Here is a 72,089-nt window from a genome sequence, read left to right as displayed (position 1 = left end):
ACAGCCAATTTGTGTGTGTGTGTGTGTGTGTGTGTGTGTGTGTGTGTGTGTGTGTGTGTGTGTGTGTGTATATATATATATATATATATATATATATATATATATATATATATATATATATATATATATATTGTAAGGTACCAGGGAGGGGGTTAAAATCCTTCCCTGCTAAAAACCTTGTGAGAATGCACATTTGGGTGTTATGGGGTTTAATTGTAATTGTTTTAATGATTTAGTTAATCCTCTGCACCTGATCGTAATTATAAATTAGAGACAGGTGCAGGGTATTTGGGAGAGGCAGCCAGACTGATCGGGGCTGCTGAGTGAAGAGCCCGACTGCGTGTGTGTCCAGTCGTATTGAAGAGAGTGTTGAGAGAAGCCCGTTTGTGTTTTGGTGTTTGTCAGGTAAACGGCTTAGCCGTCCTGTGTGTGAGTCAGGGATCGGCTGGTGTATAGTGAGAGCTCCAAAACGGAGTTAGGTGTTTATTTCTGTTTTGTTTTATGTTTATTAAAAGTGCGCGTCAGCGCTAAAGCAATTCCGTTTCTGTGTCCTGGGTCTACTTTAAAAGGGGCAACGAACTCCGTGAGTGCGAGGATCGTTTACAATATATATATATATATATATATATATATATATATATATATATATATATATATATATATATATATATATATATACAGTGCCTATAGAAAGTCTACACCCCCTTTCAAAATGTTCACCTTTTGTTGCCTTATAGCCTGGAATTATAATCCATTATTTATTTATTTATTTATTTATTTATTTATTTATTTTTATCTACACATCCTACCCCACAACTTCCAAGTGAAATAAATATTCTAGAAATTAGCTCAAGTGTAACCAATCACCTTCAAAATCACACACCAAGTGGCCTCCACCTGTGTTAAATTGTAGTGATTCACATGATTTCAGGATAAATTCAGCAGCTCCTGTAGGTTACTGTAGGTTAATCTGCTGGGTAGTGCATTTCAAAGCAAAGACTCAACCATGAGCACCAAGACACTTTCAAAACAGATCAGGGGATGGGTATAAAAAAATATCAAAGGCCTTGAATATCCCTTGGAGCATGGTCAAGACGATTATTAAGAAGTGGAAGGTGTATGGCACCACCAAGACCCTGTCTAGATCAGGCCGACCCTCCAAACTGGATGACCGAGCAAGAAAGAGACTGATCAGAAAGGCTACCAAGAGGCCAATGGCAACTTTGCAAGAGCTACAGGCTTTCATGGCCAAGACTGGTCAAAGTGTGCATGTGACAACAATATCCCAAGCACTCCTCAATCTGGCCTGTATGGTAGGGTGGCAAGAAGGAAGCTATTACTCAAGAAAGCCCACCTTGAATCCCATTTGAAGTATACAAAAAATACTCAGGAGATTCTGTAGCCATGTGTCCCACCATACTCACACTTAACAGTGTGAAGTATGGGGTGTAGATAAGTGAAAAAAATCCTCATTTAAATGTATGAAACTCTGAGGCACTGACACAACAAAATGTGAAAAAAGTTCAAGGGGGTGTAGACTTTCTATAGGTACTATATATATATATATATATATATATATATATATATATAAATATATATATTTTTGCTAGAAATGTCTGTTTCAGTGGCTAGCTTGCTGTGAAGAGCTACCCTGCTGTGAGGAGAAGCGACCAAGCTGCTGTTAACCTGCGCAGCTCAGCTGGTGAGATAAGACCTGAAACAAGGGGGCCTACAGAGTGTGCTGAAGCATTAGTGTCTCTAATAAATTATGTATATTACCAAGCAGCTTGCTTCAGGGCAGGGTTAGGGAAGCTACTTTGGAAAAGTAGAAAGCTAAAGCTAAAAGCTACTTCTAAAAAAAAGTATCTAGCTACACTACAAGCTATTCTGACAAAAAAGTAGCTAGCTACACTTAAAGCTACTTGGAAAAAGTAGCTTGCTACTTTCAAAGCTACTTTTCCACTAATGAAAAGATACTATGGTTTTAACATATTTGTAACCTGTACTTCAGAACTGTGGCGTTTTGGCTGATACCAGTTATCATGGTTATCATTATGACATGAACTTACAAGTTCACATGCTGCAATCCACTGAAGAACAGCTCTCTGTCCTTAACCCAGATCCTTTTATACACATAGCCATTATGGCATATATATAAAAGAGTGATTATTATTTCTAGAAAATAAAGATTGTCTCATGTAATCCTCAATTTCAAGTTTAACTCAATACTCTTCTCATTGCATTTGGCACATCAACAGAAGAATTGTACTCCAAGCCGCCTAGAAAATGTAATGTAATGACACTGAGCAGTGTTATTAATTTGAATAAATAATTACATATTTAAACTAGCTCCATCTTCGTACTGTGATGTCTTGTTTTTTTGTGAAGAAAAAAAATTCTGAGTCAAACTAAGCTGTACGATTATATACTTCTTGAAAGTTATGTTAACAGTTCATAAATTCAGTGGGTGAGCTATACTAACTGCCAGCATTCGCTGCAGGACATACAATGAAGAGTTTTCTCTTTTTAATTGAAATGACTGTTCCACTTGTTGTTTAATTGTTGTACGGTTGCTCTTAATTTAATGTATATGTCTCTTGTCTGTCCCACACTCTTTGTGTGATCCTCATGTGTATTTCTCACCCCCAGGGTGTTACGCTTGCCGTTTCTTACCCTTTCCCCTGTTTGCGTCTTTATTCTCTCTGCTTAGTTCAGTGCTTATAAATGCTACTGTTAGTTAGTAGTCACCATTGCAGAGCAAATAAAAAAGCAACACATTGAAATTTCATTTGCTTGTCTCGTCCTTCTTTGCTGAACCTGCGTGCACCAACGCCGCAATATGATTTTATTAAAGACAGTTATTTTATTTTATTTTTTATCCTCGTGACTTTATTCTCTCTCTGTCTTTTTCTCTGTGATTTTGAACTCATTGACCGTGACTGCTCTGTCAATTTCTAATGTTGCAGCAAGGATAGCAACTGCAGCAGAAGTAAGGTTATTGCCACTGCTGTTCAGTGGTGTGAGCAATTATTTATAAATAAAACCCTTTGCCCCCAATAAGAGAATTGGGAGACTTATTTTTGTCTAGATCAAGTTACGGTCCACAGACTCAGTTGTCTTATATACTATTAAATCTATTCTGTTTTCTTCTCTTTAAGAGCAAGTTGGTGGAGGTACAAAATTCAGTTGATTTGCAGTCAATTTATTTTTGCAGTGTTTACAACCTGGCAACATTTTACACTTTCTCATTTTTAGCCCAAATGTCTGTATCTGTATAATATATTTTTCAACCATGTCTCTTTGAAACATGTCTTTTATTCTGAAATAAATAGGTTTTTTTTTCAAACAAAATCAAAATCACATAAAACATACTACAAAAAGAAATCAGAAGGTTAATTTGGATTCAGCAGTGTGCATTTGTTGTTTGTCATCTGTAGTAGTTTTTTTTAAACAGTTTTTTCAAAGAGTTTTATTTCCCTTTTAACAGTAAGTGATGCAAAATACACTTTTGAATACAGACCTTGATGAATATGGCTCATAAGAAAGGTCTCATTTCGTAACGTTTGTACAGTATTTACTCAACACTTCTCCCATTATTTTACCTTGGGGCAAGGCTCAGAAAGAAGTTAATTAACCTTTAAAATAAAATGCTTGACTAAGCATAAGATTTAATAAAAAAAATAATACTTGAAAAAGATAAGTACAAAATGCTAGCCAATCATGGCCCATCTTTACCTCTTAGGTGTTTAATAACTATGTAGAATGGTCAAAGTTCATTTTATAAAATAAACAATTTAGTAGCTCCTTGTGCACTTCCATTTGCTATTTAAATGTGCAGTTTTGAAAGAAACAGATGAGAAAACACATGACAGAATTTATTTTCATTTAAAAAAATTATGGGGGTTATGCGCAAAATGTACCCTCTATTTTTCTGTGGTGGTAGTGGTTACTGCTTTGTTTCTGACTGATAAATAGGGCTTACTCTCACAGTATTTTCATCAGCTGATCGGGGCAGTACTGTCACAACAGCCGCTTCCTTTCTTATTTGCATACACTTCAACTGATTCATCAAACAATTTGATGATTTGGCATAAAAGAAATATCACATAGTGCTGACGGTAATATAGGCTTCTCAATGGCTCAAAAGTGGATGCTTATGATGATGAGACCAGAATGTTTCGGCTTAATAGACAAACCATTTCATATCTTTGTCAGGAGCTGGAGGGGGAATTAAAGAGTTGTGTCATGACCTAATCCAATTGTTTCGGATGAAGTTGTACTAAGTAAAGCCACCGCCAATGTTAACAGCTTTGCTTTAGAGTTGTGCTGCTGGTTTTCAACCTCTCTTCCTTTGTCCAGCTCTCTTTTTTGACAATAACATGTTTTGTTTTACAACCAAGACAGAATTTACCTGTTTTCTTGGTTTTATTGATGCACTTTTTTCTCCAAACAATTTCTCTGCACAACCTCTACTCTAAGAATATGAAGTTCTTTAGTGGAGAACTTGTGTTTTTGTTTTTTTTTTGCCTCTCTCTCAGAATGGTTTGATTCCGACAAGCCATACTGCCACAAAATAAACTTTTCAGTCTTTTCTGTTGACGTCAAAGAATGGGACAAGTTAATTTAAATACAACATTTCATCGGTTGTTTCCAAAAACATGCCACTAAAACAGATTCATCACTATATTTTTAGATAAATCTCTGTCTGCAAGCCTTGCTTTCAAGAAGTGTTGCTCTGCCTTGGTCATTTCACCTGGAGAGTGAACTAAAAAGTGAAACACTAAAACAATTCAAAATGTACTGTAAACAATGGAAGGAAACTGAGAGCTTTCTTTAAGCCAGTATAGTTCCAGATATGTTTTAAAATAAAAATGCATATTGTGCTCAGAAACATGTAATAGCAAATTCCTGTAAAAAGTGCACCTAGTTGGGAGGGATCAGTAAGAGTAAGAGTCCATATCGCCTACCTCAGTGGCAGAAGCACTGTTCAGTGGATCTGTTTCCTGTTGGAAGCAATACAAAAAGTTTGCTCTGCGATGTCTTATTGTGACAAATTATTCGATTACTTTGTTATTAAAGTCGGGAATGTCAGCCATCATGTCTGTTTCAATTGATAACATGGCAATCGTTTGGTTTTCATATTGTTTCTCAAGAAGGTTTTTTTTATCTGCTTCAGTGTTGAGAAGCACCTTTCTGCCTCTGCTGTAGTCATTGGAGTGGTAATAACTATATTCAGTGGGTAATCTCTGGAAATGTTCTGTCCAAGTTGTTATATATAATCAGTTCAAGCATATTTAATGCATTTCAGCATTTTTTTAAATCATTTGTTTCATTCACTGTTTGTCTGTCAATGCAAAAGGAAGTCGTATTAAGCATTGAATATACTTGAACTGTTTTCTCTAGTACACTGTCTGGGATAGCTACCTGATATTCATAAAAATGGTCACTCTGCAGCAATTTTGCACAGATAAGGTGCTTTCCGAAGGCAAACTGCTCCATTGCGTAAGAGATGATGATGTCAAAAATGTTCAAGGCAGCTGTGTCATGATCTTCTGTGCTATTTGGGCCCTTCGTCTTTGTGGCATTGGTGGAAGGTTCTTAAGGAGGCTGGATTCCAATGTTCTAAAAGATGCTCGGATGTCCTGAATGCTTTGAACAAATTGAGTTACTGCTTCATTTGCATCAACAGATAATAATAATAATAATAATAATAATAATAATAATAATAATAATAATAATAATAATAATATTCCTTGCCTGGAGTTTCCCATACAAAATATCCACCTTCATCATTATCTTTTGGAACAAGTACAGGAAGTACAGAAACTCTCTGTCCACGAGACTATGGCAAAAACCATTAGCTTGTGACACCGTTAAAGTCTCCTGAATCACTAATTGTTTGAATTAGGTGATTTAAACAGGTGATTGCTCTGTTCAAACACTGTCCTCACTGCTCAAGTACAAAAATTCACCTTGTCTGAGGAGCAGTTTGTAGTCTTGTCTTTACAACTTCATCCAAAACAACAGTTTTCTTTGGAGAGTGAGAGAAAAAAGAAAAACCAGAGAGGGTCTGGAAAACAATTCAAGCCTCTGAAACCTGATTTGCTGCTTGTCCCATTATTATATTTAGTTGATGGGCATAGCAATGAACATACTGTGCATTTGGGTATTTTCATGTTGCAACTCAGTAAACCCAAAAAATTGCTCAACAGCGCATTCAGTTTTGGGAACAATGTACACTTTGGGAAATATTTGTAATGTCACTGGTTTCCTCAACTTGAATAGTGACATAATCAGTCTTTTTCAGTTCTTTCACAATATTTTCCCTGCAAACCTCTAACATGCAGCCTAGAAGTTCCTTTTGAACTGTCTTAGAGGTGCCTTTAAAGACTGTGGCCTTCCTCAAGTATGTTTCCATTGCCTGATCAAACTTTGAAACAAAATCTACCAGCCCAAGAAACACACCAGGATTGGACAATGTTCATGATTCATCATAACCTCGTAAGGCCAATTCAACCAAACCAGAAAAAAACAACCAAAAAACCCACTGTGGTTAACAATGAAGTAGATTTTTTTTTTTTTTTAAGTAACCAGCAGATGATTTATATGCAGTGTTCCCTCGCTATAATGCGGGTCTCGGGGGACACACAATATGAGCTTTGTAACCACAGAGCATTATAAACGGGAGAGAGGGTGATGGGTGCAGCGGGACAAATACAATAATAAAATAGCTCGCTCTCTATAATGCACATATAGTGATGCAAAAATGTGAATTAACCACATTTATCCATGAACTAACCATGGATAAAGCATCATGTAATCAACGCTATATTTTTTACAAAAAAAAAAAAAGAAAGAAAAAGGTAAAATTCCCACTCGTGGATCATTTTAATTAGCAGTTTTTAGCCTATAAATAGCCTGGCTAAATGGCAGTCGAGAGTTCAGTCGAGGTTACAGACAAGCAAACCAAGTGTGAGAAGGAGACCGGCTCGGGACAGGGGAAGAGGGAATGGGCTCGCCCCAGGTTCGGCTGCCGGAGCGGGGCTGAAGCGTCTCGTCTCCCGGAAAAAGCCGCAGCTTCTCTTGCAGCAAAAAAGTAAATACATTAGGAAAGATAACCACATAATAGGCCTAATATTTATTTAGTTATAAAACGAATGCTGAATAAGATGTCTGTGTCAAAGTGCCAGCGCAGCTTTTCTTCAGTTCAGGTACTGTATCAAAAGGGAGAGACAGAAACGGAAGTTAGACTGAGAAGTTGTTTGCAGTTTGAACAACACTGGTACTGTATTTACTGTAGAAATATAGCATGAATCACAAGTATAGGGAGTTGGGGGACATGCTGTAGGAGAGTAATATCCGAGGTGCGTTATAGCGAGGGAGCACTGTAGACGTAATAGAAGACTGATCAGCTACAAACAAACAGTTAAAAAATTGTAATTTAAAAACACCTAGAAAAAAACCTTGATGCTGTTTTATGGATTATGGGTGTCATAAAAAAAAAAACAATATAAAATATTATATAAATAATATTAAAATACAAATATACTGTACAGTATGTTTAATAACTGATTACACCCTGTAACAATTTTTTTTTTTTTTTTTTTTTTTTTTTTTTGTTCCTGGGTAGGAAGTGTTATTTCCTAATTTCTTATGCCTCAAAAGTATAGAAAATGGCTATTATTCCCCACAAACTTTGCTTTTGTGACCAGGACAGTGATATTTCAAAATATCACTATTTCCAATGGGAAAAAGGGCAAATGTGTGTCTTTTCGTTCACATAAAGTCAGAAAAAAACAACATATGAATCCAAATTAACATTTATTTATACTAAAGTAATACAAAAATGACTACAAAAGATTTAGAAGTGAGTAGTTTTCTGTGGCACCACAGCAGTCGGGTACATGACAGACTATTGTATACAATGATCAATTACTAAAATCAATACATTTATAAAATATGCATTTGGTGAAATTTGTCACGTGACTCTAGCATATCATTCAACCACTTATTTAGAGTTTATATTTTTAAACGTTTACAATTCCCATCCCTAAGAGGGTCTATAAATTGTAATAGATTTGTTTCTTTCTTCTAAATAATAAGTCAGTCTTCCTTAGGTAACTTCAGTCAAAAGGGTTTTATTCAGGAACAAAGCAAATCCAAAGACAGTACAGGATGCAATCACAGCAAAACTGTGAGCACAGTTACACGTCTCAGCAGGTGAAATCTTGGGCCACAAGGCTGCAGGTAAAAACCTTCAGATCTCAATAGATGGAATCTTGAGCAACGAAAATACTTTTTACAAGCATTAATAAACTGGACAAGTTACTGCCTACTGGGTGTGGAACTACACCTGGAGGGAGTGGAAATCTCCTTTCACCAATTAACAGAGTTGGCCCCCCTTCACTGGAGGCGTGCCAGCAGGCGCTCTGAGACGCGGCATCAAAGGCACAGCCACTCCTACCAGAAGTTTCTGTATTATAACCAGCTTTAGCTGGGCTGATTGTGGTCCACATCTATGTAACAACTTATGCATAAACAAGGGTCATCCGCCCAAGGTCACGACTGCTCTCTGAGAATCATGCAAAACCATATTATTCTTATTCTTCAGACATGGAGGCAACTCAAGTTGGGTGCAAATTTACATAGCTACAAGGACAGGGCAGCGCTAAGCAGCTGATTAAAAAAAACCTTACATTAAACACAGGAAAATCATACAATGTTCTGAGTCAGAGTTTCAATGATTTAAAGGGGCACATCAAATTATTACAATTTATATAAAACTTTACAAAATGGTATTGGATGTACTGCAGTTGCACAGTTCAAATCGATCCATCCAGACTCAGTAAATTGAAAACATAAACCCTTGATCCAGGTAGCCTGCTCATCCATATTCATGAACTGTGATTCTTGACACTCACATTCAAATTGGCTGGAAATTGATAGTCTACTGAACATATTACTTAATTATCTTGTGTATAATTTGGAAGAAATTGTTCTTGGTGGTGATGTGAACCTTAATTGGCTGGACAGGAATTCAAATATGAATAACATTTATTAGATACATCTTTATTATGCAATTATTGTTCCAACAAAGCTGTGTAATAAAAAAAGTTAATCATAGTTGTTTAGATTGGGTCTTTTTGTTGGATTATATCAGGTAAACTCTAAGACTATTGTTATGTAGTTTTTCTTACCAGTTGATGTGTCGGTCGAGCAATTCTGCAGCAGCCCCAGTTTGTTTATTTTTTTTCTTTGTTGAATGCTACTATTATGGGGTTGTCTATTTTAAATTTGTTAAAATTACACTACAGTTTTTTAATATAATTATATTTGTAGTTTACTTCATATTTGTTTTTACATATTCATGCTGTTGTGAAATTTGAAAGAGTTGTGTTAGTTATTATTTGGGCTCTGATAAAATGCAAATAAGCTTTTTTTTTTTTTTTTTTTTTCAAAATAATTATTATCACCTACAGGTTTATTTACATAAAAGCAACAACACAGTTACTGGAATAAGGGTTAATGGCATGGCTTTTCAACACTTTGAATAAAAAACAATACAGTAAGTCATTAACTGTAATTAAAGTAATTCCCTCTTGTGTTGAAATTAAGGTATGCATTAAATAATATTCATGTTAATTACTGGTAGGCCTCTGAAGGATTTGTGCTGCCTGTTTGCCACGGTTCTTCCTGTTAAATGTCAACAGTCGTATTCCTCTTCATGTCTGATCTTTTGAACTTAATCAAGTGCCTTACAGTATCTTGAGAGGTTTTGTTACATGGTGCTGAACATAAAAATAACAGCATTGACATTAATTGGAAATAAATGTGGCATATCTCAGGGAGTACTGCATTTCCCTGTGGTAAAGACTCCTACTGATCCAGCTGAGTAACTGTTGACAAGGTGCCTAAGATACAGTAGAACTTTAGATTTGCTTTTAGGATGTGAAGATCCTTCCTGCTGCTTCATTGGTCAAAGTAACCTCAAGATATATTGTGTACAATTGTTGGGTTACAATCAATAGATTGTTACAAACTTAGCCTTCACAGCTCCCAATCTGTGTCTTTTGACAGCACTCATGGTATCACCCTTTAACAAGCAGACACATCCACAATAACTGATGTCTGGTGAGCATACCAAATGTGCTGCAAGGCAACTAGGAACTTCTCACCATGAGATAATCATGGCTTGTTCCCACTGATCAAAGTGTGGAAAGCAATGCTGCTATAGCACTTGCCAATGTGATGAAGGATGTTCATGGTAGAGTTTTTCTTTAATCATTTATTGTTCTGCGCTTGGGTTGTGGATCATTTTAAAATGGATAGAGGTGCTATATGTCCTGTTGCAAGGATGACAACAGAGTGAATATTGTAACCACCTTGTTGTCTGTAACTTTAACCACTCAGTCGTATGATATGTGGGGAATATTTTCATAATGTTTTCTCCAGTGTATAAATATACTGTAGGCGTTATTCTGGTGTTTTGTAAGCTTCTTTATAACAATTTATTTCTGTTATGATATGGATGCTTTTTACAGTCCTTTATGTTCATCTACATGCTAAAATAACAATAAAAAACCACAAAACATATATCCATGTTTGTATTTATGGCTCACACTATGGTGTCAGATCCATCTACATATGAGGCCCACATTTAATTAAATAAAATAAACCGGAACAAACTCATATATTTCATTGTTTTTAACACTGGAAAAAAGGTTCAAACTAAAACTCAGAGTTCAGTACTTTAATTCAGCAGAATTAATACACATTTTTTTTTTTTTAAATGAGATGCCTAATATATTACCCTATCAAAGCATGTGGAAAATGTAAGAACAATAAATTATACAACTTCCCTTAACAACATTTTTTAAACATATCATATATCACTATACATACGTATTGCTAAATATTTGGGGCTCCACCCACCCTAGTTACTGTTGCTAGGTCTGACAAACAAACCGCAAAATGGCTGCAGAGAAGGCTTCTTTACTTGACCACCTGTCAACTTTCTCTCCTAGTTTTCTGCCCTATTGTCCAAATTTGAGACAGAAACAGAAGGCAAGGCAGTATGTGTCATCACGATACATAAAAACCGTAAAGCTCAATCAAATTTCTTGTGACGATAAACAAGAAATTAGAATTGAAGCTGAAGTTTACAGCTCGCAGAGGAAAAATGAGACTCCACACAAAATAATAATTATGTGGGTAGACAATTCGATTAAATACACGCTATGCAGTTGTAAAGCCGGGTAATAAATCTAATTGATATTTATAGCATAATAAGTGAATAATATTTGAATGTATTCCTGTTGTGATGTAATCATTTGTATGTAGCGAAGGCATTTCTTTTTTTAAGAGAAGTGAAATCCGAATGTATGTATGTGCCTGATGATATGAGGCAATCCTGGGTAACTTTCTGAAAAAAAAAAAACAACAAACCACTGCGCAGTAAATTAAGTAAATAATAATAATAATAAATAATAATAATAATAATAATAATAATAATAATAATAATAATAAAAGGTTAAGAAATTATGATTTTATTTCATTCTTAACAGCATAAGTGGCACATGTGCCCACGTCCTTGCAGTAATAGTGTGCATAGAGGAGTCGATGACACAAGCACGATGTGTGTGTGTGTGTGTGTGTGTGTGTGTGTGTGTGTGTGTGTGTATATATATACGCACACACACAGAATATACATATATACATCAAATCTGTAAATCATAGTATTTACATAATCATATCAAATATACACATACAGTATATTAAAAGATGTAAATCATATTTACATAACCAACCATATGAATTTAAGACTTACTGAATATATACATACTTATTTCTTTACAGAAAGATCAAAGTCATCAGTACCTAGCATGGAATATAAATGTGGTAGTTGAAACAACACTGGAGCCACAGACCCTGGGATCAGGGCGCAGTTATCATGTAAGAAAATAAAATTTTCCAGCTCTGCTTTTTTTCTTTCTTATACACGATAAGCTGCAATCTTCTTTGTATAATCCACATCGCTAGCATTCACCTGGCCTTGTGAGGGTGAACTTGGGGGAATGTTTAATTCCAGGCCAAGAACTTGCAGCTCTTTTTGTTAAACCTTTTGTCTGCCATGATCCCACCCCCTTTTTTAACATGCCACATTCAATCATAGTTTCAAGATGCTTTAGAAAGTTACTCTGTGTAGTGATCTTCTTGTCCGATATTGAGCCAGATAAGAGCACTGAGGCAAAATGGGTCGACCTCAAGAAGGCCCTTCACTGTTGTAATCAGAGTAGCTCTGGTTTTGACTGTCAAGGGCACTAGGTCTCTGGACTTTCATAAGAACATAAGAACATAAGAATATAAGAAAGCTTACAAACGAGAGGAGGCCATTCGGCCCATCTTGCTCGTTTGGTTGTTAGTAGCTTATTGATCCCAAAATCTCATCTAGCAGCTTCTTGAAGGATCCCAGGGTGTCAGCTTCAACAACATTACTGGGGAGTTGATTCCAGACCCTCACAATTCTCTGTGTAAAAAAGTGCCTCCTATTTTCGGTTCTGAATGCCCCTTTGTCTAATCTCCATTTGTGACCCCTGGTCCTTGTTTCTTTTTTCAGGCTGAAAAAGTCCCTTGGGTCGACACTGTCAATACCTTTTAGAATTTTGAATGCTTGAATTAGGTCGCCACGTAGTCTTCTTTGTTCAAGACTGAATTCAATTCTTTTAGCCTGTCTGCATATGACATGCCTTTTAAGCCCGGAATAATTCTGGTTGCTCTTCTTTGCACTCTTTCTAGAGCAGCAATATCTTTTTTATAGCGAGGTGGCCAGAACTGCACACAATATTCAAGATATCTTACTAGTGCATTGTACAGTTTTAATATTATTTCCCTTGATTTAAATTCAACACTTTTCACAATGTATCCGAGCATCTTGTTAGCCTTTTTTATAGCTTCCCCACATTGTCTAGATGAAGACATTTCTGAGTCAACAAAAACCCCTAGGTCTTTTTCATAGATTCCTTCTCCAATTTCAGTATCTCCCATATGATATTTATAATGTACATTTTTATTTCCTGCGTGCAGTACCTTACACTTCTCTATTAAATGTCATTTGCCATGTGTCTGCCCAGTTCTGAATCCTGTCTAGATCATTTTGAATGACCTTTGCTGCTGCAACAGTGTTTGCCACTCCTCCTACTTTTGTGTCGTCTGCAAATTTAACAAGTTTGCTTACTATACCAGAATCTAAATCATTAATTTAGATTAGGAATAGCAGAGGACCTAATACTGATCCCTGTGGTACACCACTGGTTACCACACTCCATTCTGATGTTTTTCCTCTAATAAGCACTTTCTGTTTTCTACATGTTAACCACTCCCTAATCCATGTACAATCAGATCAGTACAATCTATTATGACTAATGTTTTTTCAAACTCTGCCCTGTATTTTTGTGGCAATATCTCAATTAATTGATTCCTGTGAGGCCAAATAGGAATTTTTCCAATCAGACAATAACTGACTGGCATCTTGCTGGGGAATCTGAAAAAGATGTCCCATATGTGCGAATTCCAAATTAAGCCAGAGCTTTATTAATGAAAAAAAAATATCTCAAAATGATGTGTAGGTAAAGCCTGTGTAGTACTGTGGCAAAGTGGTAGGTAAGGGGAACAGATGTCGCGGTGATGAGGTGCAGGAGTGATGAACAGACAACAGTGATTCAGTGAATAAGTGCTTTATTGCTCTTTTCCAGGTCTGGCGACCGTCAAAAATAATAAATCCCCGGCAATACACAACAATGTGTAAAGCACGGGGATAATGAAACCAAGGGCACAGTCCTGAACAAAAACAGCGGTACGGTCACCAGTCCTGGGTGATCGAAAACGTGCAGGTGCTCAGTGCAGTGGTGCTCCGGATAGTGCTCTCCTTTCGACAGCTCCGGAGACGTGCGTTAACTGTCTAGTGCTGAATACAAAAAACAGACAGTTACACAGACAGACACAACAATACCAAACACTAACACAATTCACTCTGAGAGCTCCTCTCTCAGTCCTTCTCTCTCTCCACTCGTTTAACCCAAACGAAGGAGAAGATCAGCGTTACCCTGGCCCCTATATGTAATCCCGCATGATATCGAGATAAACGGTTGCAGCTGCCTTATTACTTGCAGCTGCCTCTCGTTTACCTTTCAAATCAATATGGTCTTACAACAGAGTCACGCTTCCCTCCAGGCTGACCCACTTCCCTGACCCGGAAACGAACTGTCAGGCCAGCCCTTCCAGATACTTCTCCTCCCGTTCTTTAGCGCCCTCACAGGTTGGGAGGAAGATTCATCACCAGAACTCATCTTTCCGTCACAAGTACTTAAATAGTTTTGTATCTTTTGAGTTTGCAACAGATTCTATAGTTAGTGGCAATGAGGATTTTACATTTGCAGCAAGTTGTCTGCTCAGTTTTGTATTTTCTTCAGCAGCAACAGCAAGCTGATCTTTCAGTTGTTTCTTTTCAGCAACCAGGACTAAAACATTCAATGGTTGAATATTGTGCCCTAAAAAAACACATATCCATTAGACTAATGGCATTTCATTATTGTTCATATTTTAAGGCACCATTCATGCAGAATATCAAAGTACCAACAAGCAACGAAACAACACAATGTGGAGATATTTTCCAAAAGAGGCCCTTATACAACTGCCTGCTGATCTACAAAAGATGAGCAAAAAGTGGGAACACTTGTTGCTCACACAACAAGATGCCATGGAAGTAAACACCAGGGATCAAGTTAAAACTCCTCGGTGGGTTGCGGCTAGGAAAGACAGACTGACCGCCTCTCAATTTGGGTCAATCTTACTGAGGAAAACAAAACCTTCAAAGAAATTCATTTCTAGCCTAGTAAGTCAGAGGAATTTTTTTACTGAAGCAACCTCATATTGTACAACATATGAAAAATAGCAGTTTCTCATTATCTTGCAAATAAAGTGTGCCATTTCCACGATGAAGAATTAATAATAAATCCTATTGTCCCTTTCCTCTATGCTACCTCTGATGCTATAGTATGTAAAAATGGAAATTTTTGAAATTTCTGCCATTCTTGAAATTAAATGTCCATTTTTGACATGTGACATGACCTTACCAGAGGCATGCACTACACTTGGCAGTTCCTTTTTCATGAAACAAGATGACAATAGGCTATCCCTCAAGAAAAGTTAAAGGCAAACCTTGAAGACAAAACCCAAGTTTTTGCATCATACGCTAGGTCATTATAGTATGACTCGAACACCAATCATGAAGTCGGTATTTGTTTGATCGCGTTGCCATAGTAACCAAATGCATGGTGCTGATAAAAGTATGAATTCACAGTCTGAAATACTGTAAGGAAAATGAAATGTCTATTTTAAATTGCAAGAAGCTGAAAGCAACTTTTATTTTTTGCCAATGCCCGCCTACAGTACACATTCCAAACACACACTCATTTTTCAGTTCCCAAAATATTTTTAAGATGGAAAACTGTCTATAGACTGAACACTCCCAACCACTGTATCTCACATGTAAACCAACTGTTTTAAGTAGACGGAAAATAAATGTACTTACATATATTTGCAGTGAATGCGCTTAAAAAGTCCAGCAGGAAGTGTCACCAAATCAGTGAGAACACAATATTACATTTGAAGCAATTACTAAATACAATGAAAGTCAATCAATTACTTACCATTGCCTATTTTTTATCCTCTTGTCTCCGCTCAACTGTAAACAGGAAAATGTCTCTGGGCTTGCAGTTATATAGTCATGACAGAAAATCGCACATATCTCTTCAAAGAACAGCAATTTTAAGCTATTTGTCAGCATTAGGCCAGCTGTCTTAATCCTGTTCACTCGAGCCTTTCTTCTAAACTAAACTCTTAAATGTGTGTGCATATTTATTTTGTCATGTTGACCACCGCACTGCACCTAACTTACTTTAAAAATGCACATTAAAATAAACGTCTGTGACTTTTACATAAGAACATAAGAACATAAGAACATAAGAAAGCTTACAAACGAGAGGAGGCCATTCGGCCCATCTTGCTCGTTTGGTTGTTAGTAGCTTATTGATCCCAAAATCTCATCAAGCAGCTTCTTGAAGGATCCCAGGGTGTCAGCTTCAACAACATTACTGGGGAGTTGATTCCAGACCCTCACAATTCTCTGTGTAAAAAAGTGTCTCCTATTTTCTGTTCTGAATGCCCCTTTTTCTAAACTCCATTTGTGACCCCTGGTCCTTGTTTCTTTTTTCAGGCTGAAAAAGTCCCTTGCGTCGACACTGTCAATACCTTTTAGAATTTTGAATGCTTGAATTAGGTCGCCACGTAGTCTTCTTTGTTCAAGACTGAACAGATTCAATTCTTTTAGCCTGTCTGCATATGACATGCCTTTTAAGCCCGGAATAATTCTGGTCGCTCTTCTTTGCACTCTTTCTAGAGCAGCAATATCTTTTTTATAGCGAGGTGACCAGAACTGCACACAATATTCAAGATGAGGTCTTACAAGTGCATTGTACAGTTTTAACATTACTTCCCTTGATTTAAATTCAACACTTTTCACAATGTATCCGAGCATCTTGTTAGCCTTTTTTATAGCTTCCCCACATTGCCTAGATGAAGACATTTCTGAGTCAACAAAAACTCCTAGGTCTTTTTCATAGATTCCTTCTCCAATTTCAATATCTCCCATATGATATTTATAATGTACATTTTTATTTCCTGCGTGCAGTACCTTACACTTTTCTCTATTAAATGTCATTTGCCATGTGTCTGCCCAGTTCTGAATCTTGTCTAGATCATTTTGAATGACCTTTGCTGCTGCAACAGTGTTTGCCACTCCTCCTACTTTTGTGTCGTCTGCAAATTTAACAAGTTTGCTTACTATACCAGAATCTAAATCATTAATGTAGATTAGGAATAGCAGAGGACCTAATACTGATCCCTGTGGTACACCGCTGGTTACCACACTCCATTCTGAGGTTTTTCCTCTAATCAGTACTTTCTGTTTTCTACATGTTAACCACTCCCTAATCCATGTACATGTGTTTCCTTGAATCCCAACTGCGTTCAGTTTGAGAATTAATCTTTTGTGCGGGACTTTGTCAAAAGCTTTCTGGAAATCTAAATAAACCATGTCATATGCTTTGCAATTATCCATTATCGATGTTGCATCCTCAAAAAAATCAAGCAAGTTAGTTAGGCACGATCTCCCTTTCCTAAAACCATGTTGACTGTCTCCCAGTACCCTGTTACCATATAGGTAATTTTCCATTTTGGATCTTATTATAGTTTCCATAAGTTTGCATATAATAGAAGTCAGGCTTACTGGTCTGTAGTTACCTGGTTCAGTTTTGTTTCCCTTTTTGTGGATCGGTATTACGTTTGCAATTTTCCAGTCTGTCGGTACCACCCCTGTGTCAAGAGACTGCTGCATGATCTTGGTTAGCGGTTTGTAAATAACTTCTTTCATTTCTTTGAGTACTACTGGGAGGATCTCATCCGGCCCAGGGGATTTGTTTATTTTAAGAGCTCCTAGTCCCTTTAACACTTCTGCCTCAGTTATGCTAAAGTTATTTAAAACTGGATAGGAACTGGATGACATGTGGGGCATGTTGTCAGTATCTTCCTTTGTAAAAACTTGTGAAAAGTAATCATTTAACATATTTGCTATTTTTTTTTTTCTTCCTCTATGATTTTGCCATTTGTATCTCTTAAACATTTAATCTCCTCTTTGAATGTTCTCTTGCTGTTGTAATATTGGAAAAACATTTTGGAATTGGTTTTAGCTCCCTTAGCAATGTTCATTTCTATTTCTCTCTTGGCCTTTCTAACTTCCTTTTTGACTTGCGTTTGCAGTTCTGTGTACTCTTTCTGTGTACTTTCTTTTTGGTCCTTTTTTAATGCTCTGTAAAGTGCCTTTTTTCGCTGAATATTTTTTTTAATTGATCTATTAAACCATTTTGGCAATTTAGTTTTACATTTAGATTTGTCTACTTTAGGGATGTAATTGTTTTGCGCCTCTAGTACTACGTTTTTGAAGAACAACCATCCTTCTTCTGTGGGTGTTTTCTCTATTTTACTCCAATCTACTTCTGTTAGTCTCTGTTTCATGCCTTCATAGTTTGCTTTTCTAAAATTGTAAACCTTAGCTTTAGTCTTTACTTTTGAGGATTTAAAAAACACTTCAAATGAGACCATGTTGTGGTCTGAGTTTGCCAGTGGTTCTCTGACCTCTGTTTTAGTTATTCTATCTTCGTTATTTGAAAAGACTAAATCAAGGCATGCCTCCCCTCTAGTGGGTGCCTTCACAAATTGTGTTAGGAAGCAGTCATTTGTCATTTCCACCATTTCTATTTCATCCTTCGCGCTACCCACCGGGTTTTCCCATTTTATTTGGGGGAAGTTGAAATCCCCCATTAGTATGGCTTCTCCTTTGCTACACACATTTCTAATGTCATTGTATAACAGATTATTGTGCTCACCGTCTGAATCTGGCGGTCTATAGCATGCTCCTATTATTATTCCTTTTGAATTTTTGTCTGTTATTCTGACCCATATTGATTCGGTTTTATTTTCTTTGTCCAGGTTTAACACCTGGGCTTCAAGACTGTTTCTTATGTATAGTGCTACCCCTCCTCCTCGTCTGTCCTGCCTGTCTTTCCTATACAGTGTATACCCACAAATATTATATTCGTCCCCATCACTCTCAGATAACCACGTTTCTGTAACACCTATCACATCATAGTTACCTGTTAGTGCAGTAGCTTCAAGTTCTAGAATTTTGTTTCTGATACTTCTAGCATTTAGATAAATACATTTAATGGTTGTCTTACCTGAGTTGTTGTTCTTGTTTTGATGCGGTCTCCCTTCTGTTTTTTTGTTGATTTCTCCCCCCTTCCTTTCTAGTTTAAATGCTTCCGAACCTGCTCGAGGATCTTTTCTCCAAGTAGACTAGTTCCCTTGTTATTTAAATGCAGTCCATCCCGTCTATACAGATAGTCCTCGTTGTAGAAAGTGGTCCAATGATCAAGATAGGTGAAGCCTTCCCGTGTGCACCACGTCTTCAACCATTTGTTTTGATTAATTATTTCCAGCTGTCCATATGGTCCTTTGAACAGACTTTCAACAGATCCGCGCCAATTGCCTAGCAAGCTGTCAATCAAACATGACTTGTACATGATTTGCTGTGTGAGCAGAAGATCCAACCCAAATATTGCATCACAATTACTACTTTGATTTGATTGGCTAAAGCCTGCACATTTTAAAAAAATAGCCTATTTGACCTAAACTTAAACACCTGCCTTTGGGTGCACAGCTGATGTTTATATATATATATATATATATATATATATATATATATATATATATATATATATATATATATATATATATATATATATATACTTAAACTTGGCATTCACATAGGCGCAGGTTTGAGTAGGACTTTTCACAGTCCAACAGGAAAAAAAAATAGACACAGAGAAAGCTTACCATTATCCTGTGCTGATTCAATAGAATTAGTTTGATCAGCAGACTCAGCAGACACAGTACCACTAAAAAGGTTAAAATGTAGATGTTTTAAACTTTTAATCTGATTCAACTTTTTTACTTGTTGGTATTTAATTGTAGTTTGTTGATGGAAGGGGGGAGGGAGGTGTCAGTATTTCATGGGTCTTTTATTTAGTTTTATTTAGTTTGTGCTGTAATGTTTAAAGCACTAACTATTAGCATTTAGGTCTATTGTTATACTTAAAATACTGTATGTTATTATATATTACTTGCATTCCAGTCAAATGTCTGTTAACTAAAACATAAAATACTCCACAAATAAGGGAGATATTAAAATTTTAAATATATATATATATATATATATATATATATATATATATATATATATATATATATATATATATAGTTTATGTTGAGAGGAGAACCTTGGAAGATTTTTTTTTACCTGTACCTGCAATGAATCTTTCTTGCAATGGATCTTTCCTTTGGTACTTTCCTAACAGGGGTAATGTTTGTGTAAGGCTCAGCAGGTACTGGGTGCAGATTTTTCTCACAGGGCTCTCCGTCAACAAAATGCTACAAACAAAAGTCAAAACATGTCCCCGATTCAAGGTTTAGTCATTTCGTACAAAACCTCGCAACACATGGAAATGTATATATCAAACAGATGTCTTGCCTAATTTGTCGTGGTCCAAAATTTTAAAAGCATGGTCTGCTATGGATTAAAGTCGGTGTTGAAAATTAGTAAAGACAATAAATACAGTACATTTTACTAGATTTAAGAAATGTAATTTAAACCAAAATAAAATTGTTTAATAATAAACCAAAATAAAATAATAATAATACAAATAATAATAATAATAATAATAATAATAATAACTATTATTGGGCAAAACTACAAATACGGTAACACAATCTTATTAATTTTATTAATTTACAAGGACTTATTTGGACTTTCACAGGTAAATTTGTTCTTATCATATCGTGACAGATTATCATAGTATTTTCAGCAGTCATTATTTTAACATCCATAGCTACACGTAAACGAAGGGACAGGATTTAGATGTCTTGATTTATTTATTAATTTTTTTAAGGACAATACATTACTTAATATTTTTTGGATGTCTAATAAATACATATATTCTTACCTTGGTGCATACCAATATATACTTGTTCCTGTTAACTTTATCTACATGCAATGGTTGTTATTTTTCTGAAAGGGAACATTCTCGAGTATAGTTCTTATTTAGACTTTAAAATTGTTATTGTTGTCATTTCTGTCAAGTTTAATTTTGGAAACAGGCTTTACACTGTTATTTTACGGGACTGCCCCATTCTGTACACTAACAGTTTTCACGGCAACTGGACTAAAGCTTTTTTTTTCATAATTTCGATTTTATCCCAGCAAAGCTGAATTTTTCACTCACACCCCGCCCCTGCTCACTCAGCAGCACCAACAACGCCTTGTCAGCAATATACATCGCCTGTCAGCAACAATCGTTTAGATGGCATAGATAATCACTAGCACCATTGCAGTTCCTCCTTCAGCCTTTCATGTGCCAATCTCAGCCCCCATTTTCATTACATTTTCTGTTTCAGCGGCTCAATTGCTCGCCCCAGCCCGGACAGTTTCGGCCCATCTCATGTATTCATCATTCCAGACTACAACCTGGTTACAGCATCTGCTTCAGGCTGCCAATCAGCAGCCGCCATCCGACGTCATGCCCTCTACCCATTAATGTGATACACATACACTCTCCACCACTCCGCGGTGACAGACACACATACAGCTCTGCACCACTCCGCAGTCACAGACACACATACGCTCTGCACCACCCCGCGGTCACAGACACACGTACAGCTCTGCACCACCCTGTTGTATCAGATACACATACAGCTCTGAACTGTCCTCTCTCACAGACTTGCCCTACTTTAAAAACCTTGGTTGGCCCCCTTCATAATTTCCCTCTGTCCCATTCATATGCAAAAAATCTTCGTTCTGCTTCATCCGAACCCAGAATCACTGAGTCTTTAATTCAAGTCGAGATGTACAAAAGATTCATGGCCGGCCCCTTCCCCGTCTTCAGGATTTGCCCCATCTAAATAGCGAACTGCAAAATATCAGGAGGAAAAGGTGCTTAATCATTGATCTTTCCGTCACAAGAGGCAGTTCCTATCCAGTCTCACTGCTCTAATTCCCCAAGATCAATTTTCCTTATAACCCCACCTTCAGATTGTCCCGCTCAAGCAATCTTCAATCTGAAATCCCTGTTTTTTCAGTAGGTGTCCCACTCTCAAGATAAACCATCGGCCTGACCAGAATTCCTCAAAATCACCCGGGACACTGTCAGATCTGAAGCCAGCCACCTACTCGACAAGTCTGGAATGCATTTCCGCTATCTATTTTAAAACATTTGTTGAAAAGATGTGGGCATTAAAATACTTCCATCTTCCTGGAGTGGAATAAAGCCTGTTTTTTGACAACTGTGCACTTATTTGTTCATTGATGCTCAATCAATTTGATATCTCTGTTATGTGTTTCAAGTTGAGGTATGCATTTTTCAATCTAATGCAGTTGCATGCTCTTTGGGAATACACAAAGCATGGAATGGGATGTCAGCACAGGGTCAGTACATCACTATGGTCAATTCAGAAGTATGGTATATTGGACATTGCATACTGTGAAAATACAAGTAGTTCAGTAGAACTCATTATAATTCAGTCTTTTTAGGAGGTTTGCATCCTCTTTGCAGCCATGCCTGTTCGTGTGGTGATGCCCTATAGTTGTGTAGATTGGATATATGTTGATATGTCAGGAAGCACCCATCTGAGAAGTGTATTACAACTACAACTCTTTCATACATTTGTAACATTGAAAAAGGTGTTTATGCTAGCTTCCTGAGAATGTATCATTCATCTTCAACCTGAAGTCTCTTGGTAAGAAGTGTATTGTCAAAAGTGTTGGACATATACGAGTAATTCTATACTATTATTTGTAAAACTGGTAAGTGCTAATGTGAGAGAGTTTGGCATTTGGAATGCCATTAAATAAAAAAGAATAATACTACTAGAGACTAACACTTAAAGAACTGGGTTTGAATTATGACTTGAGTCACTGCACCTTCCCAATTCGTGGCCAATTTTAACTATATACTGTATTACTACCATTTGTATTGTACCCTATAATTGTGCATACTTTTAATTTAGTATAGTAACTCATATGAAGAAAAATATATACTGGTGCGCAATGAAAATGCAATTGTCTAGGTTTTACATCAATAGCTCATTGGGAACATACATAATGTTATTTACATTTTGAATAGTGAGCAGATAGGTTTGTTGATTGTTTGAGCAGCATAGTTCCTTGGGATAACAAAATAGTGAGCTCAAGTTATTCATAAAAACGACATCAGAGTTTGGTATTTAAATCGAGTTAAAATTGCCAACATGAGTTGATTAAGAATCTGTATAAACAGCCATTTGAAAAGACATGATTTTAATTAAGTAAGAACAGCGAAAGATACAACCATTTCCCCGCTTGAGTGATGAAGATCGCCTGGTTGCTATTGGCATGATTGAAGGCAACGTGTCTGTGAAAGAAGTTGCCTGGAGAATGAGATGTTCTGCTTCAACAATCAACAAACTAGTCCAGAGAAAACAGGAAACCGTCTCTGTGAGGGACAGGCTACTACCTTGAGGGCAGAGGGTCACCATACCAGCCCAGGACTGTCACATCCGACTAACCCATCTGCGTAATCGTTTTCATACTGCAGTTGCTACAGCACAAGGAGTTCCAGGAAGAAATAACCTGCGCATCAGCAGAATGACTGTCATTTTGCCCTTGACAGACCTGACGGAAGACAACGCGTGTGGAGACGTTGTGGTGAGCATTATGCTGACTGTTGCGTTGTTCAAGCCAACCGGTGGGGCGGTGGAAGTGTGATGATGTGAGGAGTAACCTCCTTTAACACAAGAATGCCTTTGGTGCAGATTGAGGGCATCCTTGCTGCTCAGCGATACATTGATGAAGTCCTTGAGGCAACAGTTTTTCCGTTCCTGCAAGCCAATCCGGAAGTGTTGATTTTCCAGCAGGACAATGCAAGACCACACAATTCTGGGATTACAATTGCACGACTTCAAGAAAACAATGCCGAGGTCTTGCCGTGGCCAGCTTTTTCTCCTGACCTGAGTCCAATAGAACATCTGTGGGACCAAATCCCACAGATCCATCCACAGGAGACAACTGCGACCAGCCAACCTTCACCAGCTGCTTGCAGCTGCACAGGAAGATTGGCGGGACATCCGACAGCAGTCTATCCAGAGACTGATCAGGTCTATGCATCAGCGCTGCCAGGATTGTGTTAATGTTCAGGGCGGTCATACCCAATACTAACTTTCTAATGTTTTTATTTTAACAGTGTGTCACTTTTCATACTGAAAACTTATCATGATTCTTTGATCTGTATTTTAGTTCACATTTTCTGTGATGATGTTTGATATTTATGTTTAAAATTTTGGATTAAATCCATTAGACCTGAGTGTTGCATTTCTTTTGTGCATCAGTAGATATTCTGGAACATATTACTTTACACATATTTAGGACATATTTATGCATTATACACAGAAACACATACCGTATATACGCGTTGGTTTTTCAGAATCGTGAATTTTTACATAGGTCACTGTTAAATTCTTTCATTTCAAGTGGAGCCAGTACGTTAATCATTAATCACTTCAGTCATGGTGCAAGCACCATAAAACTTTTTGGCATATAACTTGTGAATCATTTTAGATGTACGGTCCATTGACCTAAAACCATGATTGTGTTTTACAAGATGAACCAGGAATTCTTTCTGTAGATCACTGTTAAAAATTCACTTTTACATTTTGGTAAGTCTGTTTCTTTTGTTTCCTTCTCTTTTTTTTCAATTAACCTTTTATATGGGGATTTTACTCAATGTAATCCAGACCTTTTGTTATTTTGCTTTAATTTATGTTGATCGTTTTGCCGAAGCTAAAACAGATGAATACCTAAATATTCAAACAAATTGGTTGCGTATGAAAGATGGTTAAACGAAAGAAATGCAAAAGCGGAGTTTAAATATAATGTCCATGTAATTGGTGAAGATTTATTGACCGATGATGAAATTGCTGTTGATCCTGAACCAAAACCAGAAGGCAAAAGCAAAAACTAAAATAAAACACAGTAACCAAACTACAAATAAAAGGTGCTGCTTTTTGCAGTGTTCCGCAGCCTCTGCTCTCCGGTACGGATCGGGATTCAGAGACACTTTGCTGCTCCCTCATTAACACACACGGGGTTGCCCAGACTTTCTTCAGCTACGCTAATAATGTCCCCGTAGGGGTATGTAAAAACAAAGACACTGATTCTGTGCAGCGGCTATCTTCTTCAGACGGTCTTGCTTGCCCCTCTCTTTCTCCAGACACTGACATTCTGTTGTGAGTTGTAATGCACTTTTCTCAAAACAGAGCTCTGCTGTTGTTTCTCCTAGAAGGGAGCGTGAAGAAGAAACTGCTGAATGGCGATTCTGTGACTTAACAGAAAATGAATTACAAAACAGACTACAAAGAAAGAAAAATGGTGATTAAAATGGCTTTTCTGACTTTCTGAAATTGAAACAAATTCAACTTGAAGGATTATGCAGCAGTCAGCAAACCAGATGGAGAGCTGTATGCCAAAAAAAGCTTTGATAACTATGCGTTACGAACTTCAAAAACATGTTCTGTTATTTGTTTTTTATTTATTTACTTATGCTGTATCAGCTATAATTACACAAAATATGTCATATTTACTATCTAACCTTGCCTAACTTATTATCTTGACTGATTTAAATATTAAATATGTACCACAGACTCAGTTCTCAGTGCAAAATTAAATGCCCCTCAGGAAGACTATTGTTATCTCCAGGGTGCAATGCCACACAGCCTGCGGCTTTGGGCATTATAGTCCCCTGTCGGTAACAACAGTCTTCCCTCAGAGCAATAATTTTCCATTATAGCCCCCCTCTTCAATCCATATTTACTTACAATCTCTCTCTGTATGTGTGTGTGATATATATATATATATATATATATATATATATATATATATATATATATATATATATATATATATATATATATATATATTGTGAGCGGGTAGGTGCACACGAAGAAAACAGACAGTAGTTTCCAAAACAAAGCAAGTCTTTATTCCAATATTCTATATGGCTTGCTCTTATATTGCAATATCCAAAAGAAAGAAAACAGTTCAAACAAGATTTCAAACAAAAACAAAACCACCAAAACAAAAATGATGATGTAAACCAACTGTACCAATAACCACATCCAGTTGGTGAATAGGTCATTCCACCTGGGTTTTGGGTTTTTCCTAGCTTGCTTGGTTTCTTCTTTAGGAAACCCTTCTCCTACCCTTATTCTGCAGTCCAGTCCCTTTGCGAATCCCAGCAGCAGACAGGCCGTTCCTCGTAGCCCCTGTAGAGAACAGGGAATTGCAGATGCAAAGGACCACAACGTTATCCAACACTGATTCCAGTTATCCCATTCCGGTCTTATTGTAGATAATCCTCAGAAGTTCGCAGGCAGGCAGGCAAGCAGGCAAAACAAACAACCCACCAGACTGGTGGCACATGCTCCCTTTTACCAGCAAGGCATTTGGCTGTTACAGGCTACAGGTGTGGGTCAATTAAGGCCAATGATAGTCTAACAATAGTCAAACCCTAATTGCCTACCTAACCGCACCTGCAGCCTGTCGGTCCGTTAACTCCTTGACGTCATGGCAGGCATATATGCTGCCCACAGGTCCATCTGATCATTACTGGCAACCTCTGTGGGCTCATACCAAGCCAGCCATGAACGACTCCTGGTGGTAAACTTGTGAGCTAGCTCACTATATATATATATATATATATATATATAAGATCACATACTGGATAGCTTTGAGCTCTGCCTTTAATTAATGTCTATACTTTATTGAAATTACATTAGTTCTATGAATTCTGATGAAAAAGGAAAGTTGATAGAAATTTTGAGCAAAAGGAACAGCAAAAGGCAGCCTTCCAAATGTATCTTACATTTCCTAGGAACGCTGTCATCTTATCCCAGTTATTAATGGCATCTGGGAGCTAGACTACAGTATATTCCAAGGCAAAGAGCGATTCATGACACTTTCACCTTCATGGATGAGAAAGAACAAACATTTGTGACCTCCCGAGGGATCATGGGAAGGATAGGGCTGTTAAGCATGAAGTGCAACTCTCAAACAGATTGAATACAGCCTCTTCAAAAAAGACAAGTCTGGGAAATTACTTTTACAGTTCAGTGGCCTTGGCAAAAATTGACTGTCACTGTATCTGTATCTGTGTTGTGGTAACAAAACAGCAAGGTACTGCTTCAGACTTTGCGTGTAATCCATTTTAAAGCCATCAGCAATGAAAACTTGTGACTTTTAATGATTTGATTAATATTCTTTTTTTATGCTGATAGCGTCTCAGAAAGGTAGATCAACAGGACCTAGCACAATACATTTTAATATTGCTGAGCACCTCATTTCAGTTATGCACACCTGTAACTGAGGAGTTGGTGTGGTGTCTTTTCTGGGTAGGTTAATTGACTGATTGATCAGTCCGAGAATACTAGGTCAATCAGTCAGTTGGCCAGCTGGAGAAAACACCACACCATTTAAGAACAAAGAAGAGAGAAGGACAGAGAGCAGCAGGTTGTGCTCTTTGTATATTACAATGCCTCAGCTTGGGTGCTGTTTTGTTTTTGATCAATTTGTTTATTTAAACTTTTTGTTTGTTATTAATAAAAGTGTGCGAACAGCACTGAACTGCAATATACTGAGTTTGGGTTTGCTATTTATGCCGTTGACCAGCCTTAACCATAACACTACACTATTATTAGGAGCAACAATGAATATATTACCTGTGGCTTATTCTGAAAATCATATAAAATGTTTAGCAGTAACTGTAGCAAGGTCTTACAGTTGGGCAATTATAGTTTTTCTGTGCACTAGTATAGCCTGCATGTTTGTCATACAGAACTGATGAGAAATAAATCAGAAAAATAATATGATTTATAAAACAAGAAAACATAAGGACTTTTAAAGGGTAATCTGTTTTGATTGTGAGATGTCAAGTAAGAATACAAAGGGCAGATTTCTGCTTGGTCTGATATAAATCACATATTATTTGGTTGAATTGAAGGAAGGACCAGAGATTATATCCTTTGGGGTGAGCTGAAAGAACAAGAAACAAAATTTAAGGAATTTTCAGAATTAAACTTAATAGGTAGGCATTGCAATGTTGTATTTACCACATGATTAATTCTCTCCACTGTATAACAATTAAGTGGAGATACAAATGTTTATATATAACACAGTGAAATCATAGTAAAGAATAGTGAGGTATGGTAAAGTATAATATTAAACATGGCAAACCAGGGTAAACTATGGTAAAAACACATATTATAACACAGAGAAACCTTCGTCTTCCAACACACACACAGTTGGTTTGCTTCACTACTGGGGACATAACATTGACTCCATTTGATTATAATTTTCAGAATCCTAAATCCAAGCCACACATACTAGATGCAATTTTGCGTACTATTGCAATTTTATGAGTATTCTTGACTTTCTTACTGCCTCATACAACCCGATTCCTTCTTCTAATAATCTTAATGAACATAAGAACATAAGAAATTCTAGAACGAGAAAAGGCTGTAAGGCCCATCTATGCTTGCTCGCTTTTGGTGCCAACCTGGTCCATTAGCACTCAGGAGAGGAAAAACAAAAACTCCTAACCAAGTTAGGAGGGGAAATGAAACCTCTGGGAATCCGTTGTTAAACGTACTATGCTTCCTTCAGGTGGCTAGCTAGTCTTATTATGGTCAGAGAGGGTTATACAGTATTGTTCATGACAGTATCCATTCTATTCTTGAAGGATCCAATAGTCTGCTTCAACAACTCTGTCTGACAAACTGTTCTAATGGTTCACACCCTTTCTGGGAAAAAGCTCCTTCTCCCCTTGGTTCTGAATATGCCTTTCTTCAACTTCCACCCATGGTGCCTGGTTCTGTTCTCTTTGACCTGTAAAATATAATTCCAGCAGTTACTTTGTTAAACCCCTGGACAATTTTAAAAACTTCTAGTAAGTCACTTTTGGCTCTTCTTTCTAGGCATAAAGATTCAGCTCTTTCAATCTTCATTGGTCACACCCTTCAATCCTGGAATTAATCGTGTTGCTCTCCTCTGTTCTCTCTCCAATGTCTCAGTGTATTTCTTATGATATGGGGACCAGAACTGGACACAATATTCTTGGTGTGGTCGTACCAGTGCATTGTATAATTTTAATATAACTTCTCTTGATTTTAATTAAACTGTCTTGGTTATATAACCTAGCATTCTATTTGCCTTTTTTTATAGCTTCTCTGCACTGTCTAGTTGGCATAAGAAATGTATCCACTACTACCCCCAAGTCCTTTTCATACACAGCCTCCTCTATTTCATTACTATTCATGCTGTACTTGCCTCTAATTGTTATGCGCCTTATGCGCAAGAGTTTGCATTTATTCACATTAAATGAATCTGCCATGTGTCAGCCCAAGCTTGACTCTTGTCTAAATATTTTTGTATTATTAAAGTTGCTGATTGGGAGTTGGCTGCCCCTCCCAGTTTTGTGTCATCTGCAAATTTGATTAAGATTAAGAATAGCTATGGTCCCAATACTGATCCCTGTGGTACCCCACTTGTTGGGTTACTCCAGTTTGCTGCCTGGCCTCTAATTATAACTCTCTGCTTTCTATCTTGTAACCAGTTATGAATCTGTGCTGCTACTTTACCATTTATTTTTACTGATTTAATCTTTAGGTATAGTCTTTCGTGCGGTACTTTGTCAAATGCTTTTTGAAAATCTCAGTAGATTATGTCATATGCACTATCCTAGTCCACTCTAGTAGTCACCTCTGAAAGAAATCTAGTAAATTAGTTAAACAAGATCTACCCTTCATAAGCCATGTTGAGTGTCTCCTATAAATTTGTTACTATATAAATATTCCTCCATGTTGGTCCTTATTATAGTTTCCATGATTGTACATTAGGTTGTCTTATATGTAGGTAGTTCCCATGGTCAAATTTGCCCATTTTCCAGTCAAGTCGGATGGCTCCTTTATTTATAGATTTGTTGTATGTATATACATATTGGTTTAAAAAATCTGTTCTCTAGCTTCCCCAAGGACTCCTGGGCAGATTTCATCAGGCCCTAAAGAAATGGGTTGCTGGTACTCAAGGTATTGCCTTTAAAGTTCAGCTGTATTGTAAATAGAATAATCCAGCCAGAGAGAAAGAGGAAGCTGTACATATAGGTCATTATTCAGTTCAAGGCTTTTTTAAACTAATCAGTTAAGTTGAGGTCCTTAAAACATATTTTATCTACGTCTTTATCTAACTGAAAAAGCATATTGCAGGGAAACGTATTACCAATGCACTTAAGCATGCACACCGTAGCGTCTCTCTGGTTTGTTGTGGCAGGTCACCCATCACCTACTTATTTATAACCTAAAGTCAACACTTTATTTCAGTAGTATTTAATGAATACAGACACTTTTCCTGGATACCAATCACAACCCACATTCGTCAAGGGTGCATATCCTATTATTAACTACTGTCACTGACTGTCAGATAGAATAGTCATGAATTAAATGAATGGCAGTCAAACAGTGCCATTGTCTCCGTAGCCTGTTCCTATGTAAAAGTAGCCGTAGCTGCACATCTGTTTGTTTTTACCTGCATTATAATTGATAATGTGTGTACACATCCACTCAATGAGAAAAAAATCTAACCAAACAGGATTGCTTTTTTCAGTTTGTCGAAATGCCCAGTCAGAGAAAAAGGACTTAATTCTTCAACCCATTTCATTTGGTTGACAAACAGTCCCGAGGCTAATTTTCTTCAACCAGATGATAGGGAATTATGGAAATCAAATAGATTTCTGTGTAATGTATTCATTTCATCAGGTTGCACTCTTCAGTACTGAGGCTAATGCTGAAGCTTACAGTGAATAAAACATTGCTTAAAGTACCAAAAAATATCTTCCTGTTTCCAATCAAAGAACACAGTGGTGTTATAGTTTATGGTACTGGTGGAGTCTGTGGGTGTTCTGAATTGCTGGAACACATTTTCCCTGCTGGGAAATACAGCTTTCTTTTTCAAGGAACTTGTTTGCTTGGATCAATTTGTGTAAAGGGTAAAGCAATTGACTTCCAGCTAGACACAACAAGGTTACTTTCTAAAAGTTAATTGAATGAATGAAATCCACATTGTGTGTCAAACGGCAAACTAAACGGGTCATTTTTACAATTGAGAGATTTTCACAGTACTCTATATTCAAAACATGCCTGTGTGCTTGTGCATTTACGTTTTTGTTCTGAATATACCTGTCTATTACAAAGTGCATGAATCAAGAAAGAAACATTGCATATCTTCACATAGGAAAGGGCTGAATAGAGCCAGAAAAACAATTGTGCAACACATATGGTGTACATCTGTCAACAACATAGGAATATGTTTCATTATTTGACCAGTTTTAAATAAATAAATAAATACAACTTACCCATAGATTTGGTTTGCAGCACTCCGTAGTAAATAATACTGAAGAAGCTACAGTTTATCAGGAAAAACAATAAATATGGAAAGAAAATGGACTTAGACATCTGAATGTAAACTGCAACGGAGCTGCACTTTGTCAGGTGAGTTATAAACAGAGCTCCTACAGAAACTGCACGGGTGGAATAAATGACATAGCTAATGATGAGCCAAGGACTACTGTTGTAGACTGACTGGTGAGGTAGCTCATGTTTTGGCTGCAGTATTTTTGGTTATTGCTGCCACCATACAACCACTATGATACTGCAAAGGTAATTGAAAGGCATGTGAACAGGTTACAAGTTCATGGCTACGTGATAAGAATGAAAACAAACACATTATTCGGTATGTTGTATTCGGTATGTTGTGTATCCACAACATACATTACATGCATAAATGGTTTTTACTATTATTTTTTTAACTTGTTACAGAAGGAGCAGGTAAAATACAGTCAAAATAGGCTTAACTCTGGTTTTTAGGTATTTTAGGAGAAGTATTTTGTTTTCAAAATTGTTACAAAAAAGGATACAAATATAGCAGTGGTATAAATAACAGTGTCACGGGCATATAAGTGGACAGTGCCTCATTACTGGGATACTATTGATAAATGCAGCCATGAGAAGGGGAGTCTCAAAAAGGATACTTGAGGGACACGCTTATTTAATGGTAAGGGAGAACTGACAGTTATGTATAGCTATATTCTGTGTTCTGTCACACAGTCCGTCATTAAACAAACTTATTGCATCTTTGCTCACTCTTACAGGTGACAGTTTACCCAGAAGAAGTCGATCAATCATTTCACAGGCCTCCAACTGGTACGCAAAAAATGCATCCATACTAAGGGAGTCTTGCATTGCTGTTAACACACATGTGACCTTGAAGTGCAGAGTAAAGTAGAACTGTACTTTGAAGCGGCTTCTGCTAGCTTTTTGTACTGCCGAAACGGCTTTCAACTTTAAAAGCAACTCAACCTGAAAAGTGGACATTTGTGGTTTCAGGCTGTGTGAAGGTACTGTGAAATCAAAGCAACCCACAGTCTCAGGTAAAAATGTAGGAGGATGCTGGAGGCAAAATCATTTTTTGCACAAAAACCTTGTTCTCTATTGCCAAGAAGAAAACAAAGATAAACAACACTTTTAATTTAAAATGTCTGGTGGCTAGTGTTTCAGGGACAGATGTTAGAAACATCAAGCCAATCCTTACTCACTTGAACCTTAACTTTTTAAACAGTAAATAATTCTCTATGGATTTGAAAAACTAGCATACACACAATTACCATACATACATTTTTGTGTGCATTGTTAAGAGTAAGACATTTTAGAAAAGGGATAAAATGTTGTTTGACAGGCAAAATTCATTTTTGGGGGTAATAATGCTTCCTTTAGGTGATCAGAGATGAAGGAAGGTGGCTGTAATGACAAAGTATCTATCCAATCAATAAAGATAATTTCATGCATGTTAGCCTTTGTGCATAATTCAGGGGATGTCGTAGAAAGCGTTCTCACTGCTTTTTCCCTGTTTACCTCATTTCTCTATGCAGTTCACTCTAGCTTTCCTTGGCCGCGCTCCACCTGGGGGAGGTGATCAGCAGGCTTAATCACTTCCGAGGGGGAGCTCCTTTCTAGTCACCTGTAAACAGTCTTGCGCAGTGCTCGCAACGTCAGTGCTGCTCCAGCTGTCAATCTCTCCCTCTTTCCTATAGTAACCTAGCACTACTTCCTCTCTTTGTTTGTGTTTGTTTTTTGTAGACTTCACTGCAGACTGACTTGATAGTCTGATATTCTTGCTTATTGCCAATTCGCTTGTTTAGTGTTTGTGATCTTTTCTGAACTTTTCATTTATTGAGTGCTGTCCATGTTTTGTTTATTTAAAAAAAAAAAAAAAAAAAGGTGTGGGAATCCAGTTGAGAACTGAATCATCATCTCAAGGCTTTTCTGATTATGGATCCGCTGTTTGAGCTTCACTTGGACAATTCGGGGGAATTCCAGCCCGGGCAGTCACGTCGTTTTTCGCGTGCCCCCCTCCAAGCCGGTCTAACCCCGCTCTAGGCCTCCACCCTGCTATCTTCCCAGCTCACCGGTGCACCATCTAGGCCAAAGCGGATGCCCTCTCAGCCAACTTCCAAAACATTATTATTCAAGGATTGGCCTTTTCCTTAGCTCCTCAAGGCCTTGTTCGGATTTGAGCAAAGATATGCTCTAAATTAAAAGCTAAGGAGGCTTTAGAATGTTCTTTGGTAAAAGCATTAATTATTTGTACTGTAGATAATTGCCTTTCTTTAACTAGTCTTTTGCTCTGTGACTGTTACTGAGTTCAGTTATCTAGCAGGTAGTAACTGCTCCATTGAACAATAATTTGTTGACAAAAATGTAGTCTATAAATGTAGCACTCTAACTGCTGCTAATACATATTTACAGTAAGAGTACTTATGTAACAGTTTAATGTGTTTACTAAGTTATCCTACAACAAAAGGTTTGTGATTATAAATTAAAATGTCATTATGGCACATTGACTAAATTGGTTTATTTGCATAATACAACAATTATTCATTATTACCATTTACTTTAACTCTAAAAGGTTTGGGTTTTTTATGGCTGAAATGCCGTTGAACTGTAAGTATATAGTACTTATTCAGAACTTCTACCATGGGACAAAGTTAGGACAGAAGGAAGTCATTTCATCAAATTATTTATGAGTATAATGATCTGTCTTGCTTAGATCAAAGCTATATTATTCCTTTTATTGTAACCTGGTATATAGTTTAGGTATCAAAAACTGCATAATAACAAAGTTACTGTATCATGATGGTTGAATTAGTTGCTTTTACTGAAATCAGGACCAAAAGCATTCTAACTTTCTAAACAAACAGGATTGTAATATTAACTCCCAAGATTAACAGTAGACTTTTGCTCACTAATCCGAATCAGTTAGTGCGAACTGCCTAATAGTCAAAACTATGTTATTATAATGAAATGCATGCTGATTGCAGTTGTAGAAAAAACTATCATCTTCATAATGCTATGATAAATGTGTAAAATATTTACATCTGTGATTCTATTTTTATTCAAGGGGTTACTACTGGTTTTTGTTAAAGTATTATAAACACAGAACAAAGATTAGAAAAGGCATTTGTAGTACAGATGATTAATACTACAAACAAATTATAAATCAAAACAGGACCTAACTACAGTATGAAGTATACAAGAAGCAGAAATAGTAAGTAGTAAAAATATTATATCTTATATGTTATGTGTTATGTCATTCTTCTCTGGGTAATAGGTTCCAGAAAATGAGTGATACATTGGCTTTGATCTTTGCATTCCATTGTGTTGTACTGTAATTGCGTCCTTCACTGACCTGATGTTGGTAGCCTGGTACAGAGCATTGTAACCCGATATCATTAAAGCGTAAACATGGATGGCAAAATGAATTCAGTGAAATGTCAATGTTATCTGTGTCATTGAAAGTGAAGAAAATTGAGGCTAGTGACACAGAGGCAAGAGTGAGTGAGGGAGAGAGAAAGTTATTGGGAATAGAGAGTGAGAGATTCTTAATCAATTTAGTTAACATTTGCTATCCCACCAGGCATTTCCCAAATAGCCGGTCACACTGGAGTACTGAAAAACATCTCAACAAGAGTGACAGTCTGCATTTTCCCCCCAAATGCAGTTGCTCTCCAGAGTAAGAAAGCACTGACCTGAGACATTGAGGTGTAACAGGAATTGATTGGGAAGGCCTTCTCTTGGTCAGCCCGTTAATTGTTAGAGACTTCATTCTGTCGATATTCATTTAAACTAAAACAAAATATGTTTATGTCCTCACTGCAGGTAGCTCCCCCTGAGAGATATTGTCATTCATGGATGGAGACATCATGCTTATTCTGGTTTACTGGGACAGATTAAACAATGTGCAGCAGTTATTTGGGCACATGTAAGTAACGATGTTGCATAGCAACCAGGGATGTAGTGCTGGGGGGTCGCAGGGGAGTGCTGCTCCCCCACTTCTCTTTGGCAGGGAGAGCACCGCTTCCATACTTCACATGTAGAATATTGAACTGTTTTGCTCCTATTGATATATGGAGATATACATGTGTATAACCCATACAAATAAGCAAAGAATACAATAACCGTAAGAAACCCTTGAGAGAGAAATAATGAAAAAAGTTTGAATATAGCGTGCCTGGTCTGAAACTATAGGTGTGAATAATGTAAAGAAGTGAAGGGAACCTGGATCAATGCTGTGCTGAGGTGCCAGTGTTTTACAATTAGATATAATAATTGAAACAGTTTTTATTTTTAGACCCATATATAAGAAATAATGTACATAAAATAAGCTAAACATTTATTTAAAAGGTAAAATGCAATAAAGGGTACCTGTGGCCTTACAATCTCTTTTTTGCAAACAAATGCACTTCTGTTTCAAAACCTCTCATTCGCAAGCGGCTGCAATAGAACAGCAAAACCATTCAATATACAAGAAGGGGGAGTGGGGGAGTGTTACGCATAGAATTAATAATAATAATGACGATGTTTTAATCACGTGTGTATTAGCATATGAAACTGGTTGTGAAAATATGTACAATATGTGCTTATTTATTTATCTTTACTATAAATAGGTGTAAGTCTAGTGGCTTTACAATAATATCAGAAATACCTGATTGTTTGAATTTGTAATCAATTGGTACACTTGTTAGCCCTTTCAATATCGTAGCTACTAGTGATAAACTGGGAAATGGGAACTGCAGGCAGCATGGTAGGGTTGAGAGAGCAAGACGGGACGGAGGGCGTGTCTGAAGGTGTGTCTGGTGTGTGGCGGGGTGGGTAGATAATAGCAACCCCCCCACTGCTAAATATAGCACTGCACCATTGATAGCATCTGTAATTAACGGGAAATCTGGTTTTATTAAAACCTAAATTAATAATACAAAAACAAGCTCTTTGCTAGTGGAGTTAAACTAACTAACTATATATATATATATATATATATATATATATATATATATATATATATATATATATATATATATATATATATATATTAAAATAAAATCATTTTATAACTGATTTTGCTAAACAAAAAGGGTTATATGAAAAAAAGTACAAAAAAGATCATTTTCTATGTTATTCATCAATACAATAATGTGACATTGATTAAACAGTTTTCAGTTAGGGAAATCTTATTGTAAACCTATAGAACATTTGTATTCTTCGAGTCCTCGAAGTGAAAAAAGAGTTTGATTGTTCTCCGAACCTTGAGTAAGGGGAAAGGATGAGGAGGCACGAAATTATGGAGTTCGTTTTTATCTGTAATGCCTCAGGAAGAATCATGTAGTCCTGTCTTAGGGCATTAAGTTACCCAACGTTATTATAACCTTCATAATGGGTTTGCAAGTACAGGAATTTTCAAATGTTATGGGTTTGCAAGTTCTGGAATTTTAAAATGTTCAGTTCTAAAAGTGAGAAAGCATATATTTCTAATAAGATATGTTTTCTACCATTTACTGTTGTAGAGAATGTATGATTCCAGGGTGAAAACCTGCTTCAAATTGATATGTAAATGATTGTGTCTTGTCATGAGGTTAGGACACAGTTGAATCCTAACCGGAAGACATTATTAACTTTATTTGGACCTGTAGCAGGGCAGGAGAGAGCACATAATGAGAGGGGGCAGGGCAAAGCCCTGCTGTTTAAATGTGTTTGTTTATCAAGGGTCAAATATATTGTTATGATTTACAAATGTATTGGTGTATTATTATTTAAAAGAATGTATTGTTTGGTGGGTTATTTAAACAGGGATGTTAGTGTATATGATTTGAATGTATTTTGTTTATTTAAAAAAAAAATACGACAATCTTTTGTTATTGGGTGGCAGCGTGGATGGGTTTAGAAGCCCATCCACGAAACTCATGCAGAATGTGACCATCTCTGGACTGATTCATTTATTGCTACTCTGAAGATAGTCACATGTATAAAACCCTGCAGCTTTTCTTGTTCGATGTGGGTGTTCAGAGGAGGAACATGTGAGAGATGGGAGGAAGAAATCAAACCAAATCAAATCAAAACCAAAATCCAAACGGAACCGGAAACAGAAACCAAAAGTAAGAAGACAATTGCTACAGGTGTGGGTCGCTCTAGCACCGTAGTTGTTTAGTTGGTGTCAGTTTTGTGTACAAGATTTATTTTTGTTTACACTTTTAGTTTGCTCTGTGAGCAGTGTTTTTTTTGTTCAAACTTTTTCTTCTATTTTTGTAAATAAAAAAGGCGCAATAACGCGCCTTCCGCCCAAGTACCTGTCTGTGTGTTGTCTGTCAGGGAATGGTCTGGGTACTTCATCAACCCTCGGCTATCTTCTGACAAGATGCAAACAGAGTAGTCAATGATTGTGTGTTGAGATGCCTTTGGGGAACAATGTCTTAATAAAGTCCAAATGTATGTATTATTAATGCCTGGCATTAGATAAGTTCACAGTGTTGACTGCTGCTGTTTTTAATGAATCCATGAGATCTGCTATTCCTAACACAATTAATTGCAAACTGAGTCAGCTGCAAGCTGAGCTCCTGATTATCTCACAGGACAATTCTGCATCCCAGTTCGGGCGTTGATTTGCAAAGTCTTACAGAGGATGAGTGTTATTATACCAGTTAATAGTTCAGGGGGTCTCCCGAGAGAAGCACTGGATTGGAATTTAAAGGCCTGGTCACACTGGTGACATTTGTCGATGGCAACAATGGGGAAACAGAGGTCGCCGGCTTGTCGCTTCATGTGACCACCCTGGGCAACACCCCGACAACACACTGGCAACATTTTTCTAACTTAGGATGATGTTCTATTTTTCAGGCAACATTTTCAATACCAGCCAATCAAATTTGATAGTAGTGTCAGATGATGATAAGGAATGCCCATAACGTCCGACAGTGTATATGATGCATTCTGATTCCTGCATTTCATCCAATTAATTATATGTAGTCTATAGATATGCAATACAGTGTGTATGTGGCTAAGCAAATGCTAATGTTTATGATTACATTAACATATTTAAGCTATGAATACAATTCTATAGTTACATCTTGTGACAAAAACTTGCATTATGATTGGTTGTCATTACATTGTTGCAGCTTGTCGAACGCAGGCTGGTCTCCCAGATGACCGCCTCAAACTGCAAGGCAACACTCAGACAACAAATGTGTTCCTCTTGTTGCCTTCAACAAAAGTTGCCCGTGTGACCAGGCCTTAAGACTTTAATAGCTATAAGCACCTGCAAGAAGTTTACCATTTGAGATAACGACTCCACTTTCAGATGCATACACCAGATTTCTTTCTTTTTTATTGACAGTTTTTTAAACTACCAAGTAGGGACCCTTAACAAAACATTAAAGACCTACATATTGAACAAAAAAATTACTCTTGAGGGCTAAATAGCCTGAAACAGTCTTTCCAGATGTCTCTATGGAGAAACTATTTTTGTTGCAGTGTGTTAGATTCTAAGGGGGGGAAAGGTTATTGTAATGTATCTATCCATTCTTTAGGGAATCACCTGCTCCACTGCAGCTACATTCTTCTTGGGAGATTATGGTATTTAAATCTGACTGCATGTCTTATAACACAAAGACTCGATTTTGCAATATTTTCATGTAACAGGGAGGCCTGGCACTGGTTCCTGCGCAAGTTGCTGGGCAACCGATTGAGCAGTGAGGCTCGCCAGCGCTGAGTGGATCAGGTGGTCCGGATTGGCTGGGGGGCGTGCCTGGGGATGCTGCGCTGAGTTCAAAAATGAACAGAACAGTCTACTACATGGCCACTGCTACAAGACCGGTGCGGAGTGAGCTCGCTTATGAACTACTGTACTATCTAGTATACTGATAAAAATGTATGATACATAAATCAAATATATAAAAACTATTTGTGTTTTTATAAAAGGACAGACAGCGGACCTATATATGTAGGTAATATATAGTAATATATATATATATATATATATATATATATATATATATATATATATATATATATATATATATATATATATATATATATTCCTTTATAATGTAAATGTGTGGATATTTCAGTATTATTGTAGCAAAACATTACTTTTGTTAAATCCAGGGAAAATTGTTACATTTTAATTTTCTGTAAGAACCAGAGCAGTGTGATATGAATCTGTCACCCACTGATTGCAAACAGGATCACATTACCTCTACCCTTTGCCAAAACTGAAACTGGTCTTGTCAAATAACAATGACATCTTGGCTGTCTTGAACAGATAACTACATTCATTGGATGCAGTGAATGTGCAAAAGCATTATAGATACATTTTATGTCATAAAACCCAACACACTGTCATCTGTTGTACAGTTTGTATATGATAGAAATACATAAAGGTGTTCTTGAAAAATATATACAGTGAATTTATAACTGGCTATAATGTAATCTTGCTATAATTAAAAATAGAAAATGTTATTTTTATTTAAAGTTTTATTTTCCTTTCATAAAATTTTGCATGGTTTGTAATCTCCATGTCTGCCAGACCACCTCATTCAATTGACTGCTGAATTGTGCAGTGTTTTTAGTAGTTTTTAGGTTTGTATAGTTATTAGATTCATTACATTTGCTCTTGTGTATATGGTAATTGTGGTGCAATACGTTTGTTGATGGTCGGTATACTTAGAAATCTTATACACTGGTGTACATTACAGTAGATTTGCATGTCATACCACCTTGGATTGTATTCATGTTACTTTTCAGAAGCTAAGCAGGATAGAGACAGGTTAGTATTTAGACGGGAGAAAAGTTGCTGTGGTGACTAAATAGGTGCATTTCATTTTACAAATGAAAAAAATACATGTTTCCTACTGAACCAAAAGGATTCATAAGGCACCATTGTTTATTAGGGTTTATAATGAACAACTTTATATTTTCAGCATAAGAGTTTTTCTGGATTATGTATGTGTTCAATTATGAACAACCCTTTGGTTATTGAATCTCATATATTCCCAAATCTGGATTTGAATCATAAACCGTAAATCTCTCAGATGCCCCACTGACTTGCATATACAGTATCACCATTAAAATCACAGTTGCAGGGGAAGTATACTAGAGCTGTAAATGTCTACCCTTTAAAGATCAAGGCTTCAAATTACATTTTCCTTTATGATGTTTACAGTCATTCTGAGTGCAGTTCCAGTTGCCTGCCATAGACATAAAGATACAATATGTAACAAAAATCTCAGCCAAGGTGTGTTTTGAGAAGAGCCTATTGTATTGCTTGCATTACACATCTGAGCACTAGATGGTGCTGGTGCTTACTAACGACACTGGCAATCTAATCTATGTAATTTAACAGCTCCTGAACTCAGGCAACATGAACCACCCAGAACGATTTCAGATCACATAAAAAGCAAAGGGAGAGTACAAAAAAAAAGCTACTTCCTCCTAATTGGTTTGAGCTCCATGGAATGAGAATTTATTCTTTAGTGAGGCATGCATTTGGCTTGCCACTTTGGAGCTATCAATTGTAATTAATCCAAAAGCAAAAAATAAATATAAAATCTATTTGTCTGAAATGATGTACCTTGAAATGATTTTAGTCAGCAATGCCCTGTGGACCTCAGGTGTTGGGGGAGCAAACCCATTTCACGCTGGTTACAGTCTTAATTTATTTTTTTTAATGGTTTGTAGCAATTTTGAATTCGTGTACAGCAAAAAAGTGTTGATCTCAATTTCAAACGATTCCAATGTGAATAGGCTTTTCTGTTGCCTGCAGTCACAGTAATGAATCGAATGTTCAGCCTGGGTCAGCAATCTCATTTATGTCTTGTTAGGCATCAAAATGAAAGGTCAGTTTTCATCAAAAACAACCTACTGACCTCTTCATACCTTAAGAAACTTAACAGAATAGCAATCTAAGCACTGTCAGCATGTATGTCTTTTAAAGAAAGCATCATATATAATTTTGCATACAAGAAGGGTGCATTATTTTGGCACTACTACCATCTAAACTTCTGTAGATGCCATTTTAAACATTGCATTTACACATAGTTTATTTCAAAGGTTTTTTTTTTCAGATTGATCTTTTATGACTGGTATGTGTTATTGTTTTTTATTGTAGTGATAAACCATGAAGTGTGAGAGGACAAGAGTTACCTACCACCCCAGCCCTGAGGTGTGTTATGAATCATATAAGCTGTATCAACTGCACCTCTCATGCTCTTGTGGTACCCACCTGGAGGTTTTTAGATCAAGACAAATGAATAGATATATTAGGAAAACTACTGTTCATTAAACCTTTTGCATGAAGTCAATTAACTATAAGTAACTTGTTTGTGCCTAACCAGTGGATTCAGTTGTAATGATTGTGCTGCTATCTCTATAGCACCTTTTAAAAAGTAAAAAAAAAAAAAAAAAAACAATAAGAAATACCAAGCAAAACAGCAAAGATGACTGGCAGTGACTGGATATTTTAATTTGGTGCTATTTAAAAGCTGCCATAAAGATAGCAGCATCCTCATTAAAATGTAATCCTTGGTAAAATTAAATTAACATAGCATAAACTTGTGATTTGGCAGGTAATGATTTAGGTTTTATACCTTAACAGTTCACCTCACACCCTATTTCAGATCAGGGTTTTCCTTGTGTGCAGTTATGTGTTACATGTTCTTAAAGGTAAGATAACCAAGGCTTTGGAATCAGTTTTCTTACCCAGTCTACGTTTAACCAACTAGTGTAAACTTTAAAAAAAAATCTTTGTATTAAAAGCACAAGAACACATGTCTATTTTGAAATAGTTGTTAAACTGAACAGTCTATTGAAATCCCATATACAGTGTATGGGCAGAGGTTAATTTTGTTGGCCATAAATTCTACTTCTAGAGTACGTGCTGGCAGGCAGATCCCAAAATAGCAAACTGAGAGTCTATGATTGTATTGCACAGTCATGCAGGGATACACCATCATAGGTGTCAACTGTCTAAGGGTCAAAAACAGCAAGTGCAATTGTTAGCAGTTCTGAGGGTCTTCAAAACAACATTTACGACTTTCACACTTTGAACCAGAGAGATTGGTGGCAGATGGTAGAAAATGTTTTTAACATGAAGCTTCTAAAAACAAAATGTAGTCATTTTGTAAACAGCAGGAAGCTATAAACCTGGGGCACACAGGGGTCTGCTGTAGTTTGGTCTCAGTCAGTACAATGTTCATCCTATTCATTGTTTTTTTTTTTTTTTTATTGTTATTTACTACACGGGAGGGTATTTTTAATTATTTCTGTCGGAGCTCCAATTTGCACTTGCACGACTATTGATATCACAGCGCTTTCTTAACTGGGTTTGCACTCATTGTTTAGGTTGTGTTGAAGCATTGCAAAAGTGCAGCCTCTCTCATTTGGCTACCAAATAAATTTTAATAAAAAAGCTACGGGAAACAAAAACAAAAACCAAGATAGGGTTACACACATAAAAAAATAAAAAGAACATTCTAGTACCTTTACATAACCTCCTAGGAGCAGCTTTTGCTACATGTATTTTAACTTGAAGATAGATGGTTACTTCCAGCTCACATGGGAGAAAAACGAAAAGTTAAGGTCAGCCTTCATTTTAATGTTTTAATTAAAAGTTACCAATTTCTTTGTGTGTGTGAGTTTTTTTTTTTTTTTTTTGGTAATCAGGTTTACTGTAAAGTGCACAGATTTAATTATTAATTATATGTTTTACTTGGGATTTAATTTTTTTATTTACTGTTTATTTAGTCAGGTTTTTCTTAAACTTTTGGGCTTATCTATCTCTTTCTGATGCTTTTCACTAATCTACATTTTAGGCCAGACAGCTGAAGAAATTTTAGAATCTATAATAAGTAGCTGTAATTCAGATCTAGACATCAGTGATGATGATGAAGTTGAGGAGATGACCAATGAAAGAGAAAGGTTATTGAGGTTCTAGACTTCAAGGTGGAACTATGCTCTGTTTGCTTGCAGAAAATCAAATGGGACCAAAAGACAGAGAGCAAGCCAGTCCAGTGATGATTAAAATGAGGACCAGCTGCCAAAAAAGAAGATCACACCATTGCCTGCAAAGTTGTTTAGTCTAAAGGGCCTGAAATGCCATAAATAAAGAACACTGCATGTTGTCGAAATCTTGGTTGCAAGAAAAAAACAAAGGTCTACTGGACTACAGCTATGGCCAAAAGTTCTGATTGAGGCATAACTAAAAAAAAAAACAAAACAAAACAAAAAAAAAAAACACATAAACAAAAATTTTAATATAATTTTAATATGTAATCAAAGAAACAAAAAAATGATATCGCCAAAGTCTACCGGAAGTCATAGTAGTACTACAGTATTTCATGTTAGATTTTGAAATGTCAATTTTTGTCAGTTAAAGCTGAATATTATTCAATATGTTAACGTAACATTATTCAGCTGGTTTCATTTGACTTTATGAAGCATAATTTGTTCAATTTGTTTTGGCCATAGCTATACATGTAATGTTTTTCTTTGCCTTACAAAAAATTTCACAAGTGGGAGGTGGTAATGTGGATGAAATGTTTTGGACCAAAGTGCAATAGATCTGTGACACAGCTTCCTGTGGACTAAACCTACATACTGACAGACGGATGTTAAATCCACAAAAAGCATTATGGATTCCATTCAACCAGGGATGCACTTGTGATGATGATACTTTATTGGTTGCCAATTCTGAGCATTTTTATTAATCATTGGAAACATCGAAGTATGACCAACTTATTCATTTAAATGGATATCCTGCCCGCAAAAAGTGAATGTAGAATTTTGAAACTTATTGACTCAACAGGGGACCCTTGGGTCTGAGGACAGCATGCTACAAGATTCACTTAAAAAAAATAAACAACAAAATATATACATCTTAATATATAAAGAAGAAAGTTTGTCTGTCTGTCTGTTCAATCAAACTTTGCATAGCCTCCTCTTTCATCCAAGGGAAGGTCAAGGGCTATGTTTGGATCCAAAATTTTGCTACAGTAGCTGTGAATCTCAAATTTAAGAAACCCACAAAACCAATAAATAAATAAAAAGAACAAAAATAAAAAAAAAAATGTAAAAATGGCAACAAAAAAAAAAATTAAAAAAGGGAAAGGGAACTGAGTGCATTGTGTGACACCCAAGATCAGTAACTTATAGGAAACCATAAGGCTACCGCTCCTCAATTCGTCATGCATGAAATATTGAAATACTGAATTTCCTGGGTATTTCAGATAGTTAATTATAAATTGGGCATCATATCATTTCAAAGTAGACCACAGCCATTGTTTGAGTGAAGTGCTGAAAATGCATTTAATACCTTTGTGCATTACAGGGTCAACAACACAAACAATTTACAGTAGTCTATCATATAATAGAATGAATTAAAATCAAGTAACATTACTCCCTGCAGTATAAGGCGAATTCTTTGCAAACATACATTTAAGAAAAAAAATCATGTATCACAGTCTCAATTTCTATATAACTGTATATGTTTTACAGACACTGCTTTAAAAATGTAATTCTACTAGTTATATTTAAGGAGTAAAACAGAGCCTGACATTTGTGACTCAGACCTAAAATACATTTCAAATAAGAACATAAGAACATAAGAACATAAGAAAGTTTACAAACGAGAGGAGGCCATTCGGCCCATCTTGCTCGTTTGGTTGTTAGTAGCTTATTGATCCCAAAATCTCATCAAGCAGCTTCTTGAAGGATCCCAGGGTGTCAGCTTCAACAACATTACTGGGGAGTTGATTCCAGACCCTCACAATTCTCTGTGTAAAAAAGTGTCTCCTATTTTCTGTTCTGAATGCCCCTTTTTCTAAACTCCATTTGTGACCCCTGGTCCTTGTTTCTTTTTTCAGGCTGAAAAAGTCCCTTGCGTCGACACTGTCAATACCTTTTAGAATTTTGAATGCTTGAATTAGGTCGCCACGTAGTCTTCTTTGTTCAAGACTGAACAGATTCAATTCTTTTAGCCTGTCTGCATATGACATGCCTTTTAAGCCCGGAATAATTCTGGTCGCTCTTCTTTGCACTCTTTCTAGAGCAGCAATATCTTTTTTATAGCGAGGTGACCAGAACTGCACACAATATTCAAGATGAGGTCTTACAAGTGCATTGTACAGTTTTAACATTACTTCCCTTGATTTAAATTCAACACTTTTCACAATGTATCCGAGCATCTTGTTAGCCTTTTTTATAGCTTCCCCACATTGTCTAGATGAAGACATTTCTGAGTCAACAAAAACTCCTAGGTCTTTTTCATAGATTCCTTCTCCAATTTCAATATCTCCCATATGATATTTATAATGTACATTTTTATTTCCTGCGTGCAGTACCTTACACTTTTCTCTATTAAATGTCATTTGCCATGTGTCTGCCCAGTTCTGAATCTTGTCTAGATCATTTTGAATGACCTTTGCTGCTGCAACAGTGTTTGCCACTCCTCCTACTTTTGTGTCGTCTGCAAATTTAACAAGTTTGCTTACTATACCAGAATCTAAATCATTAATGTAGATTAGGAATAGCAGAGGACCTAATACTGATCCCTGTGGTACACCGCTGGTTACCACACTCCATTCTGAGGTTTTTCCTCTAATCAGTACTTTCTGTTTTCTACATGTTAACCACTCCCTAATCCATGTACATGTGTTTCCTTGAATCCCAACTGCGTTCAGTTTGAGAATTAATCTTTTGTGCGGGACTTTGTCAAAAGCTTTCTGGAAATCTAAATAAACCATGTCATATGCTTTGCAATTATCCATTATCGATGTTGCATCCTCAAAAAAATCAAGCAAGTTAGTTAGGCACGATCTCCCTTTCCTAAAACCATGTTGACTGTCTCCCAGTACCCTGTTACCATATAGGTAATTTTCCATTTTGGATCTTATTATAGTTTCCATAAGTTTGCATATAATAGAAGTCAGGCTTACTGGTCTGTAGTTACCTGGTTCAGTTTTGTTTCCCTTTTTGTGGATCGGTATTACGTTTGCAATTTTCCAGTCTGTCGGTACCACCCCTGTGTCAAGAGACTGCTGCATGATCTTGGTTAGCGGTTTGTAAATTACTTCTTTCATTTCTTTGAGTACTACTGGGAGGATCTCATCCGGCCCAGGGGATTTGTTTATTTTAAGAGCTCCTAGTCCCTTTAACACTTCTGCCTCAGTTATGCTAAAGTTATTTAAAACTGGACAGGAACTGGATGACATGTGGGGCATGTTGTCAGTATCTTCCTTTGTAAAAACTTGTGAAAAGTAATCATTTAACATATTTGCTATTTTTTTTTCTTCATCTATGATTTTGCCATTTGTATCTCTTAAACATTTAATCTCCTCTTTGAATGTTCTCTTGCTGTTGTAATATTGGAAAAACATTTTGGAATTGGTTTTAGCTCCCTTAGCAATGTTTATTTCTATTTCTCTCTTGGCCTTTCTAACTTCCTTTTTTACTTGCGTTTGCAGTTCTGTGTACTCTTTCTGCGTACTTTCTTTTTGGTCCTTTTTTAATGCTCTGTAAAGTGCCTTTTTTCGCTGAATATTTTTTTTAATTGATCTATTAAACCATTTTGGCAATTTAGTTTTACATTTAGATTTGTCTACTTTAGGGATATAATTGTTTTGTGCCTCTAGTACTACATTTTTGATGTACTAGACCTGTACATTAAATAGACCTGTGCCACAATTGAAGTAAAGTAGGCTCTTTGAAAGGCTGTTTGTTCAATTTCTATTCAACTTAACAAAGAAGTACAATTCTAACCCACAGCCACCCAGATTTCAAAACTTGGTAGAAAGCAGTTAAGTCATAGTTTCATTGGGCTTTTACAGCAGCTGTTGGCTTTCACTGAATGTTCTATCCCTGCCACAGGTTTTCCAGTGTTCTGTCTATAAATTGCTGAGAAAAGTTAACTATGCAATAGGAACCACATTGTCTCTGAACTATAAAAACAATCTGCTATGCTCTATGCCACTGAGCAAGCTTATGGTTCTTTAAAGTGACACGTAAGCAATGAACGCTGTTAGGTCACAGTCACTACTACCAAGTGGTTTGCTGATGGAATGGAAATGTTTAGCTTTTATGCTTTATCCATGTGGACACATCAATCTGAGTAATTGCATGCTGATAAAGGTCAGTAGAGCGGTTTTGGTGTTGACTAAAACCAATGCTACTTTAAATTAAATGAAGTCAGTCAGTTATTATTATCAATTGCATAGTAGATGGGGCCTTAGTTTTACACCTTATCTGAAAGATGGCCTTTCCAACAACACATTCCCCTTTACACACGCATTGCTAGGTGTCTGGTAGTTGCCCTAACTTGTCATCTTAAGTAAGATATTTTTGTATGCTCTGAAAGCAGTTTTTAAAGAAATATTTATTTGTATTTAAACCTTGGCCTGACATAAAAAGAGGGGAAAAACCTCTCTATAATACTGTAACTTTCAAGATATTCTGTAGCTTTTAAATATATAAAGAGAACGATTTAGAGCTGATGCATATGTAATTGCCATAATTTCCATTCTATATTTTGCCAAGAAAACCTATATGCCTGTGATAGGCAATATATGGTTTGCAGGAGTTAATTAGGAGACAAAGCATACCTTAAAGAAGGTAATAAATCACACAGCTAATGGCTGCAGCCAGTTCTCTTTTGTAATCTTAATACCTCCCAAACACATTTTAGACTAATTATTGACTGCTGAGCCACGGCTTCATTAAAGCTGATTCCATTTCAGTCGCATTCTCTTAGGTTTGGCCGAGTTTCTTGCTCAGCAATTGTCTTCTCAGCGGATTGCCTGAGGAATTCTACAGTCTAATTAAATCATGACCAGCTGATCACAGAGAATGATGGAGATTTATACTGAAATATATGCAAAACTGCTTTCATCTATCTTTTTTCTCTCTTGCTGGATAAAAGTTATCTTTAAAGAAACATATTCCTTCACCTGAAGGTTTTCAGCAGTTGGTCTGTTTATTGAAAATCAATATATTTTTCCAACCTTGAAGCAAACATTAAAACACAACTGTGGAAAATCATAAGAGACAGTGCCAGCCGTATTATTCCCCTAGCGTTTCACTCATTAAATTATAGGCTTTATCAAATACATTGTTTTCTCAACAGCAGCAAGAATCTACAGTGGTAGACCAATTGAGGTCAATTACAATGTGTTCTGTATGTTTTATTTTTTAGCAAATGTTATCACTATTCATACCCCAAAGCATTATATTAAAACCAAAAAATAATACTAGGCAACCCTTAATATTTCTTAATGTTTTGAAACTACTATAATAAAAATAAAGCTGTATTTGGGTTACTGGAAAGTTACATTCATAAAGAACTCATTAGTTCATCCATTGTTATGTTTCTTTTTCAAAACATGTTTTACATTTCTGTTTTTAATCTGTTATTTTTAGGCTGATCACAATTTCTCTATGAAAACCAAAGGAACTGTAATTAAAAACCCTGCAGCAATAGCAGAGACTTGATGCGCCTGCATTCTGTCTTGCTAATGATAAGCTAACTGTAATTTTATGGGTTTTTGGTTTGTTTGTTTGTTTGTTTTTACAGGATATTCTTTCAAATCCCTTTCACTTGTATTTGATTGATTTTATCATATTAAATGCTGTTCAAATCTGAAGAAATCAGTTACCTTAGATTTTGTTACACGTTTTATAAATATATAAATATAATATTGTCTTGCAAGCATCACCCTTTATATAGTAAAGCAAATCCCCACAATATAGCGTAATAAGTAATAACCAACACAGTGATTCCAATCTCAGTGATTCCAATCTCTCTCTCTCTCTCTCTCTCTCTCTCTCTCTCTCTCTCTCTCTCTCTCTCTCTCTCTCTCTCTATATATATATATATATATATATATATATATATATATATATATATATATATATATACACACACACACACATACATATATCATCTACAATTTCATTTAATTTCTTACTTAATATCTTTTGTGTATCATCTGAATGATTCTCTTCTTTTCTGCTTAGACCATTATTTCCTGTGCTTATTAACTATTCCAGCTTCTGAAAAGACTCCTCAAGGTTGACTGTGGAGAACTTAAATGCAGACACAGGCTTCTGTGCACAATGCTTCACCTATGGGCCTCAGTACAATGATAATGTGCTTCCCATTAGTGCGGCTAACAGATGAGAACCCACATACAATATCAGATATTAAACAGATATTAAATTAAATATTAAGAAAATGTAGATGGTAACAAGTACACTGAAGAACACATTCTAGTCTTACAAAACATCTCCAGATCTGGTTTCACCATATTTAAAGTGGAAAGGACAGCCCATTTCAGACCCTGCCAAGATGAATGGTCATTCTTGTATCGCTTGGTGGAAATATTTAGCACCTGTTTGCCACCATCAGCTGTCCACTGATAGTTCCTTTTTTGGCATTACATCCCATACCAAATGTGAGAAGTACGTTAATATCAACAAGATCACTGCTAACTGATCAGCTGCAGAGAAAGAATGTGGGCTAGAAGGCAGATCTGATTACCTCTGTTACCTCGTTCCCAATGATGTGAACAACTAAACTGTCAGTTGCTTTCCATCTCTTTTATCACCTAACAAACACATCTACAAACAACGTATGTGACACACAGTATGACATGCCTTATGTACCTGTTGCTGGTTGACCCAGTTAGGCACTGACGGACACATTCTTAGTAACATCAGAAACTTTTCATTAACTCGGGGATATGTTCCTCACCCTTTCCAAACAGTATGATCATTCCCTTCTCCAGTCTCAAAAAGTGTACACTCAATCCAGCTCTCCTAATTATCTCACAGATTCTAACTTGCTTTCAGTCTAAGGACCTCAAGGGCATGTTTACCCACTAGGTTCAGTATCTGTCTGTAACTATAAACTCATTATCTGTTTGTTTAGAGTCAGGTTTTAGGACCTTGCTTTTTTATATAAAGCCCTTGCTTATTGCTACAAGATCATGGCACCCCATCCTTCTTTAAGTGTCTGTTTCTGCAAACTTTTTTTTTTAACAGTTTATGTTCAGACTAGCAGCCAACACTCGGCCTTATGCTGTGAATTTATACATGTTTCTATTTAAGTCCTAAAGGATAGTATTAACTCTTTAAAAACTCCATACACATATTCATATCTAAGAAAGATAACCCTACTCAAAAGGTACAATGTTATTGTAGTGTAGGAAAAAGAACACCACTCAAAACAGCACACCGCTAATCTTAAATGTACAGTGCATTCACAGCTGATTTACCTTTTTCATTATAAATCAAAGCGTCATCTTTCGGTAAAGTTACTGAAAGAGTTAAAGGTGTTTAATTACACGATGTAACACAATTTTTGTTCCTAGGTAGTAAGTGTTATTTCCTAATTGATTATGCCTCAAAAGTATAGAAAATGGCTATTATTCCCCACAAACTTTGCTTTTGTGACCAAGACAGTGATATTTCAAAATATCACTATTTCCAATGGGAAAATGGACAAATGTGTGTCTTTTTGTTCACATAAAGTCAGAAAAAAACAACATATGAATCCAAATTAACATGTATTTATACTAAAGTAATACAAAGATGACTACAAAAGATTTAGAAGTGAGTAGTTTTTCGAGATTTACAATTATACTGTATTTACTGGATAAAGTTCAGGCTTTGCCCTAATGTTTAATTTAATGGTTGAGTAGTTTTTACATAATAAAACATAACAATAGCACAAGAGGACTGGTACTTAATGGAAAATAAAATCACAGATGATTTTCCCATGTAATTATATCTAAAGTTAAAATAAGCAACTACTCATTTAGATCAATGCGGCCTGTCTAATTACTGCAAAGAAAACAAAGCACTACAAAGCAATGTTGAGCTTCCTCAAATAACTCTTTTTCCTTTGCCTTGGTGTGAGCTGACACATGCCTGTGTTTTGTCAGGAACAGACTGCACAAGTGTGCATGCATCTGTTTAGATCAGCTCCAAAATAGCAATCTCTTATCTGGCCTTACAAAGGAATGGGCTTTTATGGAAGAGTCAAGAGGGGTGGCGGGGCTGGATGTAGAGTCTGGCCCCTTGGTTAAAAATAGAGACACTTGTCTCTGTTAGACTCCCCACCAAATTGAGTTTCAGACAATTGTCACATGTTTCAAGGGTTCCCTTTAAATTCTGAAGTGTGGAGTAAGGTTTCACATTGCTGTCAGCTCAACACACTGGAGGAACCTTTACATTTTTCTCTTTTGCTTCTCAAGGTAGATATCTGAATATGTCTGACACAGAGGAGGTGATGGAGGAGTACGAGGAGCAGGAGGGGGAAGAGATTTGTGATGAAGAGGAGGATGAATTGCTGGCAGTGGAGGGAGAGGAAGAAGAGGTAGCAGAGGAGGAGGAAGAGGCTGAGGAGGAAACTGAGGAAGAGGACCATGTAAAAGTAGTTGAAGAGGACTCAAAACCCAAACCAAAACTGATTTTGCCTAACCTTGCGCCGCCCAAGCTTCCTGATGGTGAAAAAGTGGACTTTGATGGCTTTCAGAGGAAGCGGATGGGGAAGGATCTGAATGAGCTGCAGTCATTGATCGAGCTTCACTTTGAAAGCCGCCAGAAAGAGGAGGAGGAACTGATAGCATTGAAAAAGAGAATCGAGAACCGCCGATCGGACAGAGCTGAACAACACCGTATCCATACAGAGAGGGAAAAGGAACGCCAGGCAAGATTGATGGAGGAAAGAGTCAGGAAGGAGGAGGAGGATGCCAAGAGGAAAGCCGAGGAAGATGCCAAGAAAAAGAAGGCTTTCTCCAACCTGTCCTTTGGGGGATACCTGCAAAAAGTGGAAAAGAGGACCGGAAAGAAACAAACTGAGAGGGAAAAGAAGAAAAAGATCCTCAATGACCGACGCAAACCTCTCAATATCGACCATCTGAGCAAAGAAAAACTAATAGACAAAGCTAAGGAGCTGTGGCAGTGGCTGTACCAGTTGCAGATGGAGAAGTTTGATGAACAAGAAAAGCTGAAGAAACAAAAATATGATATTCATGTTCTGAGAAATCGAGTCAGTGACCACCAGAAGGTAAAAAATACCAAAGGGTCCCGCGGGGCGAAAGGTAAAGTGGGCGGCCAGTGGAAGTAAACATGCTTGGAGATCCATAATGTTCCATGGTGGAGCCAGAAGCCACTGCAGTCAAGCAACAAAGAAGAGGTTCAGAGACCACTCAAGTTCCACTGTCATTATGTTAGGCCTAGCAATATCCTGTGTGAAACCATAATTTTGAAACTGATATAAAGATTTCAGCCTTTATAATATAAGAAACCAGTCATTTAAAAACAATTGATGGTGTATACATAAGCCAAAGTCATAGTCTGTACAGAAAAAAACAATATTTGTAACAAAAAGCCTGTATTAAGTGTAACAAATGCAGTAAAAAATGATTTCTTATGCTGTTCAATTGCTGTCATTTGTGTTTGAATACTTTATAAAAAGGTTATTAACTTCAATTAAATTGTCTTGTCTTTTTATCATTTATATCATGTTAATATTTTAATGAAAAAAATTGTGTTGGAGTTTAAGTTCAGTAAGCTACCCTCCAAATGGGAATGGTCTGAGTGTTTAAAATGATGCATTAGATTACATTTCCTAACATTTAGTTTAGAAACAGTTTTATATCTTATGATGTATGTTCTGTATGATTCTCATTAAGTTTTTCTTTTTTTCTGCTTATATTGCTAATCACCTTGCTTACAAATTATTTTCATTAAAAAAAAGACTCCTTAAAATGTATAGCAGGGAAGAATATTATGGGTGCACAGGCTTCAGCGCAGAGAACGACTCAACAAACATCCTACCCACATCAATTCTCCACTATTAGCCCATAGGAGTGTTTTTAGAAGCAATTTTTGCTGGAATAGTCAGTGAGTATGGTAAATAGAGATTTATGCATAAACACTCATAATAGGATATTAAACAAGTAAAATGTAATATTTAGAAAATATAGATTTAACAGGTTTATTTTTTTTATGGCACATGTAAAGTTTCCAGTTATTTGAAATTCATTAAAATGAGTCTCATGCTGAATTGCTGCTATACTAGTTCCAGATGGGTAAACAGGACTCTAGTATGGCAGTAACTGCCAGACATCAGCCCAGAGGAGTATTAAATAACAGGAATCAACCAAACAACAGACATAGCACTGAGAATACTAACACTAACATGTGGCAGCCCGGTATGGTACTGAATAGCATGGGCCCAGGGGATGCTACTTCAGTGTGCCCAGAGCAAGCCTTGCCACCTGCGACACTATAAACCCCCCTCCCAACCAACGTAAACTCTGACAGGTGAGTGGTTTGCTTCGCTGCCCGCCTAAGCACACTTCAAAAACATCCAAAAATCTGGCACATATCTAGTTGTGATTCCTGTCCTTTTTACACTAGATTCACACGGGACTAAAAATCACCACATAAACAGGTGGTTTTGGAAATTTTAACGACATCTGTGTAATTTAGTCCCGTACGAACTGGGTTTTAGATTACACATAGTTATTGGTACTTGAGATGAAACGGTTGAAAATCACTGTTTTAAAGGCAGTAGGACAAAGGAAAAAAATTGATGATTTTTTTTTTTTTTTAGTTCTTTTTTTCCTTTTCCCATTTTTATTCTAGATAATTTTGTCAGAGGTCATCTATTTAACAAGCCAGGGACCTTCTGTAAAATGTAAAACTTGGGTGTCCTGTGTTTACTCCCGTGCGAATCGACCATGTCAGTGTAATGTTAGAATTGGTATAGCATTTCTGGGGTATTCGCCTCAAAGCAATACCAGCCTTCACAATAAACTATAATATAATTTAAAAATTGGTACAATCTGTCCTGAGATTCTACAGTTCCAGTTCAGTAAAACACAATGATTGGCAATAAACAAATTAGGGACGGGCGAAAATACAAAACATAAATGCCGACTTAAAAAACATAATCACTGAAAGGACGATATGGTTATTGCAGCCTTTAGAAAATAAGGTACAACAAAATTAGTTACTTAAACCCGTTGTAGTGTTTTTTTTTTTTGTTTTTTTTTTCAGGCACGCGGATAAAAAGTGGTACGTAGCGCACTGCACTTGCTCTGGTCAGGCCCTTGATTGCGCTGCAGCTACAAATAGCACGAAAACTGATGTCAAGGACAGCCAAAGAAATCAATATGATGCTCCGTAATGGTAGAGCCTGTATAACAGGTCTTTAATGTGTACTTACTTGGTATTTATTGATTTATTTAAGATGAATTCAGGAATGAATCAGAACAGCTATGCAATAGAATGCAAAAACAAAATGTAAAACCTTTGTTGTTGGGCTATTGTGTAGAATGGATATGCCTATATTTAAAGCCTGTTTTAACACGGGTATGATAATCTAACATCAGTTAAGCAACTAGTAATTTGCTGCTAGACTTAGTTCTGATCTTCACTCAGACTTGGATGTGTAGTTGTGCTGTCAACTACTGTCACCCCATATTAATGTGAAGATAACAAATACATTTTTCTGTAACATCCAACTATGTGATTGGGATCCAGACCTTCCATAATTGGATATTAACATTCTAGAACCTGCTTCAAAGGATTTTAATTGTAACTGAATTGCCAACTTTCCGTTCATTAAAATAGTATTTTTTTTTTTTTTTTCTACTAGGATATCTGGTGTTCATGAAAGTTTTTTTTTGTTTGTTTTTGTTTTGTCAGCACAGGAGACTCATGACCTATGTATTTAGAGTGTAAGACTAGCACAAGCATTGGTAACGTGAGCTTCCCCACATTGTCTCTCAAAATATGTTTAAAAAAAAGAAAAGGATTACACTTGCAACCATTGCATTTATTTAACTGGATGATACAAGTTATTCTCTTAATTTCTATTTCAAACTTTGGAAGAGTACTACTTATTTACATACTGTACAAGAATATACACTCATACTTTCTATAGGATATCAAGTTCACATAATTTAATGGAAACAGCCTAAATTAGTCCAGAAGAAGGAAAAAAAAATCATTGCAGTTTTGAACTCTTGCCATGATGAATAGCTGTGTTTGTTGCTTTGACAAGTGAATAACTTATTAAAAGGGAAAATGCTTCATCAGTATCAATTGTAAATCTACATATGAAGTCTTTCAAGCTTTTGACTTGCAGCCTAGGACTCACAACCACATCTCTTTACACTGTTCACAGATAATCGTTGCTATTTAGTAATTGAAGTGACCGTACGGTGTAGTGCTGTACAATTCTCGGTGCTTGACTCACCAGAATTAAGTGCCAAGGCTGACATTTAGGAAAAGGATAATGGTTGTTCCCACCTCTGAATCCAATTTAAACCTGAAACCTGATAATCCATATTAAACCGTGTTTTAATAAAATTGTTCCTGGTAGATTTTGGTAGTGGTATGATACTGTTACATAATATTTTAGTTTTAAAATTGAATAGATATTACCATAAAAATAGAAAACAATAACAAAGGATTGGTTCCAACTTTCACAGTTTATTAAAGTATTTCTGGTACATAAAATCTTCAGTTCCAATTCAAATAGACCAATGCCAGATTCACAAATCATGGAGTAGTTTGCCAAGGAGTGAACCGATTTTGTTCCACCCTTTTGAACTCAGTATGTGCGGTTGTAACAGAAATAGTAGTTTCATATATAGAGATAAGAATTTGTGCAAAGATTTTACATTCTTTTCTATGTCATACTGCGATCTTATTTGAAACAGTAGGATTCATGTGATCTCTCAAGTCTAATACTAGGGTTTTCAGGATGGAGAATCTGCAATGTACAGTAGATGATTTAAATTATAATTGACTGACTAATTAATAACGATGAATTTGGCAGACGACCTTGTCCCTGGGTGCTCAACAGCTACTCGCAATGCGGGCCGACTAGCAAATACACAAACAATATTATGTAGTCTCGTGCCGCAGATAGAAAGTGGCTCGAAGGGCCACCTCCCCCAAAAGACAAAGTCACCAAACCATGACTGAATAAAATGAAGATGATGAATGGTTAACAACAACTACAGTGGCGAATGCCAGTTACCCACAAAAGATAGGAAACTGATGAATGAAAAGTAAGCAGCAGAGACATAGCCTAGCCTAGCTCGGCACTCTGGTAAGATAAAAAACCTAGTCACTGGTAGGAGGAAACCTTAGGGAATCCATGGCTGAGGGAAGCCCTTCCTCCAGGCTCTAAAGACGACCATCTCCCTGTTTGGCCCTGCCGCGCAAGACAGAGGCCAGAAGGGAAACGAATGAAAGTATTTTTATGGTGCTTGTCGATTAGGGGTGGATTCTCCTTCCAGAAATACAACCAAGTTTTCCATTAAAACACTGAGACATATAAAAAGGGATTGCATTATATACATAAATTAAAAAAAATGTCCATTATTCACATTGATTTTATCTTTATAATTTGCATGTTAACTGACAAAATGTTTTATTGCTCAATCATAAAATATCACTAAAACTTGCATTTCAAGGTTCTTGGTCAGAGAAACAGGAGGTACTTGAAGATTAACATATGTGGCTCCCTATCACACTACATTAGCCAATGTCTTACACTTCTTCAGTATCACAAAATATACACCAGTACCATAAAACAAAACAAACAAAAAAAAGCTTTAGAAAAAGGAATACATGCAATTTATTCATACATCACAAGGAAAAAAAAAAAAGTATATATATATGGAATGGAATACCAATACTAAATTGCACGAAAACACTCATTGATATTGACAGCTACTGAACTTGTAATTGCAGTGGGTACATTTGACATTTTTCTTTACATTGTCAAAACTATGGTATGTACAGCTATTGTGATTTGTGCTGTATCTTCAAAGTGGTGAGGGTGACATTTCTTCAATGTCACCAGTATTGTACAGTGTAGGCCATCAGACAAGTACTTTTAAATCCACCGTCAGAATAACAATCAAAAACATGAGTACTGAATGAGAGTGCTTCAAGAAAAACAAATTAGTACATGTTTGACCTTCGTTTATCATCTACAGTTGAAAAAAAAAAAAGTTATAATGGGACTCTTAAGGTCACAGAGTAAGGCAGTGAATAAAAACAAGCTCCCAGTCCTTTAGCTCTAACCACCAGGTCATTTTGATTTATTATACTAAATATGTTGCTATGAAAGCCTGTGACTTATGACTTCCCAATAACTTACTGAATTGATCTGAAATTTAGTTTTCAGCTTCATAATGGTGCAGGAACAAAAAGCAGTTACAGATTTTTATACCACACTGTTCCTTGAAAATATACACCAACTATGAATTAATGAGCATGATGATTTGCAAGCATGGAGTTAGGCAAACACTTCTAAATTGCATGAAAACTTTGAAACACTTTGCATAGATATATGAAAGTACGTACATTTACACTATAATGCTATCTTTTTTATTTTCTGTTCATTTTTTTCTGGACAGCAAAAAGTCTGGCACGTGTTAAGCAAATACACAGATGACACTACAAATGTTTTTCGTTTTCTTCAACAAATTATCTGAAAATTGTAACAATAATCATTTTATCATAATAATACACATCTTTAAGACTGTGCCCTTAACAGAACAGCACTATCTGGAAATTACATACAGTCACTTGGCCTCCCGTGAGTTGAAATGGCTGGTTTATCTTAGCACAGCCATTCTGTATGTTTAAAGTGTCCTGAAACATATGGCTTTTTTTTTACCCCAATTTCTTCTGACAGTTTTTGCCACAGCTGTTTCTGTTGAAAAAAAAAAAAAAAAAAAAAAAAAAATATAATAATAATAATAAATATAAATATAATAATAATAATAATCTCGCCTCCCCAAAGGCCCTGAAAAATGTTGCTGCATCAATTTCATGTTGTTCCTCCTTCAGTCAGACTTGTCTTTCTTCTTGCCAGTTAGATGTACTTTATTAGCCACAGCAGAGCCCACTGCTGACACCCCACCAGCCACTGCAGAGACGCCCCCTTTCACAAGCCCGGCTCCCATGGCCGGCACCGATGTCACAGATGTCACGGCTGTCTTGGTCACCTCATAGCTCTTGCCTCCAATCCAAGTAACACCTCCTATTGTGGCCCCAACGGCTCCCTTTGTCACACTGAAGATCCCCCCAGTAACACGGGAAAATATTCCTGGCTGAAGTTGTGGGTGATCTTTATTAGAATCTGAAAAGAAATTCAAAAGGGATCCAGGAATCAGTTCAAATACCCAAGTAAATGGTTTACCAAGACTTGACATTTCAAGGTTAGTGGATGTAAATTGCAAACAGCTTGCAGCACTGAAAGTGTTAATCAGAACCATGAAAAGTACACAGCTTTCTTTGCAGACTGAAATGGCAGAGATCAAGGTAAAAAACTTGTTTAAGAGCAGCCAATAACATTTTTCAAAAGGCAAATTACAAAGGCCTAACCTGCCCCAAGGGTCACATTAATAAATCTAATTAAAACACATCTGTTTTGCTTTGTAAATAGGTTAGAATATCAATACCCTTTCAGAGAAGACCAGCATTCATTGCAGCAGTAATGTCGAACAAAATTAGTCAAATGGCTTGGTCAATGTTCAATGTTTTGTTTGACAGTATGTCCCAATCAGCAAAAATGCAAATCAGACAATTATCTGAAGCTTTGAAGGGGACGTGTTAAAAAAAAAAAAAAAAAAAAAAAATAGTAACAGCCTTTTACTCTTAGCTGCCAAAACTCTAAATTAATGCTGCAGCTAACCCACACACATTATTGAAAAATTAAGCAGGGGGGGGGGGGGGGGGGGGGGGGGGAATCTCTCCACTCAGCCAGGTGAGTGCACACTTGTACGGCTATCTCTCATAATTTTCCACTTGAAATACTTTAAGCTTTTAAGAATGTAAAGAGGGTAGACAATCTTTTCAGAAAATTGATAAAGGCGTCCGCAACTTATTCCCTTTTTTTTTTTATTTTTTTATTTTTTTTTTAAATCATAGAAACATGTTTGCTCCCTGTCTCCACGAGGGATTGGTTTTCAGAAATGAGGAACACTTAGCAGAGTTGCAATGCCCATTGTTTGAAAGAGTTCTAAATATGAGGTTTTTATTGCTTTGATGTCCAAACTACATTAAAAACCTTTTCACGTGGTAAAGAGTTATCCAAACCCAAGCATATCAGCAGGATTGCTTCTGGAGTTTTACTCTTTACTTAAAGAAACTTGAATCAAGTATGTTGATCTAAAAGCTTCTAGTGAGATGCTCAATCAGTTCTACCCTATTGTCTGTTTGTATGCGGGTGTGTGAGTGTGTGTGTGTGTGTGTGTGGGGGGGGGGGGGGGGGGGGGGGTGTCCATCTCCCAATCAATAATATTCTGTGTTCTACTTTCAGCTTTTCAACAGGTCTGACATGAAAAACAACAAATACAATCTGAGTAGATCAAACAAAACAAAACAAAAATAGCAGAGGCTGTGGGAGAAATAATGTTTGAGAACTTTGGGAAGTTTAATGTATGTGACTTAGATCTTCAAAACATCTTAAATTCTGCAGGATCTGTCCATCCTGGAAGGCTGCGTTTAGGTTAAGTTATTCAACAGAGCCACCTGGTGATGAAAGAAGATATGGCTTCTAAACTGGAACCACATTGAAAGTTCCAGAACTCCAATGTTTTTTTGTTCAACAAAGCTACATACATATTAAACTAGTATATAAAGTTTTAATGGTTCATCTGTATTTATGTGCAATCAGTGACAAATATTCTGCACTTAACTGCTCCACACTGATGTATTCTACTACTGCTCTCAATTATAATTATATATGCTGTATCTTGTACTTGATTTTAGTCCTATTAGGTAACTGTGCTTTCTTTTTTTTTTTAAAATCATTCTCCGCCATTTTTTGTATTTACTACTTGCTCTTAATGGAATTTTCTTACGCAAATATTTTTACTATAAGTTTAACTGCTCTTAGTCAATATCGTTCTCAAAGTAAGTTTACCATATTTATATTTTCCTATTTGATTTTGCTCTTATTTACTACCGACTATTGTATTTCATAACTGCCCTGATCTGTAAAGAGATACTTTGTAACAACTGTAAGTCACTCTACTAAGAAATGAACAAATACTTAAACACTTAGCAGGAATCAAACTCAATTTGACAAAATTCAGTTACAGCTCAACACAATTATCCTGATAATCACGATTAATGTTCGATTATGTTTTAACTACCATGAATTTTGAATTTCTTCCAAAAATCAACAATAGTATAATTGATTACTCTGGGAAGTTGCTTCCCAATAATATAAAGTCAATTAATCAGTGCTGCAGGAAAACAAATGAAGATGTCATTTTCAAGTGCCGTTTTCCGAATTAAAAGTAGTTGATGAGCAGCAGGGTTACCAATTCCGCTTAAAACCGCAGAATTGGGCTTCTATTTCCACGGAGTCACTTACAATTTTACATTGCTGCTTTTTACTGTATTTGGGCTTCTTTTCACGCTTGGTCACTGTTGAAAGTGGCTAACACTGCAAAAGTCTGTTCACTTAAATATCATTCTTCTATACAAAAGCAAAACACATTATCTACCAGTTTTTTGTTTTCTCTAAGACATAGGGGGTCAATTGCAGCTTCCCAAAGTCAGTCCACTTGATGCATCTGACTAGTGGATTAGCAGGTTTAGTCCACTTGCTTAGACTAAAGTTAGTACACTTGTTAATCCCGATTGCAGCGCACCAGACGATAATCATTACATGTAGCTCATCCGCTAAATCGGACTAAACAAGATCCTGATTGCGGCGTACCAAATCGGACGCGAGATGATCCTGTTCAGGTGGACAAACTTAATATTATGAAGTATAAGACTAATTTAGTAAGCTTGCTCGTCCTACGTTTATACAGCACATTTTAAAACAAAGCCAGCTCCATTATTCTCTGAAATGGCATCTGAAAATTATTGAAATGAAAAGTGCCTTTTGAAGCATTTTGTTCAGGAAGGCATCACTAAAATGTAAGAGAATACAGACCTATATACAATATTTTAAATTATTACACGACATTGACAATGTACGTTGTATCATTACCTTGTGTCGTTCATACACCATTAAGCAATTATACATTTTCTAGGTAGACAAGAATGTAGCCTTTAATTTAAATATGCTGCACCTTTTTTTTTTTTTTTTTTATTTTATCTCCCTTATTCGAAGCTGGGCTCTCCAGGCTATAGGATCCCAGTATTATTTTTTTTAAAGCCATAGACCAGTTGAATAACGTGATTGTGGCAGGGCGATTGCTGCACAATGGTAAATTAGTGTTGGTGTGATTTGTATGTAGGAATGGGTTTATTGAGTGTCGTTTTGGAGTTGGTTTGTGTAATTGAATTATTGTTTACAGATGGGCGCTTGATTGAGACTTGCTGTCTGCTATGCTTGATTGAGAGGAAGGGCAGTAAGCGATTGGCTGTGCTGGTTCATATGTGACAGGGTCTTCCTCGTGTCACACGTGTGGGTAGCCAGTGTTCAAGCATACAGAGAGACAACTGGGGTGAAGTTGAAAACACCGGCACAGGCGCGCAGGTTTTATTAACAAACGAAAATAAAGGTAGTCATGTGACGCTACCAGCGATGGTAACGCAGAGGACTAGTACATCAAGCTGTACAAAAACGCAAAATAAAACACAGTACAACAAACTATAAATCAAAGGTGCCGTGAAAACGGCAGGCCTTGCAGCAGCCCCAAGCTATCTTCCGTGGATGTTTTTAACCTGACGAACACTCGGTCAAGACCCGCCCACCTACTTATTGAGGACCAGCACAGCCAATCACTTGCTGCCCTTCCCCTCAACCAAGCATAGAAGGCAGCAAGTCTCAATCGAGCGCCCGCCTGTAAACAATAATTCAATTACACAAATCAACTCCAAAACGACACAAAATAAACTCATTCCCACATATAAAATCATACCAACACTAATCTACCACTGGCAATCGCCCTGCCACAATGATAGACAATTTAATGTTCATGTGACCGGACACACAGGGGTGGTTAGGCTACTTTTTCGTCCAGTTGGCTTCTTTTCTCACAGAGATCTGGCAACCCTGATGAGGAGTCTGTTTTGCAGATCAGCCACTCATAAGAAACAGCATGAGAGAACTCTGCTTCTCTCACGCTCAGCTTATGACTCACAATGGTAGTCCTACATTTTAACATGCATATGGATCCACAAAAGAATGTTGTTCTAGGTTACAAATTACAGGCAACTAAGGATTCTGCAACAGAACTAATTCTTACAAAACATTTTATCTTCAGCCTGTGTTAATTGCCGATTGCTAAACTACTATTCACAACACTCACTCAAATTCTAAAAACCTGTTTATCATTTACAATAGCTTGCGAGTGACACAAGATTGGTAAATGTGAAATGCAATCTCCCAAGCCGAGATACAGAATGATGTAATTTGTTCTGGTCCAAAACCGTCACACCAGTGAAAAAGATTAATTTGACTTAAATCAGATTACACAGGCAATTTGTTTGTTTTTGTTATCAGATTGGTTTCATTAAAGTCCTCTCAAAAAAATTATTTTCTGAACCAATCTTCTTTGTTATTGGTAATGTAAAGCCTCTGGAATTCATCTCAATCCCACTGCCTGCTATTTCACTATATAAATCTAATGCATTTACTGCGCTGTTACAGATAGCAAGTGAACCGCTCTGCATTGATTATCCATAGTTATTCCTAAATTGCATTGTGGGTGACAAATTAGTGTTGACATACATCAGGTCACCCCCCCCCCCCCCCCCCCCCCCCCGTTTTCTCTGAAACAAATCCCATGGAGATCAGATTTAAAAGTTGCAGCAATCATAAAACCAATTTACTATTGATTGCAGATAGTTTATTTATGTAAATTCAATAAGGTCAGAATTCCTGGTTTGCAGTTGATCCCTCCCCATTGTACCTGATATCAAAGCATTCTCATACATTTAAAGCAGCACAGAGCTACACGTATGGCATTTAAACAGACTACCAGTGGGTGTAACGCAATAACCTATTGAGCCATGCAAGGCTTAAAAAAACAAAAAAAGATTTGTCACATGACCTTCATAATAAGGAAGCTCAACATATACTGACTGCACAGTCACATTTGTTGTGTTGGGCCTGTTACTGTTGTATTCCAACATTTGAAACAAATGTAAATGTATTTTAACACCAACAGATGCAAATGTACACCTTGAAAGGTTAAGTCAATCAAAATAAAAAAGCGTTAGGTCTTCTTATTTGTTTAAGCAAAATCTAACAAAGCCAAATGTTACGCCCTGCAGGTTGTCTGCTGACATCGGAGCTATTACATTTAAAACTGTGAAAGGTCTGAGCTCATAAAATAGAATGTAATATTGTACAGAAACACACTGTAGAACTGGAATCTTCTCAGTTAATATTCTACTGAAAGTCCTTTTTTTTAATCTGATCCTTACCTTCTGATGGTTCATCACCAAGATATGAAGGGACTTCTTGTTGATCTTTATCGGTTTGACTCATCTTCTCCTAAAAACACAAACAATTATTCTTTGGTATGTTCCTTATATTAACAACAGAACAAAGGGATGAAAAATAAGTAGCTGTAATCTAGCTGAAAATCATGCTTTAAAATATTTTGGTAAATTCTAATGCACTGTATATTCCCCACCTCACCTGCAGCTAACACACACCTACAGTATACGTTACCAGGGTTTGAAATGAACGCCAGCCATGCAGCCATTGCCTTGAGTGCACAATGACTGCACAAATAATTGAAGAACTAGTAGCTTCGTTCTAGTCTTTTCTCTTATTTGTACAAACTTGACCCACAGATGCCTTGTTGAGGAACTTTTCGGAAATGCGTGGATGTTGTGTCCAGTATTAAAGAGTTCCCACAGAACTGTCTGAATAACACAAAAATTGTACAGTGGGGTTTGACGATAATGACATTCAGCTATGGATTACAGTCTATAAATATCACCATAATTGTGATTATCAGCCGAATAAATAAAACGTAATTCTTGTATTTGAGCTTTATGACAATTGCAAAGTCAGAGTTTAGAAGAAGAAAAAAAAAAACTAGACAGTATGTGTGTATATATCAGTTTTTACATTTCTGGTGGGTGCCCAGAACAAACGCAAGTACATAAACGCACCTAGTGTAATGTTATATATTAATAGATTATGTATTTCCTAAAAAGTAAATAAATAAATAAATAAATAAATAAATAAATATATATATATATATATATATATATATATATATATATATATATATATATATATATATATATATATATATATATATATATATTATATATATATATTTATTTAAACATTTGTTAATATGAGAATGTTTACTTTCGTTAAAAAAAGTTCCACCAAATGTATTTATAACAAAAAAATTGCTAACATTACCTGGAAGCATTTGTTTTCTTTACTTGTGTGGCGAATCTACCATTACGAGAATCAAACTGTGTGTGTGCCTCAGTGTATAGAGTTGTATTATATTAGGAACATATTGAGTGTTGCATGTAGCTGCTTGTATGCAGACAGTTCAATAAAATAAACTGCCTATCCTTTCATTAAAAGTTAACTTCTATTTATGCTACTACCCTTCTTTACAACAGCAATGCCATGTGCGGTGCACAGGCTACACTGTAGTAATCATGTCTTTACTGTAGTTTAAAATAAAGCAGCAACACGTTTAGGCTATATTAAACATTTGCCATATGGTTGTGTTTTTTTTATTTTCAACTTATGCAAAAACAAAATCCGGGAGCAAAACGTTTTATAGTCAAACGTTCCACTTTTCTACAGTAATTTTAGTGTACTAGCATTTTATTTTTATTTTATGTTTGAAAACCACCATGATGTAAGTTAAAAGCCTATGCACATTGTTTAAAATCAATACTTTCTGTAACTTCCCAATGTACGCAGTGCTCACACAGATCACGTTTTCATCTCACGCAAACAGTTCGGTGCCGTTTCCTGCTTCATTGGGTCACAGGCGATAATTATGATTAAATAGATCATCAATTCAAAATTCTCTGCAAAAAAAAATATCATGGATTGGTGATTACTGTTCCAACCCTACAATAGAGAATAAAACACTTTCACCGTTTGATAAACAAACCGGATACAATGCGGGCTTCTGCAGTACACAGCCTGTTTGTCCTCAAACTGATGTCACCGGCAGCATTTGCCAGATTGCATTATTTTTTGGTTGGGCCACTTGGGAGAAATACATTTTTTATTAGAAGTTAAGCAAAACATAAACAATGTATTCATTTTTAGAAAGGTATTAACATACTGTATTTATATGTTACCAACAAAAAAATGTATTTTACATGCTTACACTTGAATTACCACAAGGCAGCATGGCAATACAATAGTCTTTTACAACAGCAAAATGCATCTTAAAATATTTTTATTTTCATTATGTATTTTATATCGGAGCTCAGATATAGAAAAATGACATAGGGTAAATATTAGTTAACTTGTTACAACATTAAATAAATAAATAAATAAATAAATAAATAAAAACAAATAAATTCTGTCAACGCGCATTGCTTCCTGGCAGTGTAGACAAGCCTATTATTAAATTGAAGTGAGGAACCGTTTCATTGAAAGAGCTCTTGGTAACCTGTACAGTATTTGCAAATTATTTGCAGATTTAGGCTTTGTAAGTTGGTAGATTTGTAAGTGACTCTGATTTTATATGTTGCATGGGAAAAAAGATTTCAGAGTTTAGTTTGTTAAACTTAGTAGAATATATGCTACTAAAATTGAACAAAACTAGTCCCTGGCTTCAGCGCAGGGAGCTATGTCCTCACAGGCTCAAATCTACAGCTCTGAATGAAACCTGACGAATAATGTTACGTTAACATATTGAATTACATACCGCTTTGTAGTTTTTCATAGTACTTAATAAAAAAACTGACAAATAGAAAATTTTGAAATCTAATATGAAATGCTGTACTACTAATGGCTTCTGGTTGACACTTGTAATTTAATTTTGTAGTTTCTTTGATTATATTACGTTAAATAATGTCCAAATTAGGTTCATATATACAGGGTGATTTGAAAGTAAGTTTACCACATATGGTGCATTGATATGGTAAACTTACTTCCTAATCACGTTAGGCTGGTAGGTAGGTAGGCAGGTAGGTAGGTAGGTCAAGTTGACCCTTATATGTAGTGTTCCTGTCACCAGACCTGTTTTCTTGTAATAAAGTAAGCACTCAAACAATTGTTTTCAGTGGAAAACAGGACAGTGCCTGTGTATTTATTTCTGCTTATAAAAACAAAACCTAACTCCTTCGAGGAGTACCAACTAAACTTTGTAACTATCACTGGACGGCTACACTTTACAAGTATTCACATTGTACCTCTCCAGATCTGAAACACACATCTCTCTTCTCAGGACCTGGCCTTAACACAGACAGAGACCAAACATTCAGCCATGCTTATATCCCTGCCAGCAATTTAGAGGTACTTCAATTTGAGCCAGTTGCTTCTGATCCTGGCTCAATAAAACAATTATCCACTTTAGGATGCCTTTACCAAGATGGCCTCCTCGTACCTTCAGTTGTATCAAGATGGCGTGTCCTCTCCTAACCCCTGAGGGTCTTAAAATCTCCTATTCTTGATAGGAGAGTCCACACACACAAGTGGTACAAAAATTAATTGATGCATCGATTATCGATCACGTGTCCTTAAATTTCCACACCTTCGATTACACATTTCAGAGGTCACGCTAGCTTTTCTGTTCATGTGTTCCTGAAATGCATATGCCCAAAAATTTGCATCCCATCCATCAGATAAAACAGTCAGCTGTTAATACAAACGCTAATAAACTCCAGGGATGTGCACTTTTATGAACATTTAAACTCTATGCTATATCATAGTTTAAACAATCTGTCTGTCTATAGATATACATATGAATACAGACACACTTTTCTTTATGCTAGTATATTCCAACCGTTAGACCGTTTCCATGACGAGACCAGATTCTAAGCAGTGTTTGTTGCCTTCATCTACATGTGTTTTCAGTTTTCTCTGCATTCCAATAACAGCATTGTCATGTCTGCGTCTTAAATTTAAGTGAAGACTCTTGAAAATCTGTACGTGTATGTGCATTTTTTTCAGACACACTACAGTACATCTTGCCATCTTGATAAGCAAGCCAAGGGTACTTCATCTCCCATTCACAATTATAAGAACGTATTTTTCGCTTGCGTTTTTCTGCATTACTACTGCTGCCATGGCCACTATAGTACAGTATAGCTAACAGAACCCCCCTCGGGAAGCAAGCAAAGTGTTCTCTAAGAGTTGCCCACCAGACACAATATGAATCAATAAACACATATATACTACTTGTCATGATGTGCATGCATCAACATATGACCCTAATAAAGTAGGTGTATGTTAATAAACTATAATAATACAGTAACAAACTAACGTTAATAATCTAACTGTCAAACTAAATTGACACACCACCCCTACACATGTTAAAAAACTGCATCAGCAATATGCAAAACATGCACATTAATTAATGGTGAAGCAAATCACCAGAACAGGAAACATCAGATTGCTTGGCGACTTGTCTGGTTCAGGTTTTTTTCAAGAGCTCTCAAAATGTCCCAACTTTTTGTATCAAGAGAAACAGCAGTGTATTTCGCTGTTTTGTTTACATGTCATTTTGGAGCAATGAAGCGCACTCATGGAAATCAGAATAGAAAACGAGGCAATGATATGGCCAAGGTTCTGGAAAGATTGAATAAACCAATCAGTGTGCCACAAGATACTGTCGCAATGACAAGTCACATTTGAAAAGATTAAATAAACCACTTGAATTCAAGTTTGATGATGAGTTATCAGGTTACAAAACAGTACTGTATCATGTTGAGTATTAATCGTCATCGGTGCCAAAAAGGTGTTATTTTAAGCAACGTTCCTGTTCCCCTAGGTGGAATATTTACAATTGGGAAAAATCCATTTCACCACAAAGGTGTTCTCTTAGCCGCAGTGTTCTCCTAGGAGGTGTTCCTATATGCAAAAGACTACTGTATTAACTTACAAAGTTAAAAAAATTAAACAAACACAAATTTAATTAGTAGTTGCAGTAGCATGCAACTTTAGCAAATGTTTCTTCTGCAATATTTTTTAATGCAATGTGCATGTAATTCTAGGTTCTTCCTTATTATTTCATATACAGTAGCATGCATATTTGCATAACACCTCCTTAATTACTATAAAATGACACCCATTGGCATGGCACTTACATGTTTGTTATAAACTCTTACCAAAAAAAAAAAAGATTTCAGGAATAAGCACGCAACACCTATTTTTTTTTTTTTTTTTTTTTTTTTTTTTTTATGTAGCCATTGTGGATATGTATTCCATTGTTTTGATTGTGTACAGTATTTCAAAACGATGCAGTAAACAGACTGAATCTCAATGCTAAAGGGATGACATATGGGTGCATATCCTAAAACTAAAACAAAACATTGTCCTCATTTTAGCTTTTTGGGAAGGTCCAAAGCAGTACACTATATACACTATTCTAAATAAAAAACAAAAGTGCACTAAAATCAAGAGGAGCCTCTTTGGATTAAACCCTTAAGCTTTGTTGTCTATTTTAAAAGGGTAAAATAACACACTTTCACCTCGGGAGGGCAGAATTGCAGAGTTGCTGTTTTATGGTCATTTTGCTTCCAGTAACCAGTATTGCAGCTTTTTAAACCAGACTCCCATGTTGCTCCTTTTTATTATTTAAATTAAATAAATAAATAAATAAATAAATAAATAAATAAATAAATAAAACACTCCACCCTTGACAAACAAAAAAAAAAAAAAATCTGTCAAACTCCTTTGTAAATAAAAGGTCAAAACTCAAACAAGTATAACTAAACAAGGATCATTTATACTAGTCTACTAGACTCATGCAAAACACTACTTTAGGTCACAATCTAGGGAAACAAAGAACATTTCTGCCACAAGAGTTGTAATTAGTGTATTGTTTTCTTGAAGAAAAACGCGTAGCAGCCACCAATCCATAAACCTTATAACTATTTACAAAAAGCCTTTGTTCACAAGTCAAGTTTAAAATAGCGATATTCAAAATTCCAAGTTGAATACCATTTTTAAATCTAGGATATTGTCGCTGAACTTTGTATTTATTAAGGGCTGTGTACAAACAGCTATAGAAGAAATAAACTGTATTGACGTGGCGGAACATACTACTAATTCTAATCGGATGATGCTGACGTGACTTTACTATATCGCAAATGCACACAATGCTCTAAATATCCCACAACCAGAGAAAGCGTAAATTATATATCTACGACATAATAACGTAAACATTTAAGGCCTAGTTTATCACACGTGTTTTACTTATTGCGGTATATGTAAAACATAAACATGTTAGCATATTCATCAGATGAGCAATTGACAAAAGTTTAAACAGCTTGTTTTAAAAATAAATGTAACTTAAAAACAGCCTACATGTTTGGCAAAATAATGAATTAGTAGAATTTTTTTTTTTTTTTGGGGGGGGGGGGGGCTACATCGCCTGAAGTATATTAAAAAGCTACAGTTACTGCACGTTACTTTGACTAAAAAAAATGAAATACATTACGTTACAGTTCTATTATGCATTCCACATATGGAGTACAACACAAACACAACTCATTATAAAACTTGACAAGTGCAACAGTGGATACTATCGCAAATGTCATGACAAACATTTTCAAACAAACAAAGAAATATCAAAAACAAATTGTTTCGTTTTTACTTCAAAGCCAACTTACCACCGTTTTGCAAACTTCTTGACTACCTTGGTTTGCTTTTGAGCGAACCGTAGTTAACTTCCGTTAGAACCACTACCAACTTTGCAATTTATTTTTGTTTTAACTATCCAAGCCTTAGTTTACACCCAAGTAAAGGTCGCTTGTGGGGGTTCTCTAAATGCACTGATCATTCGTACACCTATACGCAGCAATACTGTACTAAACTACGTTTCTTTCTCATTCTGTGAATCCGAACTCCTGCATACGTGGCGCCACAGTTATTGCTTACCGTTCTCCCTTGAGTCCTGCTAAACGGATGCCATTACAAAAAGGAAGTGACGTCGGATGTTTGACACTGCCACTTTTTGGGGGTGAGTGGCTGTGGTACTGATGCAGCACAAAGGCATATCCACTGGAAACAGATTATTTTTAATGGTTAGGTTTAGGTTTTAGAGTTGGGGTTGCTTAAGGTTAGGGTGGGTTGATTCTTAGTTGCCGAGCTCTGACAGGAGGGAGTGTTTGACTAATGCCCTAGAATCATCTGATGCCCTCAGGACACTTTATATAATTATAGAGGATATTCCTTTACGCTGCGGATAAAGACTTGGGTGAAATTCTAGAAAATCTAGGTCCGAGCTGCACATAAGTATGTTTTTATTGTTTTAGAGGAAAACGTGGCAACAAAATTGCTTAGAAGTTAAGAAATACTGTCCTGAGCCTCAATTTTAAATAATCGCCGTTCTTTATTTTGCTACCAGCTTCACAAATCTACTGTAACCATCTCACTTAAAAAACAGGTTTCTAGTTATAACGATCGTGCCGAGACAGACGCTCTGTAAATATTGTTTAGTGTACTTAAAACATTACTTGGTATAACATTTAGTCCATTCAGCTGTATGTGCAAAATGCAGGTTTTTATTTCTGAACAGTACTGTCTCAACTTATCACTGTTTACCTCCCCTTAGGTCTCGCCACACACCAGACGTGACACAGATCCGATGCGACAGGTTTGAAAACTGCCAGATCTATACAACTTTTCAAAATTGCTGTTGACAAAACTATGATCAAGACTGGTACATATTCGTCAACATGATGTGACAGTTATCAGTGTCTTCTTTGATGGTATTTCAACATATATGGCAATAAATCATGCACACCAGGCTTATCCAGCTCCTTAGGAATGTACTCCTATATATTATCTTTCAAATCTGTATCTTTATAATTGTGATACCCTAGTTATAAAGCGCTGGGTATTTTTTCAACATAAAGTATTGTTCATTGTCATTATGGATACTGCTTCACCCTGCTTGACCACGTTCATTGAAGCTGTTCTCTGATTGCTTAATGCCTATGGAGGCGATCACTGTCAAAAATGTTCGTATGCGTAAAAATAATGTGTACTTGTAATTACAGATACAAATCAAAAATACGATTACAACTCAAAAATATTACGAGTACAAATCAAAAATAAGATTACAACTAAAACTAGAGTTGCTAGCAACTATGAAGGCTTCAAAGAAAACATGGTTAAGCCATCACAAATAATCACTAATACAGCTCGCTACGTTTCCTATAATTAGTTAATGGGCTACTTAAGGTGTATCGTGTACAGAGCATAATCTTACGCAGAAGTTTAGTGCACTGATCTGTTTTAGATACAACTGAGGAGTTATAGGCCAATTTCAGAGGTCAAAGGTCATGGGTAATGACTTTTTTTATAGAGCACGTATGACTTCCTCTATGTGTTCCATATGAACCATGACACTATCTGTGTTCCCTGAGGCGCAAAGAGCCAGTTTTTAGTTTGACCTTTTAGAGAGGTCAAAGGTCGCGGGTGATGACATTTTTTCATAGAGCACATATGACTTCCTATACGTGTTCCATTATAACTTTGACCTTATTGGTACGCCCTAAGAGATAAAATTTAAATTCCAATATGGCCACCAAACTATGTGACCAATTTGCTTTTGATTTTAGCGGTTATTACTTTATTATGGGTCGCACAACTGCACCAACATTGAAGAGAATTCGTGCAACACTTTTCTTGTTATGGGTCATAAAAGTAGTTTTTCAATTATCAATATGGCCGCCAAACCATGTGACCAAAACATGCCATTTTGAAATCGATAGTACTTCAC

At 36.4% G+C, this 72,089-nt stretch overlaps 2 protein-coding genes across 3 annotated transcripts; one reads left to right on the top strand and one right to left on the bottom strand.

Moving 5' to 3' along the window:
- The first annotated feature begins 51,359 nt into the window (after positions 1-51,359).
- Positions 51,360-52,671, top strand: LOC121319696 (troponin T, cardiac muscle isoforms-like). Its single transcript, XM_041257388.1, has one exon. The coding sequence runs from the start codon at positions 51,446-51,448 to the stop codon at positions 52,304-52,306; it is 861 nt and encodes a 286-aa protein (XP_041113322.1). The 5' UTR covers positions 51,360-51,445; the 3' UTR covers positions 52,307-52,671.
- Positions 52,672-56,818: 4,147 nt separating this feature from the next.
- On the bottom strand, positions 56,819-70,318 carry LOC121319694 (transmembrane protein 263-like). Of its 2 annotated transcripts, none has more exons than XM_041257387.1 (3): positions 70,241-70,318; positions 63,616-63,685; positions 56,819-58,357 (listed from the first exon to the last, which is right to left on the bottom strand). In XM_041257387.1, the coding sequence occupies exons 2-3, from the start codon at positions 63,677-63,679 to the stop codon at positions 58,062-58,064; spliced, it is 360 nt and encodes a 119-aa protein (XP_041113321.1). In that variant the 5' UTR covers positions 63,680-63,685; positions 70,241-70,318; the 3' UTR covers positions 56,819-58,061. The 2 variants fall into 2 exon arrangements, with proteins under 2 accessions (XP_041113321.1, XP_041113320.1); XM_041257386.1 differs by lacking the exon at positions 70,241-70,318 and adding an exon at positions 69,973-70,234.
- Positions 70,319-72,089: the final 1,771 nt, after the last annotated feature.

This window comes from Polyodon spathula, chromosome 8 (genome assembly GCF_017654505.1).
Source record: "Polyodon spathula isolate WHYD16114869_AA chromosome 8, ASM1765450v1, whole genome shotgun sequence".
Classification (NCBI taxonomy): domain Eukaryota; kingdom Metazoa; phylum Chordata; class Actinopteri; order Acipenseriformes; family Polyodontidae; genus Polyodon; species Polyodon spathula.
This window is presented reverse-complemented; position numbering and strand designations above follow the sequence as displayed.

What these genes read in the sequence shown, in the direction of transcription:
- LOC121319696 (XM_041257388.1), top strand. Translation starts at nt 51,446, where the DNA reads ATGTCTGACACAGAGGAGGTGATGGAGGAGTACGAGGAGCAGGAGGGG.
- LOC121319694 (XM_041257387.1), bottom strand. Translation starts at nt 63,679, where the DNA reads ATGAGTCAAACCGATAAAGATCAACAAGAAGTCCCTTCATATCTTGGT. An exon ending in TGGTGATGAACCATCAGAAG is followed by an intron (nt 58,358 to 63,615) that starts GTAAGGATCAGA and finishes ATTTCTTTTCAG; the next exon opens with ATTCTAATAAAGATCACCCA.